General features: G+C 34.9%; 4 protein-coding genes across 8 annotated transcripts; 2 read left to right on the forward strand and 2 right to left on the reverse strand.

Moving 5' to 3' along the window:
* Positions 1–9010: 9010 nt before the first annotated feature.
* LOC113766632 (disease resistance RPP13-like protein 4) lies at positions 9011–10086 on the forward strand. The gene is made up of 2 exons (XM_027310804.1): positions 9011–9953; positions 10046–10086. Exons 1-2 carry the CDS (start codon positions 9011–9013, stop codon positions 10084–10086), a joined length of 984 nt encoding a protein of 327 aa, XP_027166605.1.
* A 22431-nt stretch (positions 10087–32517) lies between these two features.
* On the reverse strand, positions 32518–34329 carry LOC113766633 (putative disease resistance RPP13-like protein 1). Its single transcript, XM_027310805.1, has 2 exons — positions 33680–34329; positions 32518–33076 (listed from the first exon to the last, which is right to left on the reverse strand). Exons 1-2 carry the CDS (start codon positions 34327–34329, stop codon positions 32518–32520), a joined length of 1209 nt encoding a protein of 402 aa, XP_027166606.1.
* Positions 34330–39736: 5407 nt separating this feature from the next.
* On the reverse strand, positions 39737–42234 carry LOC113767052 (disease resistance protein RGA2-like). Of its 2 annotated transcripts, XM_027311222.1 has the most exons (3): positions 42150–42234; positions 40223–40548; positions 39737–40060 (listed from the first exon to the last, which is right to left on the reverse strand). In XM_027311222.1, the coding sequence occupies exons 2-3, from the start codon at positions 40265–40267 to the stop codon at positions 39764–39766; spliced, it is 342 nt and encodes a 113-aa protein (XP_027167023.1). In that variant the 5' UTR covers positions 40268–40548; positions 42150–42234; the 3' UTR covers positions 39737–39763. The 2 variants fall into 2 exon arrangements, with proteins under 2 accessions (XP_027167023.1, XP_027167022.1); XM_027311221.1 differs by having other exon boundaries at positions 39737–40548.
* An 18230-nt stretch (positions 42235–60464) lies between these two features.
* Positions 60465–66333, forward strand: LOC113764625 (disease resistance RPP13-like protein 4). 4 transcript variants are annotated; one of them, XM_027308586.1, is made up of 5 exons: positions 60465–60541; positions 60860–61001; positions 61295–63143; positions 63213–63346; positions 66029–66333. In XM_027308586.1, the coding sequence occupies exons 3-4, from the start codon at positions 61301–61303 to the stop codon at positions 63344–63346; spliced, it is 1977 nt and encodes a 658-aa protein (XP_027164387.1). In that variant the 5' UTR covers positions 60465–60541; positions 60860–61001; positions 61295–61300; the 3' UTR covers positions 66029–66333. The 4 variants fall into 4 exon arrangements, with proteins under 4 accessions (XP_027164387.1, XP_027164383.1, XP_027164385.1 ...); XM_027308582.1 differs by having other exon boundaries at positions 61295–63346; XM_027308584.1 differs by having other exon boundaries at positions 61295–63346; positions 66207–66333.
* Positions 66334–72089: the final 5756 nt, after the last annotated feature.

Consider the following 72089-nt stretch of genomic DNA (forward strand, 5'->3'; position numbering starts at 1 on the left):
AATCAGTAATTTGATTACCATCCTAAGCATGCTGATATGAAATTGTCACATACTGCACGTTCGTACTATTTCCTTATTCTATGTGCTACCTCTGATAAAGCTTTTGAAGTTGTTAAGGGTACTTCAACAGAATATGGGGATTGTCTGATCTGTGTCCTAATTTGCAGTGTTTTCGGGAGAAGTATGCAGCTGTGTGATAGTCTTTGTATGCCTCTTGGACAGTTGCTTGTGACGTATCGAGGACTTTCAATAACCTCTTCAGGCTGTCTTTTGCTGATTGGAAGGTTATGATAGACTGTCAAGACAATGATCATGTAGACAGACTTCAGCTCGTTAAATGTGTTCTAAATATTCGTTTGTATTGGACTATTGTGTTTGTACTTCTAAAGTAAGTATTTAAGAAATTAGATAGTTTATCAGCAACTTTTTTGGTCTGGTGAGGAAAGAAAGTACTATGGAGCTAAACTTGGTCTGACATCTGTTAACCAGTGAGCAATGTAGCCTGAGACTGAATAAACTTGACCTTTGGATTATAATTTCTCGCCCACGAGCAAGGGGGCTTGGGACTCACTAAACTTGACCTCTGGAAATGGAATATCTGTGCATAAAAGGATTGCTGATTTGATGGGGAATGTTGGTACACTAAATATACAAAATAAAAGCGACCTTTTATAGCTTCTTTTTAGCACCTGTTGATTCTTATCTAATGCTTTGGCTTTTTTGCTGTCAATGATTCCCCATTTTGTGTGTGAGTGAGTGAACGTTTGCCTATGTTGCAGGTCTCAAACTGCTCCAGTCTCTCGATGCGCCAAGTATTTGCATGGTGTAGGGATTGATCTTGTTGATGAGTTGCTCCTAGTGGTGACTCAGATCAAGGGGAAAAGCTTAATGTTTTATGGATCCATTTTCAGGGCTTTTCAACTTTCCTTCTGCATTAGAATTTCTTTACTGTTGCAGGCTCCTGGAAGTTAACCAAATCTAGAAGTGAATGCAATTGCAGCTGCCTAACCTGCCTTGTAGATTGGAATAGGCTATTTATAAAAAACTATGAGGCCTGATGTATGTGTGTATTTGCATTATTTACCTGAGACAATGTGGAATTTGATATTAATCAATCATCTTGGTCAGACTTGGATCACAAACTTTTCGTGACTTTGTCTGATACTCTGATATCTGGACAGCAAAGGCCCTTACGTGGTTAGCGTGACAGCGTCTGGTATAAATGAAGTTGTTGATTGAATTTCCTTTGTTTTCCTACTATTTGTATAGTATTTAATGCAAGAAAACTAAAGAATTAGTCTATATAGAGTACTTTTTGTTATTTAGAAGTTATTAACATAAGAGTTATGCTAATTATATATTAAGAGTAGAGATTCTGATATGAGGAAACAAACTAAGGGTTGATTTGTTAGACACTCTTTCAAAGAGAAATTAAAGGGATAATGAAATAACTTATGATATGCGCAATTGTATAATTTCGATCGAGATCTATAATCCATTCCCTTTGTCCATGAAACAAAGGATTTATGACTCCAATTGATGATGGAGATTGGATGTCATCTTCTAGTTTATGAAGTCATGTCACAGAATTCTTCCCCTTGAGAAGTTCCTTGCTTGTAGATGCGGATAATAGTCTGCTTTGTTTTGAGAATGCCTTTGCTCCCAGGGTGTTCATCTTTTCCGTACAAGGGAGGTTCCAACTCCGTCCTACTAGTTGGGTTGGGCCTATTAGGTACTGTCGTACTGAAACATAGTGCTCTTGATGGGGTTAGGTTAACTTGAACTCGGTTCGTTCAACTTGAAAAGATTTGTTAAATCTAATCTTTTATTGGGTCGAACAAAATTTAGATTCGAATATTACACTTAAATTAAATGTGACTTGAGTTTGGGTCTTGCAAGCCTCAGGCTGATTAAGGTTCTACTCGTTTGTGTCTACATATATGCATGCATGTATGTATGTGTATATAAAATTGTTAAATATGTACTATAGTAATTCATAATTATTGAATATATGTTCTATATAATTATGTGTTTAATTATTAGTTTGGGTTTAGTTCAATTTGAACTCTGAACTCATACAAAAGTGTGAGCTAAGTTTGAACATTTTGATTTGAATTCGACATCTGAAAGTACGAAATCTAATAACGCTATTTAATTTATGAGTCGAGTTTGAACTTATAAAAATTCAACTTATTAAAGCTCGGCTTAGAAAACCTGATTGACGGCAAACTTTGCACGATTTTAATATAATGGAATATAATGGATCTGTTAATTGATGAAACTCCTTTTGCACGATTTTAGACGGCAAACTTTGTGATCCTCATGCTCAAGACAAACCATTTGCTTGTTTTTCACTGTTCGCTTTAGCCTATTCTGATCATTTTGGTGCAAGCGGAAACTAGATGGCTGAATAAATGGGAAAGGGAATTCCTAGCCTATTTGCTAGCTTGCAGTACTGGGCGAATTTTTTCTGCTATTTCCTTTGATACTGGGTTAAATACATACAACCCCTCAGAGTATGACGAATGCACACAAAACCTCCTTATATTTTGAAAACTTACAACGGACTTTCTTGTGCTTTGGAAAAGGTGAAATTGTTACTTTTCTGGGGGTTAATTGTATTTACCTTCCCTGGAATTTGTTTATATTACTAAAAGAACCCTATAGTTTGGTCAAATAATGCTTACCCCCGGTTAATAACTATTGCCAAGCCCTGTTAATAAAAATGTGAAAATGACTGAAAAATCGTAGTGTAAGAGATTTAAAAAATAAATTTTGAGACACACTAAATGAACATTTCTTTTAACAAAAGGAGAAAAAACAGGACCCATTAGATAGAGGCCAATACAACAAAACAAATATTAAAAAAATAATAGTGGAGTAACAAGAATTCAGAAAAAAGAACATAAATAAAACCAACTGTTATGGAGGAAAAAGAAAGAGGGAAAAAAAATGAAGGGAATGGATTTTAAAAAAAAAAAAAAAAGATGGGAAAGAGCAGAGCTATTTGCCTTGATAATCCACAATCATCATTTCGCATCCTTCATCATCATCCCCATCACCCAACATCGCAACGTCACCCTGCGATCCTCTCCTGGACTTGGAGAACGCTTTCGTCAGCAGGGTTCATCCTGCCAAAGCATGGTTCAACGTCGCAGTCGCGGCTTGGACCATTCCACATCGGTCTCGACATATCGGTCGCAGTCTCGGCGAGACACGAATTTTTGAAATATTTAATATTCTAAAAATTATAAAAAATATGATAAATAAAAATAATTAAAAATTAGTAAAAATAATAAAAATTCAAGTTGACTCGGGATGACTCGGTGTGACTCGGCCGTTTCAACCCTTCACGGTGACGTCTCGATCTGTCACGTATCTCGAAAATGGTTCGTCGCGGTTTAGCCCGAGACGGAGACGACTCGGCCGAGACGTCTCGGTCCCGGCCGAGTCTTCAAACCATGTGCCAAAGACATGGCAGGATACTAAATAAATTCACCCAAAAAAAAAAGTTGTTTGCAAAATTGAAAACCATCTATTGCATGAAAGGAGAACAAAAAGAGAAAGAGAGGAAGATAGAGGCAAAAAGATTGAAAGCCCAACCCCTCCTATTTTTGTCAATGTTTATCGACTTAGACAATTATTAGCTCTCCATTTCCACCTGTGCCTTACCACTTCTTTCTCCATTGATTTTTTTTTTCTCTTTGATAAAACACAAATGACAGAAAAGAAAAGGTGAGCTTTAATAAAATTTTCTTTGGGGACTTGAATATGGTTTTTTGTCCATAACCAAGTCTTGCTTGTTTTTTTATTCTTATCTGTGCTTAATCCATGTTTGGTTGAATCTCAGGTGTGGCGTTGCCCTTGAATCTGAGTGCTCATTTATTAAACGTGGAGCTTGACAATTTCCTTGTTGTAGAGAATTTGGCTTGAATATAAACACATGTTTTGCTGGATTGGCGTGATTTTGAAGCTAAGTTTCAAAAAAAAAAAAAAAAAGATTTGAGAGAGAGAGACAAATAGATTGGAATTGGCAATTCCAATAGTTATTGGTTTGCTATCGGAAAAGGCTTAGAACTGGCGTTGGGATGGAAGAAGAACGTCCGGTTTTGGTGGGCATTTTAGGGATGTCATAATAGTTTTGTGTCAATAGTACTAACACAGTTGATTGGCCGACACCGGTCAACTAATGGCAAGGGTGTGTTTATTATTAAGTTGTGAGATTTAGGGATCTTTTCGTAGTTTGACTTAACCTGCGGGTTTGATATGTAGTTTGGTCAAACCTCAGGGAAGATAAATGTAATTATCCCACTTTTTTTTTGTTATTTGTAGTAGTCAACACCCAAAAGTCAACCTTAGCACCTAAAAGTCAACCTTTCTTAATGCATTAATCTAGAATTACCTATCTGCCCTGTAAACTCTTCTGTACATGACTTTGAATTGGCCAGCACTTTAGTCTTGGGGTGAAAGTAAAATACTACAAGAATTGGTGGGCAAGCCTTAAAATTTAATTGATTTGTTACAGTTACATGAGTGACGTTCATAAAATACCCCTATTTAGTTGAACAATTAGGAGTCAGATCGATTTTAGGTAGTGGCACCACCCTCAAGCCTTAATTGGAACTGCAAAATAAGTTCGCGTATCAAATTAGTTAGGAATAAAAGTTAGGGACCACATCAGTACTAGTGAAAAAGTTTAGGGGTGAAATTGATCATTTTTCCCACCATTCCCATTGCACTCCGTCAAACCTACAGATTTGTGATCCCCTGCACCTGAATGTCCGAATCAATCCTTATAGAGCCCGACTAATCCCCTGCACCTGGAGTACCCCCAAGGGGTAATTGCATCACGGAAAAGTAAGATTTGAATAAAAGGTTCCATCATAATGGCCCTTCCACCTATAAAAATCTTGAGAATTAGATTGAAGTTGTTCCGGAATTACTTGAATCTTTTGAACAATCGGGGAAGCAAGACAAAAGATAACCTCTCTAAATTCCAAGAACCCGTCTCGCCAAAAGGATGATTGACTACTAAATCTTCTTCTCTAGATCTAAGTGGCCCTTGGATTTTGTGTCTCAGGGGCCTGCTAGACTAGTCTAGTTATCTAGACAAATTCTCCTCCACACTACATTCCTTGTAATCCCGTCTGTATCTTTGTTAAGAGAATCCACCCCAATTTTAGACATTCTTTTATGGGTAAACAACAAAAAAGCCCCCTGTGGTTAAGCAATCATATATAAAAGCCCCATGTAGTTTCATATCATACCAGTCGATACCCCGTGGTTTGAATTAACCTGAAAAGTGGACGGAAATCGTCAAATTTTCGGCATGTGTCTTAAACGAACTGCAAAGGCGCGTGCATATGCGAAAAATAGATTTCCACCACAAACTTTCACCTGATAAACCTACTTTACCCTCCACTCTTTAATAATAAGAGACCAGCTTCCAAGTCTTTCGAGTCTTCATGTTCGGCCAAAATTGAAGATTGAAGGCAGCATTCAAAGCTTGTGCAAGTAATCAATCAAGCAGAGCTTGCAGGCTAGCAAAGGAATTGCAGGAAACAAAGCCTTAATGTAAAAATGTGAACTGTATCTGTATATATTCGGTCTACAAATTCTGAAGGAAAAGTGCAGAAAGTACCCCAAGATGTCTTCCTCAAGCTCTCGACCAACAAGCGGGGGAAATGGAGGCAGAAGTCTTCGATACCAGTCTTGGCTATATAAACTGACCAGTCTTGGCAGAGGTCTTCCCCAAGTGGTCATTGGAGGCAGTCATATATATATGGCCACAGTTGCATGTAAACTCTAGTTCAATTCAAAGCATTGCCTTTTATAATTGCAAAATAAAAAAGATGTCAAAATTGAAAGCAAATATTCCTGGCAATATAAATCGTTTAATGCAAAGCTGATAATTCAACAAATAGCTGACGTTTATTTAATAGATTCTAACATCTTATTCAATATACAAGTTCATTTGCCCTTCTGGCCGCCACGTAAACCCGAGAAATATCCTCGAGGATTTGCCTCAAATCCGGCTCTTGAAATGTATGAGCCACCACCACCAAGCGCTTTCATATATCCACCGCTAGCACCAACACTGCCGCTGCCTTTAGACGAACCACCGCCACCGGAGCTTCCTTTCCCTCCTCCGTTGCCTCCACTGCCTTTGGTTCCTCCTCCAGGACTCCCACCTTGACCCATTTTGAAGTTGCTCTTTAGCTAACAAGTTTGAAACAATTCATATGCCAGTATAGCACTAAGCTGCTCGTGGGTGGATCATTATGCCAAGACTGGTCAGTTTATATAGGCAAAGGCTCTCGACCAACACTCCCATTTTTTCTTTGATATTTTACTGCAAATCTTAACTTCCTTGTATTCTCCGTCGATCTTGATATTTGATTGAAATAACAATCAAAAATTTTGCTGAAAATTGGCTAGAAAAGGGGCTGCTCTATCTCTCTCTAGGGTTTTCTATTTCTTTCTCTCTCTCTTCGTTGGTTTCGGTAGAATGAAAGTGCAAAATTACTTCTACAATTTTCGCTTATATCAAAAGGGTATTTTCGTCTATTCACTCAGCTCCGTCTGTTTTGACGATTTCCGTCCACTTTTCAGGTTAATTCAAACCATGGGGTATCGACTGGTATGATATGAAACCACAGGGGACTTTTATGTATGATTGCTTAACCACAGGGGACTTTTTTGTTGTTTACCCTTCTTTTATTAATAGACCCAACCATCTCCCTTCTCTGGATAGGACCAGCTTTATTGAAGTTTTTGATTTCCAGACTTTTTACTCAAAGTTGAGATTGGCTCTTTTGACTCTCGAGGATGAACCCGCCATGGCTGCTTTATTCATACATTTCTTATACCGAACCTTCCTTGGTCTTTAGCTTTAGTCACAGTCTCCCACCCTACTAGATGGAATTTCCTCTTCTGATCAGTGGAACGATCACAAATTTCTTAGGAATATTTGTGTCATTATCTTTATCAGTTTATTAACCCGTACCAAAAAAGAGAAAAACCTTTTCACGCAGTTATTTTGTGGCAGTTGGGGTATCAGAGGATTATGTACATGTTCAATTGTCACTGGTAATTGCAGCGTACAGGCGTTAAAACAACAAGTATAGATACTAACATAATTTTCGGCACCAATTTCAACAAGTTAGTATTTTAATATTTATATTAGTTATACTAATGTTTCCAAATATAATTGCCATTGACAATTGTAGAGGTCCTTGATCCAGTGCAAGAGAACCTAAAAGAAATTAATTTTCTGTAAGATATGCTTTTCTTTGGTAGTATTTTGTGTAAGAGAATATGAATCAAATGTTGTATAAGATGTGGTTTTGAACCGTAGCAAACTTTTAAAAGAAAAAAAAGATTTAACTACTGTCATCAATTGAAGTTTGAGTTAAATCTTAAAATCCTTTTTATGTGTAAAATTTATATCAATTAGATATCTTGTCGACCTTACAGTCAATTTGTAAAGTTAATTAATTATAATTTTTTTATGTTTCATTAATAATGAATTAAAAAATTTCAAATCAGCAATTGTGGTGTGGTGTACTCTAAATTTGTGGTATTATTGATCTCAATGTTTGTGTACCTAAAGGTAAATACTAATAGATTTTTTGAACTTACAATCTATTTGTAAAATTAATTAATTGCAATTTTTGTTTATGTTTCAACAATAATGAATTGGAAAAAAGTTGAATGAGTTGTTTTGAGGTGTACTCTATCCCTGTGGTAGCAATAATCTCAACATATATAATTATGAGGGTAAATAATAATAAAGTTATGAAGTACTAATACCTAAAAGTCACTTGTAATTGCTCCCTGTAACATAGAGGGTCATATGTGGATCATGTTGTACTCGTACTCATGTTAAGATTTCAAATAACTTGTAATTACGCAAGGGACTAATTACGAAAAATTAGAAGATAATTAAGGAGCTTTTTCTGTTGATTATACATTTTGATCATTTTTTCTTCCTTTTAATGTTCTTTAGTTTTCTATTTAGATTATAAATTTTTTTTTTTAAAAAGCTAAAATTTATGATTTACAAAAAAAAAAAAGCATTTTTTACTGGTTTTGTTTAGTCTCTATAATCACCCTTCATAATCAGATTTTACGAAACACTGAAAGAAGTCCAAAACTACAGGAACTGGTTTTGTCCTTATAAAATAGAGAATATTCCATGCCTCCAGATCCAATCCAAACAAAGTAATAGCATAGTCTATACGGTAAATGTACATATTATTTACTCCCCATCTAGTCCGCCTATTGACATCACATTTGAAGATCCCCAACTGAGGAGGAGGAAGAAGAAGCCCTCTAAAAAGTTCACAAACTGCAGGCTCCCAGGTACTTTAATATTCTCCCAACCAGTCTAAATTTCTTCTTGATTCATTGATTGCTCAGACATTTATTAATTCTGACGATAAGTATATGGGGTAAAAAAGCTGACTTTTTTTGAAATGGTAAAGTTTTGTGCGCAACTGTTCTTTAACCTTGAAGTAAATCTTGATTTGCAATTTGGGATTCCATTAATCAGCAGTACAATGGATTGTCTTGGTTTGTTTCAAGTATATAAAAGTTTTATCTTTGAAGATTTGATTGCTAATGTTTTCTTAGCTAATAGGAAGTATTGTTTCTGTAGTTAAGAATGCCAGCTCAAAGAAAACCTGAGGAAATTGTCCCAACACTACTGGATCGTCTGGAAAAAGCTAGGGATGCATTAGGACCCATCAATAAGAACGATGAGAAAATAGTTTTGGGATTCGAAGAAATTAAGACTGAACTTGACAAGATGAAAGATTGGGAAGGGAAACTCATAAAACGGTTCAGAACTTTGGTGCAAGACATCGATAGTGATGTTTTGTTTGATAGATTGAAGCATGACAACGCTGATGATATCCTTAATGGATTGGAGCTCATCAGAAAGAGTGTTGCATCTGTAAAAAAGCTCTTTCTGGCAGAAGAAAGTCAGGTGACAGAAATAACACGTTCGATGAGTTTTACTGAGAAGGATCAGACAATGTCTGAAGATCAGGCTGTGGGGAAGGATCAGACAATGCCTAAAGAGTGGTTGATACTTGGTGTGGAGGAAAAAATTTATGATGGCAAAGCAATATCAGATTTTCGGAAAAGTTTTGACTGTCTGGAGAGCAATCAATTGAAAGTATGCTCCTTGTGCCTTTCAATTTTCCCAGAGAATAGCATCATAAAGAAGAGACCCCTTATTTACTGGTGGATAGGAGAGGGTATGGTCACTAAAACCTCAGAAAAGACTGCAGAGGAGGTTGGAGAAGATGTCTTTGGACAATTGATAAATGAAAGCTTCATAATCCCCAAAGTTGAGAATCATTCTCCCAATATAAACAGTTTTATCGTGCACCCTTGGATTCGAAGAATGCTGATCTCGGTTGCAAAAGGACTTCACTTTTTTAAATTTACTCCCTCGGGGATGCCTCGCAATGGTCATCGTCGTGCATTCTTATTTGCCCATCTTTGGGATTCATACGATACAATGAGAGACAATCCTCTTACGGTTTTCAATGTGAATTGTGAATATCTTACATTTATACCTGACTGGCTCTCGAGGTTGAATAGGGTTGAGGTTCTTCAGTTGGGCCGGTGGCAACACTCTGTCGAGCATCATATTGAAGTGGAAAATGAAGATTTGACAGTTGAGTCAAAGGAGAAAAAGAAAAAGCAATATGAACTCTCTGTGAATGGTTTGGGAAGTCAGACATCCCTAAGATATCTAAGCCTCAGAGGCGTTTCTAGATTGACTTACCTACCTTGTTCGGTGCTTAAACTAATAAGCCTTGAGATTCTTGATTTACGTGCATGTCAGAGTCTAGAGAAACTGCCTTCTGATATATCAGCACTGAGAAATCTTACTCACTTGGATGTGTCAGAGTGTTACCTGCTCGAAAGCATGCCAGACGGTATTCATATGCTCTCTGCTCTCCAAGTACTAAAGGGTTTTGTGATAGGAAGTGTTGGAAGAAATCCGTGCAAGCTAAGTCAACTTGCCCAGTTAAAAAGGTTAAGGAAATTGAGCATACGAATTGGGAATGAAGCTGTAGAAAACGAGGAGTTTTCAAACTTGGAGAACTTTGAAGCCCTTGAAATTCTGGTAATATCATGTGGAGCACGTACAGAAGCTGCTCTAAAGACCATCTCAGTCCCACCGAAACTTAAAAAATTGGACCTCCGGCGCATCCCTTTGCAAGATATGCCTGATTGGCTAGAGCCTGGTGTATTACAATATTTGGAAAAATTATACATCAGGGGAGGTGAACTCAAATGCTTAAAGAACCAAGGTGAACAAACCTGGAAAGTTAAAATTTTACGTTTGAAGTATCTGAAGAACTTGAAAATTGACGAGCAAGAATTACAAACAATGTTTCCTGAGGTGGAGTACTTGGAGAAAGTCAAATGCAACAAGACTGATCAAGGTACATATGATCCAGCTATCATATGGGACAAAACGCTGCATGAGAAAGCAATTGTAGCAAATACTTGAGTGAGTTTTGCTGCTACTGTTTTGTTTACTATTCATTATTAATTGCTCCTGATTTCTCCTATATTCCCTCATCTTCCCTTTTTAAAGCGAGTTATATTACTCAAATTCTAAGAATCAATTGCTTATGTTGTTTTGGACCATGATTGAGTGTTCTAGTGTCAGTTGGTAATACATGTATCTCTTTTTATTTTCCCTACAATCCTTGTAAGATTTTTTGTTGCTAATATTTTGAGAATATTATTGCCAGAAGAAGTAACTGAAATTCTCTTGTTAGTGCTGAAATCTCGTGTTTGTAGTCTCAATTAAAATTTCTCTTCCTAACTCCACCTGTCAGAGCAAGGTACTTGTTTCAATCTTTAAATAGACTACCCTCAAAACTGATGAATAGTGGAAAGACATAATCTGAGGAAAAACTATATGAATACTCTTATTTTGACAAGACAAAGCTAATCTAACCTGCATGGTCCCAGGAGTAGGAGAAAGAGAAGGTGCTGCTTGGATAACTCCTCCTGCTTTAAATTTGTAAGGTGAAAAGAGGAAATTTGTGAGGTTTCAGCATGTTGTGCAGGTTGAAAGTCAAAACTGGATGAAGTAGAGTGAAACAAAGAACTAATGAATCATTTGATGCTCATGTTTGCAATTGAAATATTTTTTCCTCTGTTGTGGGAAAACTGGATTATTGTCTTATGTATTTAAGGATTGTTTTTCTTGTCCATGAAATCAACATAATGCTGCCTGCTGTCCATGTCTTTACATTTTATAGATGCAATATCATGAGATAAGCTCTGCAATGGTGCCTTCCAGCTTATGATGGGCATTTCCATTCTTTTCTTACACTCGCCCCAAACTACACTAGTATCATTTACAACATATTCTACACCTTTTCCAGTTTCCATTCCTCTCGTGATAGCCAACCAATTGACATTCTCTCCTCTTGATTGGAATAATTAGGAAACTGGACTAAAAGTCTTAATTGAAGAAACAACAATTGGATCTTTGTTTGGTTGCATAAGGGGTCAATGGCCAAATTCCCAATGAAGCGAGTCAGTCATCTTCAACAATTATCTTGAATCAGCCCCCAGAAACCTGAGCTATATTCTTCAGAGTGCTGCCAAGCCTGTGAATTTCTTTGGCTACTTAGATCAAAGAGATTTTGGCAGTAATTATTTGCTCGAGTGTCTATAACAAATGCAGTTTTGTCTTCACTACATTACAATGCTGTTTATTTTATTTTTACCGAGTGCCACAACTTTGTGAAAATTAAAATGGAAATTACTAGAGGACCAATAATCTTATAGAACCATATGCAGGCATCTTTTTCAATTCTATGCATTAAATCAGTTGGAGTACTTGGTAAGTAAACTCTGGCATTAAATAATAATCTCTCTCTTGAAAAGCTATTATTATCACTGTGTACCTAATACAGAGGTGGGAAAAGAGCTGGCTTTATTACATTTGTAACAGTTCTACTACCTGAGCATGAAGAACAGGTAGAAAAAGAGAATTGTGAATTTGCAACTGGTTATAAAACTATTGACGATCTCCTGTCACAAGATGCAGGATTGGATTTGGTTTGTTGATAGACATGACATACATAATAGGCCAGCCATCTGACATGTCAAAATCCAGGTTCAGCCAGAAAGACAATTTCTTGTATTGTACAAGTCTACCTGCAATGACATCTGACAGGAAGGGAGGGAGAAAAACTAGAGACAAAAAACAGTGAGTGAGCAAACAGTTACACATTGCAAGCGTTTCACCTTCAACAGAAGTCATCATTCATCAAGTGTTTAACCTTTCTTATTAAATATCTTATGCACAACTTATTTGAGTAATTATAGTAGTGTAAGCTAGCAAACACTTAAACCTTGCAATGTAAATTAGCGATATCAGGGATTTACTTCCTCTCAAGATTGCATAGTGTCCAAGTGCTGCATTTGGGATGATGACAGACCTCTGTCCAGCATCACGTTGAAGTAGAAAATGAAGATTTGATAGTTGATTAAGAAGAAAAGGAAGGTGCAATATAAAGTGCATTAAATGATTTTGGGAACTCTGATGTGTCTAAATAAAGCCTCTGAGATGTTTTAGAATAACTACAAATCTTCAGTTCAATTGTTTGAATGGAATATTAATAATCAGTAATTTGATTACCATCCTAAGCATGCTGATATGAAATTGTCACATACTGCACGTTCGTACTATTTCCTTATTCTATGTGCTACCTCTGATAAAGCTTTTGAAGTTGTTAAGGGTACTTCAACAGAATATGGGGATTGTCTGATCTGTGTCCTAATTTGCAGTGTTTTCGGGAGAAGTATGCAGCTGTGTGATAGTCTTTGTATGCCTCTTGGACAGTTGCTTGTGACGTATCGAGGACTTTCAATAACCTCTTCAGGCTGTCTTTTGCTGATTGGAAGGTTATGATAGACTGTCAAGACAATGATCATGTAGACAGACTTCAGCTCGTTAAATGTGTTCTAAATATTCGTTTGTATTGGACTATTGTGTTTGTACTTCTAAAGTAAGTATTTAAGAAATTAGATAGTTTATCAGCAACTTTTTTGGTCTGGTGAGGAAAGAAAGTACTATGGAGCTAAACTTGGTCTGACATCTGTTAACCAGTGAGCAATGTAGCCTGAGACTGAATAAACTTGACCTTTGGATTATAATTTCTCGCCCACGAGCAAGGGGGCTTGGGACTCACTAAACTTGACCTCTGGAAATGGAATATCTGTGCATAAAAGGATTGCTGATTTGATGGGGAATGTTGGTACACTAAATATACAAAATAAAAGCGACCTTTTATAGCTTCTTTTTAGCACCTGTTGATTCTTATCTAATGCTTTGGCTTTTTTGCTGTCAATGATTCCCCATTTTGTGTGTGAGTGAGTGAACGTTTGCCTATGTTGCAGGTCTCAAACTGCTCCAGTCTCTCGATGCGCCAAGTATTTGCATGGTGTAGGGATTGATCTTGTTGATGAGTTGCTCCTAGTGGTGACTCAGATCAAGGGGAAAAGCTTAATGTTTTATGGATCCATTTTCAGGGCTTTTCAACTTTCCTTCTGCATTAGAATTTCTTTACTGTTGCAGGCTCCTGGAAGTTAACCAAATCTAGAAGTGAATGCAATTGCAGCTGCCTAACCTGCCTTGTAGATTGGAATAGGCTATTTATAAAAAAGTATGAGGCCTGATGTATCTGTGTATTTGCATTATATACCTGAGACAATGTGGAATTTGATATTAATCAATCATCTTGGTCAGACTTGGATCACAAACTTTTCGTGACTTTGTCTGATACTGTGATATCTGGACAGCAAAGGCCCTTCGTGGTTAGCGTGACAGCGTCTGGTATAAATGAAGTTGTTGATTGAATTTCCTTTGTTTTCCTACTATTTGTATAGTATTTAATGCAAGAAAACTAAAGAATTAGTCTATATAGAGTACTTTTTGTTATTTAGAAGTTATTAACATAAGAGTTATGCTAATTATATATTAAGAGTAGAAATTCTGATATGAGGAAACAAACTAAGGGTTGATTTCTTAGACACTCTTTCAAAGAGAAATTAAAGGGATAATGAAATAACTTATGATATGCGCAATTGTATAATTTCGATCGAGATCTATAATCCATCCCCTTTGTCCATGAAACAAAGGATTTATTACTCCAATTGATGATGGAGATTGGATGTCATCTTCTAGTTTATGATGCCATGTCACAGAATTCTTCCCCTTGAGAAGTTCCTTGCTTGTAGACGCGGATGATAGTCTGCTTTGTTTAGAGAATGCCTATGCCCCCAGGATGTTCATTTCCAACTCCGTCCTACTAGTTGGGTTGGGCCTATTAGGTACTGTCGTACTGAAACATAGTGCTCTTGACGGGGTTAGGTTAACTTGAACTCGGTTCGTTCAACTTGAAAAGATCCGTTAAATCTAATCTTTTATTGGGTCGAACAAAATTTAGATTCGAATATTACACCTAAATTAAATGTGACTTGAGTTTGGGTCTTGCAAGCCTCAGGCCCGATTAAGGTTCTAGTCGTTTGTGTCTACATATATGCATGCATGTATGTATGTGTATATAAAATTGTTAAATATGTACTATAGTAATTCATAATTATTGAATATATGTTCTATATAATTATGTGTTTAATTATTAGTTTGAACTCATACAAAAGTGTGCGCTAAGTTTGAACATTTTGATTTGAATCTGAAATCTGAAAGTACGAAGTCTAATAACCCTATTTAATTTATGAGTCGAGTTTGAACTTATAAAAATTCAACTTATTAAAGCTCGGCTTAGAAAACCTGATTGACGGCAAACTTTGCACGATTTTAATATAATGGAATATAATGGATCTGTTAATTGATGAAACTCCTTTTGCACGATTTTAGACGGCAAACTTTGTGATCCTCATGCTCAAGACAAGCCATTTGCTTGTTTTTCACTGTTCGCTTTAGCCTATTCTGATCATTTTGGTGCAAGCGGAAACTAGATGGCTGAATAAATGGGAAAGGGAATTCCTAGCCTATTTGCTAGCTTGCAGTACTGGGCGAATTTTTTCTGCTATTTCCTTTGATACTGGGTTAAATACATACAACCCCTCAGAGTATGACGAATGCACACAAAACCTCCTTATATTTTGAAAACTTACAACGGACTTTCTTGTGCTTTGGAAAAGGTGAAATTGTTACTTTTCTGGGGGTTAATTGTATTTACCTTCCCTGGAATTTGTTTATATTACTAAAAGAACCCTATAGTTTGGTCAAATAATGCTTACCCCCGGTTAATAACTATTGCCAAGCCCTGTTAATAAATATGTGAAAATGACTAAAAAATGGTAGCGTAAGAGAATTTAAAAATAAAATTTGAAACACACTAAATGAACATTTCTTTTAACAAAAGGAAAAAAAAAAAAAAGATAGATCCCAATACAATAAAACAAATATAAAAAAAATAGTGGAGTAGCAAGAATTAAGAAAAAGTACATAAATAAAACCAAATGTTTTTGGGGGAAAAAGAAAGAGGACAAAAAAAAATGAAGGGAATGGATTTAAAAAAAAAAAAAAAAGAAGAAGAAGAAAAAAAGATGGGGAAGAGCAGAGCTCTTTGCCATGCTAATCCACAATCATCATTTCGCATCCTTCATCATCATCTGCATCACCCAACATCACAGCGTCACCCTGCGATCCTCTCCTGGACTTGGAGAACGCTTTCGTCAGCAGGGTTCATCCTGCCAAAGACATGGCAGGATACTAAATAAATTCACCCAAAAAAAAAAAAATTGTTTGCAAAATTGAAAACCCAACCCCTCCTATTGCATGAAAGGAGAACAAAAAGAGAAGGAGAGGAAGATAGAGGCAAAAAGATTGAAAGCCCAACCCCTCCTATTTTTGTCAATGTTTATCGACTTAGACAATTATTAGTTTTTCATTTCCACCTGTGCCTTACCACTTCTTTCTCCATTCATTTTTTTTTTCTCTTTGATAAAAAACAAATGACAAAAAAGAAAAAGAAAAGAAAGGTGAACTTTAATAAAATTTTCTTTGGGGAATTGAATATGGTTTTTTGTCCATAACCAAATCTTGCTTGTTTTTTATTCTTATCTGTGCTTAATCCATGTTTGGTTGAATCTCAGGTGTGGCGTTGCCCTTGAATCTTTTTTTTTTTTTAAGTAGGAGGATTCGAATCCGAGACTTCTTGTTTACACTCCCTCCCCCGTACCATCCAACCCATCTCTCCCCCCCTCGGCGTTGCCCTTGAATCTGAGTGTTCATTTATTAAACGTGGAGCTTGACAATTTCCTTGTTGTAGAGAATTTGGCTTGAATATAAACACATGTTTTGCTGGATTGGGGTGATTTTGAAGCTAATTTTCAAAAAAAAAAAAGAAAGATTTGAGAGAGACAAATAGATTGGAATTGGCAATTCCAATAGTTATTGGTTTGCTATGGAAAAGGCTTAGAACTGGCGTTGGGATGGAAGAAGAACGTCCGGTTTTGGTGGGCATTTTAGGGATGTCATAATATTTTTGTGTCAATAGTACTAACACAGTTGATTGGCCGACACCGGTCAACTAATGGCAAGGGTGTGTTTATTATTAAGTTGTGAGATTTAGGGATCTTTTCGTAGTTTGACTTAACCTGAGGGTTTGATATGCAGTTTGGTCAAACCTCAGGGAAGATAAATGTAATTAACCCACTTTTTTTTGTTATTTGTAGTAGTCAACACCCAAAAGTCAACCTTCTGAATGCATAAATCTAGAATTACCTATTTGTCCTGTAAACTCTTGCATGACTTCGAATTGGCCAGCACTTTAGTTTTAGGGTGAAGGTAAGATACTACAAGAATTCGTGGGCAAACCTTAAAATTTTTCTTTTTTCCTTTCTTCTCCTATGACCTGTCTCATGGGTCGGCTACCATATGTCATCACGTCTGGATGTCATCACTTCTGGAAAAATAGTCAATTTGGTCTCTAAACTTTTTTACTGGTTTCGATTTAATCACTAATTTTTATTTCTATCCAATTTACTACTTGAACTTACGTTGCAGTTTCAATTGAGGACCTCCGTGGTGGTACCATTACCTATAACTAATTTGGCTTCTAATTAACCAACTAAATAGGGGTATTATGAGAATGTCACTCTTGCGATTATAATAAAACACGTAAATCATATAAAAAATTACCAGATAAAACTTTTAAATCATATAAAAATTCACCACATAAAACTTTTTAAAGTTTAATTTTGTGATTTTTTTTTACAAGATTTACTTGATTTATTACAGTCACATGAGTGACGTTCATAAAATATCCCTATTTAGTTGAACAATTAGGAGTCAGATCGATTTTAGATAGTGGCACCACCCTAAAAGCCCTTAATTGGAACTGCAAAATAAGTTCATGTATCACATTAGTTAGAAATAAAAGTTAGGGACTACATTAGCACTAGTGAAAAAATCTATGGATGAAATTGGCCATTTTCCCCCACCATTCCCATTGCATTCCATCAAACATGCAGATTTATTTAGTTTTAGTTTTATCAAAATGTACAATTACATTGGATCGAAGAACTAAAGAATGGGAAAAAAGAGAAAAAAAGATTGAGTAGTTTTCTTTTTCAGAATCCACAGTCAAAGGCCTTAAGATAGATATTTTGCTCAATGAGCTCAATTTATTATCTATTTTAGGAACCATTTGGAGTTGCGGTAGTTTATTAAAAAGAATTTCTCTTAATACAGCTTTTAATAAATGCACTTATTAAGTGCTCAAGTGTTTTTAGCTATATTATTTTGATACATAGTTCAATAAATACTTATTGTATTGGATAATGAATAATTTAAAATTTAAAATTTTATTTATCTCTTTATTTAGCTTATAATATAGGATAAAAAGATTAAATTTAGGGATAATATCAAAAACCTCTCTTGAGGTTTCTCCTAATATCACTTGGCACCCCTAACAGTTTGAAAATATCACTTACCACCCTTAATAATTGTAAAAAAACTATATTAAGCCTCACATGATACATAATTCGCATATCAAATGAATGGAGTCCAAACAAAAATAAAAAAAAAAACAAAAGTCACTTTGTTCTCTCTCCTTTTTTCAACATTTTCTCTTACTCATTTTTTTCAGATAACTATGCGATTTTTTATCTATAAATTATATTAAATTGAATTTTATTTATCTTCTGCTTTTTTTTATTGTAATATAATAGGATATGGTTTCTTTGTTTATTTTGAGTTGATTTTCATAATGGTCAGTACGATTTAAAGGTTTGGACATGGATTGAAAAGAAGTTGAAAAAAAAAAATTAGATTCAAAAGAAATCGATATTGAGCATATATAGTTAAATTGGTGCTAGTGTATATTTTTACAAATATCTTTTTTATTTTTTTAAATTTATATTTTTATGTATTGTAGTATGGTAATGTGGTACTACTACTAGAGATTGTTTTTTGGGTGATGATTTTCTTGTAATAAATAAAGTGGCTTAGGAGTATTTTTATGTAGCAAGCAAAAGGGTAGTTTAGAGTTTTTCAAAAGGGATAATTTCAGAAACTTGCGTCATGATTTTTGACAATTGCACTTAAATACCCTCTAATATTGGAAATTACATTCCCCCCCCCTCAAATGACATTTTTTATAACTACTTCAACCCTTGTTAATAAAAGCTTCCTTAAAAATTGAGAAAAAGTACTGATGCATAATTTTCTACCAAATTTACCCTCATTGTATGCAGGAGAAAACATGTACCACTTTTTTTTTTTATGAAATTAACAAGAAAAAGGAAAAATATTGGCCCTCCAATGATCCTCTGAAGATAGCAAAGAATGTATATAGAAAAGTTAACTTTTGACTGTTAAAGCCAAGAAGAACCGTTGCACTATCAACTGCAACGACTCTATCCTGACAGCATATAAACTAGAGAAAGTGTGAAAAAAATGCATTCCATTTTCCAGAGAAGGCGTTCTTTTATGAGGGGAGTTGTGATCTTCATCAAATATTAGAAGTACACATGGACTAGTACAATTATTAAAGAACAAGTGTGTCTTCATCAATTTATTGCATAAACTCAATTCATGGAGTAACATCATTAAGGAACAAAAACAAAATTTGTGGTCGCAGATGCAACGCAACAATTAGAATTTCAGAAAGTGAAAGATATCTAGATAGATTACATTTCTATTGTGCCAGATGTGACTATATCAAGCGGTATAATAGCAATGAAGAAGAAAAAGCAAGTAGCAGAAGACAATATTTAGTTTAATTTTTTGCACTAGATAAAGAATCACCAATTTGAGGATGCTCTAGTCTCGAGTCCTCTCTTATCAAAGCTAGTTTTGTTTTTCTGACAATAATGGTACTGTATAATATCTTGACTCCTCAAGTTGTTATACCACCAGCTAATTGGCACCAAGAAGTAGAAAAAAATTATACTTGATGCAATTTCATTTTCTCATGTTTTCAATAGCAGAAAATGCACAAGGTTTTCAGGGCAATTTGGTCATTTGGAAGCTATCAATGGTTACATTTGGTTACATCTGATTGAAAAGGAAGGGCAGTGTAATTTTCAATATTAGAGGATATTTAAGTGTAATTGTCAGAAATCTTGAGGGAGGTTTATGAAATTATAGCTTTTTAAAATTTTGTTACGCAAATAACAAAAATAAGGGAGGTAAATGATATTTTTAAAACCTTAGAGGTGCTAGGTGATATTAAGAGAAACCTCAGGGGAGGTTTCTGACATTATTCCTTAAATTTAATATTTTATTTTTTAAACACAAAAGGTATTATAAAAATACCAAATTTGAACTTCTGCTAAAAGTGCTTCTAACACCAAAAATTCTAACTCATAATTTTATTATCTTGGTTTTTGTGTATATGGATAATTAGAAGATAAAACATTTGCAGTCAAATATAGTCAAGATTTGCATGAAAATTATTTGGAATTGAAAACTTTCATGCTCTTCACAAATATTGTTTAGAACTTAATATTGAAGATCACTTAGAGAATATTAGCCAATACAAGGTGAACTTCGCAGAATTTAATTAAGCAACAAAGAAATTGTTAGATTGGATAAGTATCGATATGAGCCAATAATTTATTTAAAACCGTGAAAGTATGATACTTACTTTGCACAGTAACTCATTTTTAAAAAAATTTGATAAACACATAAAATGCCTTTATGGAAATAAAAAGGTTTTACTTCTACAGTTTTTTTTTTTTTTTTGGGAGGGGAGAACTTATGTTTAGCCACTTGAAAACGTGATTAGGAAATTGTTCAAATATGTCGCGCCCCATTTTTAATAAGAAAATAAATTGTTTAAAAAAAGTGAATTTTGATTTAAAAATGAAGAAAAATATGGGTCTAAATGGGACTTGAAAATGCGACGATTTGACCCAAAATTTAGTTTAAAAAGGGTTTGGTGAATGAAAAATGGAGTCGCCACTTGGTATAGAGTTAAGGTGTACCAAATCACCTAAAATGAAATTTTAAAGAAAGAATGGAAAAACCCTTTTTAAACGACTCCAAAGTCTACGAAAAATCAGAGAAAAAGATTCGGGAGTCACATTTGACGAAGGGGAAGGCAAGGATAAAAATCCAAGGCACCCCTTCGACCTAGCCAAGGCTAGTTGCGTGATTTAATCAAAGATTTTCCTATTTTAACCTAAAGATTTATCACATTTGGATGTACGATATGAATGCAAATCCTAGACCTAAGAGGGTATCGGGGGGCAAAATTTCTCTTCAAAGCTTGAGTGGTGTCAATCACATTAATTGTGATGCCCAATAATGACTCTTTGGAGAGGTCACGAATAATGCAAAAAATATGAGACTCTAAGAAGAGGAAAAGAATAAAATAATTATAGAAATATACATGTCTTAAAGGGATGCATCATGTCGGGTACGGGGAACTAATGTTCGTGACTCCATTTTCCCTTTAATAGAGGGAATACGAGCGTGCTAAGGCTAAGAAAAGCCAAACTCGTCCATATCCCATATCCAAGGGGTTATTCCCTAATCTAATCAAGCAAATGAACTAACCTAGTTCTAATGCCTATATGAAATGCAAGGCTAATGTCATGCTTCATGCAAAAGGAAGAAGTAATATACAATTAAGGGAAAATATAGGAAAAGGGGTGTACATATATAAGAAAAAAGCCACACAATATGGTGAAAGAGGCCCTAAAAAGTAAAGATATGCATGAGATGAAATGATTTATCACACAATCATGATCTAACGCGCGAAGTGCTCCTAAGGGCCTAGCATTGGACTAGCCCATGCCTACAGATTCTCACTAGCATTGGACTAGTGAAAAATCGAAACCAAAAAGGCCACAACTAGCATTGGACTAGTGTGGATTCGAGAAATGGACCACGACTAGAGTTGGACTAGTGTGGTGACGTCACGCATTCATTATAAATCAAATAAATCATGTAAATGCTAATAAAGCAAATAAACACATAAATCACATATAGCACATAACACATAAGCATGGTATCTAGATGCAAAACCCTAAGAAAACAAGTAACACGTAGCACGTAAGCATGCAAACCACACAAGGCAATTAAGGCCCTAACTATTACATTTTTAGGGGGGAAGGCCTACTACAATCTAAAAGGGGAAATAAGAAGGAATAAAACAATTAAATCCCTAACTATTACAATTTTGGCATTCGAGTGCCTCCCAAATGATAAAATTGAGCTAAAATTAAAGCGAAAAACTAAGCAATTAAAGAAATAAATAAGGTAAAAATGAAATAAACATTTAAAATCATGCAATTGCACACATAAGACACATATACGCACGTAGGGTCAAATAAAGTCACCAAATCAAGGATAGAGTGTACCTCCCTCGCAATGGTAAGCAAATGAAGGAAAAATGGCTTCAAAACAATAAAGGGGTCAAGGCACCAATTTAAATAGTAAAGTGTAAACAAAATCACCAAATTCCTCCAATTGTAACTTAAATGAAATCAAATAATGCATAATTTTCAAGGAAAAAGTGAATTACCGATCAAACTTCAAAAATAGAAAATAAAATTACCAAGGATCCAATTGCAAACATTAATCAATCATTCAAACCCAATTAAAACATTTTCGGAACTCTAAAGGTTCAAGAGCAAAGAAAGGGTCAAGTAATGGTTCAAGTCGCAATTACTCTAGGACCTAATTGCAAGAAATTAAAACATAATTGGGCCATGGTAAGACAAGGAGAAACTTTGAGGGATTGGAATGCAACTTTTGGAAATTTTCATGCATGCAAACGCCACGAAATATTTCTGCAACAAAAGAAAGTTGATGCATCTGATGAAGGCTTTCTACAACTCAAAAACATAGCCGCAACTTTCATTTTGGCACGCGGACTTCAACCTCAAACACAATTTTGAACAAAATCTTTTCAACCAAACATCAAAGTCTTAATCTAAAACCAAGCAAACAGCAACATTCATCGTCCAACCATGCAAACTTAAATTGAGACCATGCAAACTCTGGAAAAACTTTCATGCAAGTTTTCGTGCGAAGCTACGAAACAAACTTTGTTTCTTCACTGCTGTTTTTCCTTCTACGATTTCAACATTCAACTGTGATGCCCATACGAAACAAAGCCTACCAATTGACTTAACCAAACCCACAACACAGAACAACATCAGTTTCTAAACTAAAGACTTCCTCCCGGAAACAAGATAAATGCAGCGAACACGCACATGCTTTGTATCATGAAAAGGACAATAGCAATTGAAACCTCGCTTGATGCTACCCAAACCCAAATGTCAAACTTCAATTCATTGTTATTGACATCTCGAATACCATCATCTAACAGATGACTCAACAAAGCAATGTAAAAAGTTTAATGGAAACCTCAAACTCGTGGCTATCAAAACAATGCAAATCCAAACTCATGACTCATGATTTCCTATCAAAAAGAATGCAGCAACCCACATTGTTAAACTCCTCGAAGGTGCTACCATCCATTCCAAGCAGACCCCAAAAGGACATAGTAAGGACATAGTATCATAGCCAATCAGCGAGCAAAACAAACATATCGAACTAGACACTGATTTAGTAAATAAATAAAAGAAAAAGCTGCTGCAACAAGCTGAGACCTTCAAACTTATTGCAGCGCACCCTTCGAGTGGACTCCAAAGACCCTAACAAACCTAGATTGCGCAAATAAGGGCCAAAGATGCCGCCTTTAACTTACCAGATTGGAGAAAGTTAAGATCTTTCGATCAAACAGCAAACACAATATCACACCAAACACTATTTCAGCAACCGAAAGGAAAGAAAGCTAAAAAAAATTACTGAACGTGGTTGTAACAAGTGAAAGGTTCCGTCTTGTTTACAGGGATTTTAACAGAACCATTAATCACTATCGCAAGTGAAGAACGGAACATTGAAACAGAAAATTTATGTCATTTTCCTAATTTTGGCCTGTCAAACATCCGAGAATAACTATAAACATCCAACAAAGACCTAATGGGTTCATTATAGACTGTGCTGAGAACATCAAAATCATAGGCATGGCATGGCTACAACATCATCATCAAACAGATAGAGAAGAAGTAATATACCTGGACAGCAAAAATGGAAGCGGATTGGAAAGATCTTCAGCAGACAGCTTCACCTTCCCATGATGATGGAAACCGACGATGGAGGCGCTGGTTTTCTCCTTCACTTTCTACCTTTCCTTTTCCTTTTGCTTAGAATCTCTCGGTCTCCCTCTTTCTTTAGACCCCCTTTTCTTCTTTCTTGCCCGCAAGCTCCTCTCCAGCCTTTCCGTTCGGTCCTCAGCAGTCACTCCCTTTCTTCACTCTTTACCCAGCCGCCCCCTTTCTAGTTTCTCTCAGCCGTCCCCACTCTTTTTTTTTTTTTTTTAGCTGCCTTTCCAAGCTTTTAAAGGAGCCTCGAACCTAAACCTACGATGGAAGGCTGAGAACTCAGATCCCAAAAATCGGTTTATGTGGCCTGCCCTTGCCCCTTTGATCCCATTCATCAATGGAGTGAGCTGGACTTATCCTGAGAATCGCTCGGAGGAACGAATGAAATGGGAAGAAAAAGCCAGCTGCAATTTTTCTGTACTGTACACGTATTTGGTTTCTGATAGGGAATTTCGTCATTTTCGTCCCTAAACTTTTACACTAAAATCAATTTCATCCTTTATGATTTTTTTTAGCCAATTTAGTCATTCGACTGTTTTGAAGTCTCTAATGTAGGACTTTTGCGACGGGGATACCATATTTTACATATTCCGTACAACCGATGATGGGCATATCTGTCTTTTTAAATTAAATTCTTCAATTTAGACGGACTTTGACCATAGTTCTTCTTCTTCGATGAATTTCACTGAAAATTTCATCTGGATTTATTAGAAACTTGCCCAAACTCTCTCTCACACACTCAAATCAAAGAAACAAAATCCATGAGAAAAACATAGAAAACCAAGAACCAAAAGGAAAATTGAAACAAAATTTGAAGGAGAAATCTCTCTCATACACATTTTTAAATATACTCACCGGTAAACTCATTTTGTTTGGTTCTGATTCTTCGATCCTCCATTCATGGTTGCTAGCAAAAACACCACCAATTGTCACTACCGACCCACTTTCATCCGTCAACTCTCTCATGACTAGTCATCATTCATTTTTCACCTTGAGTTTCATATGGACTCATAAGAATCTCTCCAAAATCCTTGCAGAATCTTAGTTGTAGAGTTGTATACTCCATTTTCTTCCCAAGAAAAGAAGAAAAGAACCAAAAACAGAAAACCAACAAAAGCATTAAGGGAATCCGAGGAGCAAGGGGAGCTCGCTGCCGCCATCACCATTGCCGGAGTTGCTATCTTCTTGCTAGAACCACCACTACTTACAGATCATCATGAAGAAAGTACTGTGCAGTTTCCATAATCCTTTTTTTGTTTTAATCTCTAGGTTGAGATGATTTTTTTGGCTGTTGAAATTGCTATCTTCTTCCCGTATGCTTTGTTTTGTAGATGAATGAAATTGAACAATGATACTTGCTGCAATTTTGTTGTTTCTTTTTCACCTTTTCTGCCTGAACGAAGCTTGACAAGATATTTGTCGACTTAGCCATAGTCAAATTTCATACGAAATATTCAATTTTTGTGACGACCTTAATCTGTTTGACAAAATGCCCAAACGAAATGAGTTTGTAAGTAGACTTGAGAGTATGTTTGAGAGCCATTTCTCCTTTAAGACGTGCGGCGTGCCTCAACCCGATTCCCACCGCTATACCAAAATAATCAAGCACCCTTTGTTAAAAGATGAGACCGCCCCTGGTTTCCGGTTCCTCCGATTGTTTTTCATTTTGCCATAGTAACCCCTCTGGGCTCTGAGAACTGAGACCATCCAGCCAACCACGTATATATATATATATATATATATATACACACACACACACACACACACTTGTCCTCCCACATTCATTCACCGGTCACCACCCATTCCAAAAGAAAGGCCAAGACCTGCTCCTCAAGGCAAAAGAAATTCCCTTCCTTATCGAACCCACCAAAAAAAAAAAGAAAGAGCAAAGGTAAATATAATAATAGCTCCACGGATTGGAATTCCATCTTTTCTCCCCAACTTTCTGGAACTTTCTCATTTTTTCCTTCCGCTACTTTTTACTTGCAGCTACAACCGACATCTTAGATGTCGCCGTCCTCGTCTCACCGTCGAAAAAACATGAACTACTAAGATCGGAGCATTGGACACGTGTAAGCCACTCAGCAATGACGTCGGTTGTCTCCCCACCAATGGCGCTGTTACCATCCATCAATCTCCCATTCCTTTCAACTCTGCTGACTCCACTCTCGGACGCCACCTTGCTCGCCGTCTCGTCCAGGTCGGCGTAAATGATGTCTTCTGCTTGAGAGTATGTTTGCTTCACTTTCTTTATGGTTCTTGATTTTTTGTTTTTTTATTGTGAAATTTATTTCATGATTTGAGTGTGTTAGAGAGTTTGTGCGAATTTCTGGTGAATGGGATGAGATTTCTATCGGAGAAGAAGAACTATGGTCAAAGTCCGTCTAAATTGAAGAATTTAATTTAAAAAGACAGATATACCCATCACTGATTGTACAGAATATGTAAAATATGGTGTTGCCGCGCAAAAGTCCTACATTAGAGACTTCAAAATAGTCGAAGGACTAAATTGGCTAAAAAAAATCATAAAGGACGAAATTGGTTTTAGTGTAAAAGTTTAGGGACGAAAATGGCGAAATTCCCTTTCTGATATGAAGTTAAGGAAGGGCTTGGATCTAGTGCAGCATGGTGCATGAGATCTTTTTTTTTTTTTTTTTTTTTTTAAACAAAACAAACAACAAACCTTCCTAATTTGAATCTAAAAATTTAAAGAATATTTTTTTTGTGAGCAATTCTCTTTTTTTCGAAAAATCTCAAAATAAAATAAGCAAAAAAAATGAATAAAATTAACAAATAAAACTAAATTAAAAGATTTGATGTTCAAAAATGCTTAAAAAAATGTCTAAGATAAAATTTTGAGATAATTAAAAAAAATAGTAAATAAATAAAAGCGTAAAAATTTGGTGTCTACAAAATAGATTTGTAGAACCAAAAGTTGCTTATCTTCTTGGCCAAAAGAGTTATATTCTAACAAAAGGCTAAGCACCCATGGTTGGTTTAAATTGATACTTAGGATTGTATATTTATAACATCAATGACTGAAAAAAATTCCTCGTGCAAATAAAAAGGATGAAAAGTATACATTTTATTTTTGTTCACATATCTGGCTTTATGAGTGAATGTGCTCATTCCGTATGTTAATGTTCAATTGAATGCTTAACATATTTTTGATTTTTTGTGCGACAATTAGTATGCAATAATTGGTTAGGTAGTTTAATTGATGAAATTAATAAAAATGACACATAAACTTCTTTTTGGGATGGGACTGGTTTTCATTCTTTACAGGAGTTAAAAGAAGAGTTATTAGAAGAAAATAGGATATTACTTCCACATAGTAAACTTGGATGGCCGTTTATATAAGTATATTTTGCAACATTAGTGGGGAAAAAGGACTCAATATTGCTCTTTAAATTTTTTAAATTTCTTTTTTAAATATTTTCAAGCAGGAGAATAATGGAACTTAAGAAGCGGAGAAGGGGTAAGTAGATTATATTAATGCAGGAAAAGGAATAAATACGGCTCTTTGGTTTATTTGTATCTTAATTGCTTTGAATGTTATTATTTAGTTATTAAAAGCATTGGACAAAAGGAGCATGATTTTAATTTAGTACTCTAATTCGGGTTTAGAATGTTTTTAGACATGCCCAAGAATCAACACTGCCAAGAATGCAACATGTAGATTATCGTTTGGTAATCAAATTTAGTGACGAAGAACTAATTGATTTTCTAAAAGGGAGCTATTAGATTCTTTATTAAAGAATAAGAGACTCAATAGAAATATTAATTAATATGGTAACAGAGATTTTTTCCTTTTTTCTCTTATGTAAAATAATGTTTCTTTTATTTTTTACTTCTAATTTGCTTGTCTTTTGCTTTTGTAAGATTCCCACCAAAATATAAATCAATTGTATTTGTAAAAATCTTACAAAAATATTTTATATGTTATATTCAGTGAGAAGAATCATAGAAATACAACACTTAGAATAGTTAGAATTTCTTTTTATTAATCTCATGTGAATTATTATTTGATTAAGTACCACCAAAGGTGACACTTAAAACGTGTAACGCACGTACTCTCATACTAGTTAATTGAAAGTATGAAAGTATGCTGAAAGTAATCGAAAGTATCCTGTCTTCTCTTTATGGACTGGAAATGACAATGCCAGGACAGGCACTAAGATGAGTCGGAAAGAGGTTCGTAGGCCCACTGGAGAGGATGGTATGGGACTTGTTAGATTGCATGTTTGGAATAAATCCTTGGTGTTTAAACAGAATTGAAATATTTTTAACAAGAAACATGTTCTATTGATTGCATGCGTTCATACAGTGAAGCTGAAAAAATCAATCTTTTTGGCTGTCAAAATTCCCCAGGACTCCTCTTTGTTATGGAGAAAGTTATTGCAGGGCAGAAATGTTGCAAGAGATCACATCATCACTGTTATTGGGAATGGAAGTGGTCGTTTTTTGTGGCATGATCTTGGCACCCTTCATGGCCTTCTACTGGATGTTTGTGTTTATGGTTGGGACATTATTAATTTGTTAGACAGTTTGCAAGTAATTTGACAGCTAAAATTTCCTCTTATCTATCATTCAGATTGGGAAATGGGAATTGGCAATGGTCTCAAGGTAGGCGAAGGACCACTCAGGTGGAGAGTTTGATTCAAGTTATGCCTGCTAATATAATTCAACCTGATTCTCATAGATGGAAATGTGATGCTTCTGGAGACTTTACAACTCAGTCATCAATTCAATTGCTAAGGGATCATTGCAATTGAATTGCTGCCCAAATGTTGGGAGTCCTTGCAAGTTTCTTGAATAAGCAATTTCACCTCTGTTAACCATCTGTCTCAAAATCAATCACCTTGAATTAACAGTGAAAACTTCCATTATCATATACCATGAAGGTAACTAATATCACATAAAACTCTCAAGAATATTAAGCTTTTCAAATTTGCCATTCTTAACACCGTTCCTGTCCCAACTCCATTCAAATTCCATCTTGCACAAATTTGGTTTTCCGAACAACACTGTAGCCTAAGCTGCTTCTTTGCTCTCGACTCGCTCAATTTTGCAGATAATTAGCCTACGGGCGAAGTTATTGAAACATTCCAGTTCTTTAATTTGATGATTCTGTCTTGACCAACATTACAGAATTTTAATGTTTGAAGACAAGACAGTTACCCTATCTTCTAAATTTATACACAATTGCACAAAAAATAAAATTGCTCTCTGGCTTATCAAAATCCTGAATTGATCTCAAAGCTCTCTAGTGGAGATTAGCACAGAGACTAGAGAGTATTACTCCTTAATTCTCAAAGTCTCTTAATTGTAAAGATTGAAAATAGAGATTGTGAAAATTGTGATTCTAGTAGTCGTCCAAGAAAATGCATATCTATCACCCTGTAATACTCGTCCACTTTTACATCTAATAACAATGTACTCTTCAGCAGAATGTCACAGAAAAGGTATAGCATTATGAGAATAATATACAGAATTGAAGACAGCATTATCGAACATACAGAATTGAAGAAATCATAAATACAGGTGTAGACTAGAGTTTCCATAGACTATGATCAATCTCAAAGTGAGAAATCTGGAAATCTTGCACCAGTCAGAGTCAGGGTTGCTGCTCTTGTTGGAGCATCATCCGTTTAGATCAAAAGATACACATTCTATAGGGAGGCTTCTATTTGATTGGCGGGGAGGTTACTACTCAAGTTTTTCACATATTCCAACTTCAAATCCTGCAACAAGTGAAAGCTTCTCACTTTGACCTGGCTATATCTCTGTAAGGCGGCTGACAAGCCTCATTTGCAGCATTTGTCATCTGAATGGAGACAAATTTAGTTTCTAACAGGCTATAAGGCAATTTGATCACCACAGTTTAAGCGCGATAGTAAACAAACTCCAGAAAATGGATGTAGTAGATCCAGGAAGTATATCCATGATTATGACAGGGAGAACATACCATGACTTAAAATCCAACAAGCAGCTTTCCCATGTATTGGCTTATCCATAGCTCTGTTCTTTACCTGGTAAAGATTGAGTAAAGAACTCACAACTTTAGGCAAGTTTAGAATAAATGGCAACTAACCAAGACCTTGCTGATTCTATCAATTATGAAAGTTTGAAGAAAGGACAAAGAAATCAGCAGAAGTGATGAAAATTAGATATATCTTCTTGAATCAGAACATTTTCATCACAAAAATGTACCTCAAGCATGAGCATCCCTGTAGCAAGCCTGAATCATCTTTGATGTAGCTTCTTGGAGAGCTCTGATCCTCAAAAATCTATCACTGTCAGCCTCATATATTCCAAACCATAATATGTTGTAGTGGTTCATATCTTCATCTTATATATTTATTTATATTTGCTTTCCTAATTTCATTATATTTTACAAAAGGTATTTGACTTTGCCTATTCATCATACTTGAGATTCTTGCAGAGCACAAATAACTCACCAAGATTTTTCATGAAAGGTTCCCCTTATAAGGCATAAACATTCTCTTCCACCGGAAGACTGCCATCCACATGCATTCTACTACTAACAAGATTGACCCTCATATCAGAAATTCACTTCCTGCTTGAATTTTATCCATCAGATTTTGATGTATACTCTATGCATCAAACTTCTCCTCTCCTGTGCAAAAATTTGATATTCTCCACAGTTCCATTATCTAGTCATTTCAAGGACTCAAAATGACAAATATCTCATAATAAGCTGGAGAACTTTATGCAACATTGAGATGCGCAAAGGGAGAGTACTAACCATTGCATGTTTTCCATCAGCCATCCGATAGCCCTGAATGAGATGAGAGTGTCTGCCCCATCACCAGATTGAGAGAACAGCTTATGCTCATAGCTTTTCATACATCGGAATTTAAGAACATCTCTTCAGACCATTCATCCAATTTCTAGCTGTCAAACAGCTATAAGACAAAGCAGAATTGCATTATAGAATTAACGACATAAAAGAATGCAATCTCCCTAAAATATTGTTCAACAGGCACGTAATTTATTACGGGATAAGAGCTAAATCCACAACTAAGAGATGAACCACCTCAAATATTATGGTTTGCTAACTAAGAGATGAACCACCTCAAAAAAAACCAGATTGCCTATTATTACCCCATGCTGCTCTATTTGGAAGATATAGCAAAGGAATTGCTTCATGGCATGGCTTTACTATTCAACCATTGGACAAGCATCAGCATTTCTTGATATCTAAGGGACTAATAACCGAAAAAGTTGTCAAAGAGGAATACAAAAAGTGGTGCCTTTTTTGGTTTTGGCCGCGAGGGGGGGGTTCTATAGTGGGCTTTTCAAAAGAAGTATTCCTGATGTTTGTGAATTTGATTATCCAGAACCTCATAACTTTAGTTCTTAAATAAACTTCGAAGTCAGATAAATTTTTTGAAATTATAAAATTTTCATCAGAATGAAGAGTTTACCTCCTGCATGAGAATCCCAGTAGCCAGCTAGAATAATCTTTGTTGCAGCATCTTGCAGAGCTCCAAGACTCAAGAAAATCTACTACACCCTCAGCCTTTAATACTATACCATGGGTTTGTACCAATGGTTCATTCTACACTCTCAAACTAGACATAGTATTGCCTACAATACAAGAAAAGATGCCATCAGATCAGAACTGCACAACAATTGAATATAGCAAAGGGAAAAGCGTTAAAGTCATCCTGAATTGTATTTAAACCTTCTCCATATAATGCAGGAGAATGAGTTCCCTTTGAGAGAGCCCTGCAGGATCCATTTGAAGTAAATAAGCCCTCACCAAGCATATCGCCCCTCTTTTTTGCAAGTCAAAGAATGTGTAGGTATTTATCTGTGTCACCATATGAGAGAAAACTATGGTGGCTGAAGACTTTTGTCGCAATATTTCTGTAACCGTATAAAGAAAAGCTCATACATGGAAAAAGTGAAAGACAAGAACAGACACATAAAATAAGATGATTATCAAATACTTTGCCAGACAAAACAAAATAGTCATTAATTTTCCAATGCAATGAAAGATGGGCTTTTGTAGCATTTGTTGTTATAGAAGAAATTGCAAAAGAAATAAAGCTACACTACTTCCAGTGATTAATAAGTTAATTGCCCTGAGCTCCTGAAAGAAGTTTAGAGAGTTGATTTGCCAGAACCATATGGGATCATGTTGATAATCATGAAAAAAGAAATAAAGCAGAAATGGCAAAAGAAATAAACCTACACTACTTCCACCAATTAACAGGTTGATTGCCTTGAGATCCTGAATTAGCTTAGAGAGTTGATTTACCAGATCCATAAATATTGACCTTTTTGAAGTTCATTACTTTAGAGGCTAACAATCTCCTAGATATAAGATCATGTTGATAATCATGTCAAGTTTAGAATCTCCACGTAACCATAGGAAATTCAGTTTACTGCTCGAAGGATGTGCAAAACCATGAAGAATAATTTTGAAGTGTTAATGGCATGCTGATACAAATACTGCAGGAAGTTAAAAAGGGTAGTAGAGCACAAATGAAATATCGTGAAAATGGAAAGAAAATAAAAACGCACAAACACACAAGGGAGAGGTTACCTGGAAAGCAGAAATTCAGAGAGAACCAAGGAAAGGCAGGTTTGCAACAGTTATTCAGCAGAAGGTAGGCTGCACAATCAAAGATTCGATTAACAAACATCATCAATGCATTACCGTTGTCAATACCAAGAAAAGATATAAAAGGGAAAGAATTATAGATGGATTAAAAAAAGCAAAAATTAATTGAAAAAATTGTGTAGTAGTACAGAGGATTACCTAGCAGCTTTAGTTGGAGATTAGCCTCTGATTCGTTGCCCATTTATTATAATTCTGGGAATGTGGGAGATCTTGGACCACTCAGACACGGGGTTGGTGCTACTGCTGCTGCTACTCTCTGAATTGCATCTTTCCATTAGAAGGGGACACATTTCAATCTGCAGCTCCCTTAGTCTGGTAAGGCTTCTCATAGTTTGGTCAGAGGGTAAATTCTCTAACTTTTTACAATTGTAGAGGTAGAGTAGTTCAAGTGACGAAAGCTTCCCAAACCAATCAGGCAATGATTTTACTCCAAAACCATCTAGTTCAAGATATGTTAGAGCAGAGAGATACTGAAGTTGGTCGGGCAGAGATTCCCAATGAGGCCATCCAACCAGACTCAATTTCCAAATGAAGGGCAAGTAGGGGTGCATTGGTTGGGGGAGAGCATCAAAGAGGTCTAGAAAGGACCGCAGCTCTGTGGTTTCTGAGAATGGTCCAATCTCTAAGCTTCTGAAGCTTGTAAGAGAACAAAGCTTCCCCTTGGGCAAGTCAGTTAATTTCTTACAGTATGGTATGTCCAGGAAAGAAAGAGAAGGTCTGCGGGTTAAATCAATTGGAAAGGAGATAAGATTTCCAATATTTCCAATTCCTCAAGAGTAGGAGGAGGAGGAGGAGGAGAAGTACAGGAGGACGAAGAACTGGAATCCCACTCTGACTCGTATATTTGCGGGCTGGACAAATGGGTTAACTCACTGCACATAAAAATCCTTTTTCCGTCATTTTTCATGGAAAAATTACTGTAGCGATTTGATATATGTGAGGGAAAAAGGTGATAGGGAAATGTGATCACGAAAAACGACAATATTTTCTGACAGAAACAAACAATCCAAACACACTCTTAATTTTCGCAAGGCATTGAGGTACGGGTGTACCCTAGGGATTGAAATCGACTTTAGTGAGTGGCACCTGCAAACATGTAATTCCTCTAAGGACCCAAGGTCAACCAAATTTTGAGTTGAGCCAACAATATGAGTGTATGGTAGCTCAGTGAACCCGTTCATATTATCAATGGAAAGACTCGTGAGAGTCCTAAAACTATTGGAAATACATGTCACTATACTTGATCCATTGTTGATGTGCTCAATGTGCAAGTTCTCGAGACACGAAAAATGACTTGGAAAAGTGGCTATTTGGGGACACCTTTTAATCCTCATCGTGTTAAGGACTGGAAACACCTCCATTGCTCCATCATGATCTGACGCTTCCACCCATTCACGCAAATTTAGCATGTTTTCTAGAATGAGATGTTCAAGTGTTGGAAACAATTTACTGCTACTGCCACTATGCACGGTTGATTCACCATAAAAAGAAGGCCCTATGGTTGTTATGTTGTCGAGTCCTTCCAGGTGAAGATATTTGAGGAAGGGCATGTGTCCAAGAGTTGGTAACTCCTTGCAAGTTCTACAATTTCGCAATTCAAACTTCACCAATTTCTTGAGTTGTCCAATCCATGTTGAAAGCTGATCACCAAAAAATCTTTCAATTATCAAACCTTTCAAATTTTGGTGAGGATGCAAGCCTTCCAACAGTTGATTGTATTCTCTGTCGTTCTCTCTCAAATTATCTAATTCATTCCACAATAATCTCAACTCATTAATGTTTTGCTTCTTAAACAGATTTGCAGACTCGGCTTCTTCCTTGCTTCTCACCAATTCAAGATTCCGTATCTCAAGACTTCCACTGAGATTATTTAAACTCCTCAATTGTCCAATTTGTCGACCCGCCTCTTCACCAATATTGAAAAATGGCAATGTTTGGAGAGAACGCAATTGTCCGATCGCAAGAGGCATCATGTGAGAACCTGTATTGCCCTAAGAATTTTCCTAGGGTTTTTCCCCTTTAATTGCTTGTTTTCTGCATTTTCTGGCTTAGGAAAATTTTCTTGGTGGATTTTATGAGTAATTATAGTTTTTAGATGATTTTTCTAGCATTGGGTAGTTTTTGAAAAATTACGGATAGATTATGGACGTGGGCCCCACTAGTGCGAAAAGTTCGAGAAAATTCGGCCAATACGGTTAAGTTTCGGATACTGTGAAAAATTTATCGGGTGTTTAGAGATAAGTAGAGTGGGTGAAATGATTGATGTGAGAGGTAAAAGAAAAGATAGGATTGCATTTATGAGAGTGACAAGTGTCACATAGTTATTGGATTTGACTTAAGAAAGACTATTCACTATTTTGACTTTTGACCCAAGGAAGTAAATATCTCAAAAATTCACAAAAATTACCATTTTCTTACCTTGTGTTGGCCGGCTCTCTCTCTTGCAAGAAGGAAGGAAATTCTTCAACTTTCTAGCTTCCATTTCACTCAATCTTCCACAACTAATCACCTAGAATAGATTCTACTCCATAAAAACCTTTCTTCTAGTGCTAGTAAGTAGTTTAGTGAAGTTTGTTTGAAGATTTAAGGTGTCCAACATCTTCCTCTCTCTTAATTTCTTGGTAAGTGATGCTTGAACACCCTACTACACCTAATGATGTTTATGTTATGCTTAGAAGTAGCTTGAGTGATGGTATATGTGATTTATTTCTTGGTTTGAAGTGATTTGGTTGAGTTTTTTATTTTTTGAGGAATTTTCTGGTTTCATATGATCTTGATGGTGTGGTTGTTTTTGATGGTTGGTAATAAGGGGCTTTGACTCTAGTGGGTGTGAATTGTTGATAAATGCAATCAATTTTGGGTTTGGAATGAAATGTGAAAAGTTAGGGTTCATGAACCCCTAATCTGTCCGAAATTTTAGGTCATAGATAGAGGCCGAATTGGACTTTGCTCAAAACATGAAAGTTGTAGGTATTGATGAGTATGAAGTGCCTGCAAAATTTCAGGGCATTTGGAGTAGTATAGAGTGAGTTATGCCGTTTTTACTGTTGCTGTTCTGGGTGATCAGAATGTGCGAACTGTGATTGTAATTGTCTGTTTTGACTGGAATTGGTTTGGATTTTGTTGTTGGTGTCTTCTGATGAAGTGTATCTTGATGTCTTAGCTTTCATATGCCTTTGGAATCAATGCATTTGGACCTGTATAGACTGAAGTGGACTGATTACAGTTTTGTGTGATTTGGGAACCTGCAATTACGGTTCTGGCTTGGTATTCTGCATTTTTGACCTAGTTGTGCTAGGATTTGGACTGAGTGGCCTTCTACATTGTTGTAGCCCTGTCTTTTAGCTTCGAGATGGTGGATCTTACACCCTCATCCGATAAGCGTAGAGCATTTTGTGCCATTACCGCAAAAGGAGGACGAAAACTGTTTTTTGTTAAGGTCACGTGAGTGCATTGCTGGATTTTCTGGTTTGCTATTATGCCTATATATGCTTATGAAACCCTATTGGGGTTGTGATTGGCTTTGCTTTATGACTCGTTATCGAGTCTCATTGTACTTGTTTACGTGTTCTAGGGCGTGACGGTGGTTCACGACATTCTCTTGACGGAAGTGCTTGAAACAACACTTAATTGATAAGTGAGTATACTACTCACTTGGATGTTTATAATGTGGCTTTGCTATATGTGATTGTGATGCCTTGAAGGCTTGTTTGGCTATTGAAAATGATTAGGGTGAGGGTGTACTTGACCGCCCTCATTCCTTTTATTCCTGTGAATGACTGTTTACCGTTTCACTGAAATACTGCACTTGCTATATGAGATATTGAATTCCATTCATGGAAAACTGATTTGGTGTCGTTTGGACGAGTATCCAACGGCCCTACTGTACTACTGAGCTCGACCCCGTTGGTGGTCAATTGAATCGAGCCAGCGAAGGCTTGGTCGTGAAAATTGACTCGCCACGGGGACTGAAATGGGAATCTTGTGGTAATGAGACCCTTGGTTCCGGTGTACTCGAATATCACTCAAAGTTACTGCTTGGAGTGCGGGCCCGGTTGGGGTATGTTTGGTGGAAGGGATGGGAGTGAAGTGGGTTCTACGGTTGGTACTCATAAACATTGACGGAGAGTCAATGAGATTGGATCAAGAATGTAAGCGTGGAAATGGGCTCTTGAGAGCCGTCCGTATCCTTTTACCGACTTGTTTTAATTCTTACTTGTGTACTCGAAATGAAAGATTATGCTTATATGATCCTTGTGCTTATGTGATAGTTGCTCACTGGGCTTAAGCTCATTCCGTTCCATTTGTTTTCCTTACAGGAAAATGATCATTTTTGGAAGATCATACTTGTTGGTTGCCAAATTGAGCCATGTATATGTCTATTTTGAATAGCTCTTTGCATGAAACCCTAATGTGTATTGGGTTCATCTTTTGAGTGGCAAACCGAACATGTGTATCCATGATGAATAGCTTTTGGCATGCCAAATTGGTTGTAAATGTTGAATTGAAATGTATTAATGGTTGGTTGACATTTGGTTGGATTTCTGATTAACTTGTATTTCAAACGGCAAAAGAAAAATTTGGCTACTCTCGGCCTAGTATCTGGATTCTGACATGGCCGGTACTGTTCATCATCGGCTTCGATTTTCATTTTCTTGATTTTGGGATTTTGACTTGTTTGCGCGCGTGGGTATGTTCCGGAACGTATTAGATCGATGTGAACTGATCCGTAGTCCTGGCGAGAGCTGGGCAGGCAATCCGCTAACTCCTTTGGTTCCCCTTAGGGGAAGGTGGGGCTGTCACACATCATATCACTGGATTTATCTCCAGAGAAAAAGTCAAAGTGCCTCAAATTCACCAAATTCTTGAAATTGTTTGGGAACTTTGTCAATGATTTGCAATCTCTAACTCTTATCGTCTGCAAATTGTTAAGCTGACAAAGAGACTCCGGTATTGTTTTGATTCAAGTATCTGATGATTCGAGGTACCTTAAATGAGACAACTTGTTAATTGATTCAGGAAGCTCCTCGACATCTGATAAGGCTAAGTTTAGCACCCGCAAGCTAGTCAAAGATGAGATCCAACCATCAATATTAATTGATTTGTTCTCCAATAAAAATAATGTTGTTATGTACCTGAAGCTCTCCTTCTGTGGAAATGGTAGTATTTCTTCTCCATCACTTCTCTCCATTGCAAGATACCGAGAAGTCTTGTCATGAAAATCAGCTTCTGTTGACTCTTTCAACCTTAAAGTTTTACATTCAGAAATAGATTGCACCATATCGTACACAAGACCATTCATTCTACAATTCAAAACATTCCCATAATCATCCTTCTCTCCATCTTGAAACAAGTTACTATCCAACAAAATGGTAAAATACTTGTTACCAACTTCCTCCATATGCATTTCGTCTCTCGGAAGAAGAAATCCTTCTGCCGCCCAAAGTTGGATTAGTTGATTCCTTTCCATTTGAAAGCCCCCGGGAAAAATTGAACAATATGCAAGACACTTTTTGAGAGATGGATTCAAAAACCTCAATGTTTTCACCTCCACCTAAACGTTGAAGCTCACTCTCTAAAATTCGCCATTCATCCGCTCCCTTGTTGCGCAGTGTGCCACCAAGAATGCTTGCAGCTAATGGTAATCCTTGGCATCTTTGCGCAATCTTGAATCCTACATGCTGTAGTCCATTCGGCACCTCCCCAGCGCCAAATGCATTTTCTTTGAGAATGAGCCAACATTGATCATTTGATAATTTTCCCAAGTACAGAAAACCAAAAGAAGTTCTTCTGCTGAGTGCCACATCTGGGGAACGAGTGGTCACAAGAATCCAGCTCCCCATGGCTTGGCTAATAATACTTTTCAAACATACAAGAAATTCACGCCATAGTGCGGACTCCTCATTCCAAACATCATCCAAGACCAGTAGATACTTTCTACCATCCAATAATTTCTTAAGTTGCTTGACCCTGACTTCCCTACTCTCAACTTCGGGCACTGGTTCTTTCAATGATTCTGTCAACAGGTATCTTGGGAGGAAAACATCTAGTCACTGTATTATGAGTGACCAACTAGTATTTATAGGAGTACAAACCTAACCGACTATTTACAAGAATACCCTTACTAATATATTATCTACAAGAATACTAATATTCTCCTAACACTCCCCCTCAAGTTGGAGCATATATATCATAAGCACCCAACTTGTTACAAAGGTATTTCACCCTAGAGCCCCCTAAACTCTTGGTAAACAAATCAGCCAATTGATCTGCAGACGGTACATGAGATGTCTTGATGACTCCATCAAGTAATTTCTCTCGAATGAAATGACAATCAATTTCAATATGTTTTGTTCTTTCATGAAACACTGGATTAGACGCAATATGGACAGCCGCCTGATTATCACACACTAAATTCATAGGCTGTTTATACTCAAACCCAATTTCAAGTAACATGCTTTTCAACCAAACCAACTCACACACAGTGTGAGCCATAGTACGGTATTTAGATTCTGCACTTGATCTGGAGACAACTGTTTGCTTCTTACTCTTCCACGACACTAAATTACCACCAACAAACACACAATATCCTGTGGTCGATTTTCGATCTGAGGCAAAATCGGCCCAATCTGCATCACTATATCCTTCAATATCAGTGTGTCCATGATTTTGATACAGCAACCCTTTTCCAGGAGCACCCTTAAGATACCTGAGAATCCGTACAGAAAGACAGCGAAAGTGATTGATTAATTTCTACAGTGCCTAGTCCTTTAACTTTAGTGGTAGATCCATCAGCTAAAGTAACATGAGAAAATGGAGTAGACTCTTGAAAATTAGAAAAAAATTTTAGAGGTACCTGACATATGATCAGTAGCCCCGGAGTTAATAATCCATGAGTCATTACCTTTTTGTGCTAAAGAAGCAGAGGGAAGAGATGCGTGATTTGTAACTTAGTACTGTAGGAATTTAACATAATCTTCCTCAGATATAGTAACAGTTTTCTGGGACCCATGTGCTGAAAAACTCGATTCAATGTGGCCATTGGTAATCGTATTAACAAACCTTTCAACCATGGCAAATGGCACGTCAAACCAAAGAAAAGGTCAAAACTCGAGATGAACAGCGCGTGAACAGTGCCGTGAACAATGAACAGCGCCGCGTGAACAGTGCCGTGAACAGTGAACAGTGTCGCATGAACAGTATGCGATGAACAGTGAACAGTCGCGATGACCAAAACTTTTGCTAGATGTTTAACCCTAACCCTATGACTTTTGCTCTGATACCATGTCAACAGGTATCTTGGGAGGAAAACATCTAGTCACTGTATTATGAGTGACCAACTAGTATTTATAGAAGTACAAACCTAACCGACTATTTACAAGAATACCCTTACTAATATATTATCTACAAGAATACTAATATTCTCCTAACAGATTCTAGCATCAATCCAAACAGCTTATCGGCATTGAAATCCTCCGAAACACGCACCCACATTCGCTCGTCAAAATGTTGTCTAATCTTTGAATCATTGAAAACTTTTCGAGCCAATGCGGTCTTCCCGATCCCTCCCATCCCTACCATGGGAAGAACGGAGATAGTTTCATTGTTATCCGTGGCAGTCAACTGTGCTACTATCTCTGAAACATCATCATCTCTTCCAACAAAACTCGTACCAATAGTAACATAGCCAGTCTCTCTGTTCTGAGGAGAAAGAGAACGTTCAATGTCAGCCAGTGGCAGTAGGCCAAAGTTTCTTGCTTCTTCATTGATACTTTGCAGCTCCATATTAATTTTCCGAATCTGTTTGGCCATTTTGCAACGGAATGCAATGGAATTAAAGCGAGAGAAGAAGAAGAAGGATACCTTCCTCTTCATTTGGTTTTGGATCTCAATCCTGCGCCGATTCATTTCATAGTTGAAGTCATCCAGCAAATTTCCGGCAATGAAAGCCTCACGTTCAAGCTTCTCCAGCCAAAGCTTCACGCGCTCGTCAGTCACCTGCTTTTCCTCTGCATCACGAAGGACATCCAGGATCACAGTCAACGTATCCTTCAGCCTCGCAAAATAAAATCATTCATGAGGCCCGGAAACGAGATAGTTTGTTCTGAAACCGAGTCTATTGCCGTCTCCAGTGCAACTTGTATAGTGGGAACAAGCAGTGCATCCGCCATGAGGTCAGGTCACGATATCTGATGAGCGTAAGAAGAGAGAACTGGATTAGTTTTGAGAGCGTTGAATGGAGCCGAACCGGGGGCAATTTGCTAGTTTGAAGGGGACAAAGAGTAGAATGAATGTAACAATAGATGAAATGAAACCAAAAGGAAAATTAAATGAAAAAGGAACCCGACAAGCATCACCCACGTGAATGAATGTAGCAGTAGATAAACCAGTCCAAAAGGAAAATTAAATGAAAAAGGTTCCCGACAAGCATCGCGTTATAGGCAGGCAAATGAATTGTTTACTTATTCCGTATTTCTCTGTACGAAATGAATTGGGATTCTTCTTTTCTTTTATTCGGTTGATATATATTTAAAAAAATCCAAATTTATTTATTTGCTGAATTTTCTCTTTTTCAGGCACCTTGTAGTATTTCTTATTCTTCATTATGCTTCACTTCACTCACGTCTTTTTTCTTTTCTCATGAAAGCTTTGAAAGCTTTTTGGGGTTATAAAAGTATCAATACTGAGTCAAAAGGTTACTGAAGTGCGGGAACCACAAACCCATTACAATGAGGAAGAGTGTGCCCACATCATCCTCCATATTTTCAAAAATTTGGATACTGACTGGAATTTCCATTTGGGGTGGACCCACACATCTATGTAGTGTTACAAAGGTTAAAAACGGAAGTTAGACTCAATTTTTTTTGAGTTTTTTCAAAGTTTTATATAACTCCGAAACTTACTTGTTTCTTTTAATTTCACCATTTTTGTAAAGGAATATTAACTTGCTGTTTCTTATCACATATTTAACCATTTTTAGGTACCTACAACTATGCTGTCATGCTTTCGATCCTAATTTATCAAATACCAAATACCATAAAAATATATACTCTTCCATAATTGTTTCTTGATTTTTCATAATTTTATTGTGTCATTCATTGACAATACTTTTCATAATTCTCATAAACTTTTTGTATTTTATATCACTTTTTAACTATTACAAGTCAAATTTGATAAAAGCTTCGCCTGCATTTTCATGGAAATAAAACCTCTCTTACAACTCTTTAACTTTTCGAACCACTGCCTCAAATTATTGGGAGTTGAGAGAAGTAAAAGGAAATGATCTTGGCATTTTTTACAAGAGGGCCCTTACATTAAGAATGTCTTTTAAAGTAGGTAATTAATTGTAACAAAACTGAACACTTTTAGTTTGTTTGTTGTATGAGTCAATAGGAACGTAAAATAATAATTGACCCTTTTAGAAAGATATGCATCATAATCTCTCATCCTACTCGTCCAAGATTGGGAGATGTTATTGAAGAGGGATAAACTTGAAAGATTATTGAAATTCTATATGATTCAAATAATCAAGTAAGAGATCAAGAATAATTTATTGTGCCACACATTCTACCCACTCTTGTTGGATTAAGAATCAAGTGATGGATTTTATCTAATCTAAGTATACAGAAAGTACAATCAAGAATCTTGTAAACAACTAATACCTGTGAAATTTTAGATTTCATTCATTAGCAATTGTGGAAATTTATAAGACAAAAATGGAATTCCGTCATGCACCCCAAGTCAAATGTACCCGTAATATGAAGAAACTATCAATGAAATAGAAGATTACCGGGTCTTGGAGCAAAAAGATGGGAAAGAAGCTTCTCTGTTTTCTCTCCAGCACCAGCAGTGTCAGACGTTGTTGTGAAGAGAAGGAAGAGGGAGATGAATTTTTTATTGAGTGGGGTTTCATAGGGGAGCTAGAGCCTAGAAGTGACGGGGAATTTAAGCCATGCTTGAATTGTTTGTTTCCGTCGAAAAATATTGTCGTTTTTCGTGATCATATTTCCCTATCATCTTTTTTCCTCACATATATCAAATCGTTACAGTATTTTTTTCATGAAAAATGACGGAAAATGCAATCCAAACACAATCTTAATTTTTCCCCACGAGCTTTTTAAGGGTAAAGCTGTCATATTGTACAAGTAAAAGTTTTCTCTTTTTACCACCATTTCAGACGAATTTTGGGCGGAAAACATTTTGGCTTTTAAGTGGCAAAAGAAATTCATCCAATTCTTTCGTTAACTTTCCCACGGTTTCTTCCAAACGACAGAAATTAAAAAGTATCTGACCAAAACCCTTTTCTTTTTTGGCCGTTTCTTGCCTCCCAAATGCACCATTACTTTTTTCCCAAAGAAAGAAAAGAAAAATGTTTTGTTGTTGAAAACAAATTTATTTTGTCTCAGAATTAATTTCTCTCAATTTCACAATAGCCTTAAAGGAAATTTTAGAAGTCAATTATCATTTTTACAAAATAATAAATTTAATATCAAAGATGATTTAAGACAATAACTCTTACTCTGAAAGTTCATTCTAGATGCCAAACTTAATTTTTCATATGATAAAATATTGAAATATCACTCTATACATGTCACTAAATTGAGAATAAAAGTTAGAAAATATATTACAAAGACAGCAACCAAAAGAAATTACTGAAGGACAAGATCTGCTTTACTTTCCAAACTAATAGTTGTTTGGCAATTGTGCACAAAATATACAAAAATCAATAAGAAAATATCCCATATAGAGCTTCATTTTCAAGAATCTACATGATTTTTATTAAATTCTTGAGAATTGCATTGAAATATAAGTAGAAGAGTGCACTAATCTGATTACTTATTTATGATTGTTAACATTTGTTGTGTCTGTCCCCATCTTACAACGATGGGGATCTTATAGAGAGTTTGGAATCGATTTAGTGCTGTCTATATTTTAGCATAGACAATAGTGCCAGTATTTTTTTAATCCAAAAAAAAAATTAGATTTGGTGTGTTTGGATAAAAAAAAATTTTAAATATTATTTTACTTGTATTATAAATATATTTTTTATATTTTAAATTATTTTTTATCTCTCACACATTATATTATAAAAATTATCATAATAATTATTTTTAGTAATATTCTATACAAACACATCAAAAAAATGCTATTCTTTTTTTTATTGGTCCTCCATTTTTTTATTTATTGAGTTTTTTTGTAACAAAAGAACTTAACCGTAAATGAAAAAAGTTTAATTTTTATTTATCAAATTTGCATGATCGAAGTGTTCGAATCGAAGCAATTAGCTGTGATCCACTGAAAAGACGCGCGTCAAGTTTTCGATGGAATTCGTACATTTGCTTTTATGGGTTCATCTGGACCACAGTGTCTGTCTGGTTGGGATCCCACTGGAAATCTGCCCCCTATCTCTATAGGATAATGCGGCTGGCCCTTTTACAGGAAAGGCTCAAAAATGTTTAATGACCTTCTAAGGCTCATAAATGCACTCCATGTGACAGACAAGAAAAGCCCCCTATCTCTATAGAATCCTTCACTTTTCTTACATTTGTCTTGTTTATTTCTAGCCTATTCCACACTCGTCCGAAATTAATTAGAATCCTTTCATTTATTTGGATTGAGGTCGACACCTAGTGGAGATGAAAATCCAATTTGTTCTCTTTTTTTTTTCTGAAATTTTCTTTTTTAGTCACCTTATAATATCTTATTCCACATTATATGGACTTAATAGAGTTGATTGTTAAGAAAAACTGTTTGGATCCTTCTGTTTTTCAAAAATTAGTTTTTCAAATATTATAAAAATTTTTAAAAAATATTCTAAAAAATAATTTAAATTTTTTTAATAATTAAAAAATATTCCAAAATATATTTTAAAAACTCTACTACTCTTAAATATTTCAAAATATTTTCTAAAAATATCATAAAATATACTCAAAAAACTCTGCTACAGTAAAATTTTTTAAAAATACCCCCAAAAATAGTTAATCCAAACGGAGCATGTACTAATTAATTTCCAAATATTACTTTATCTTAGATTATAGAAGATTAAAATCATCTTACTACTGAGTTGAAAATCAGATGCCAAATATTCGGACGAACACTAGTAGGATGGTTTCTTAAACAAAAGTTAATACATGATGATTTTCAATGTTCCTGAATATCTACAACAGATCAAGGTATATGAATTTACCGTCTAAGTGTCTAAGTGTCTGTTTGATAACATAAAAAAGTGCTGAAACTGAATTCATTCAGACATTCAGATGTTTTGGGTGTTTGATAAATAAAAATTTTTCTGCTGAACTTATTAAGTGGTGCTGAATTTGTATGTATTTTTTCTAGCACAAGAATCATAACTGAATGTTTAATTTGATAAGAATCATGAGATTTACTTCAACTACTTTATCTTATCTACCAAATATATCCTTGTTTGTTAATTACATTCAAAATCCTTATATAATTAAACAATCTGACATTTTCTGTCTAATGGCTTTCTACTTCTATTTTCTCTCTATTTAATGACTTTTTTACAATTTCTCTATGCTCCTCACATCTGTCCACTCCTTATCTTTTTCCATCTTTCTACTCTTTCATAATTTTGTCATTTTTTTCCTCCCAAATTTTTTTTATTGCTACCGTACTCACCGACCTCAAATTCATTATTTCCAATTGATTATTTGTTGTTTTGTGTCAACATTTTTCCATTGAAGTAATTAAATTTCTATATAATTTGGTGTGAATTTAAAACTTGTTTATTGCAGCTTCCTTTTGCTTATATTTGGACTTTTCTTATCAAACTTTGATTTAAAAATATATTTGCACCGATATTTGGACTTTCCATAATATATTTCTTCTTTTATAGTACTTTGATTTAAATATAAATATTGTCATTTTCATATCTAACAATTTTAATCTAATTAAATCATAGGTTCTATTTCCTTTTTGGATTAAAAGATAGAATGGCAAAATTGTACAATTTAGCTTATTAAGCATTAAGTTATAAATGTTTATCAAATAGTATAAATATGTTCAGCATTAAGATTCATATATTCATATATCTCTTTTCAGTGCTTAATATTCAGCAAATTAATTGTTTCAGTATTCAGAATTCAGAGTTCAGAATTCAGATTCAGTTTTATCAAATATAGCCTAGATGGAATTCAATTCAATTGGGAAAAGGAAAAGCAAAAAAAAGGGAAGTTGAAATTCAATTTCTCTGCATCTAACCCTAGAAAATTACAGTTTGTATTTACTAATTAGATTGATATTGAAAAAGAATTACACATATTTGTTGTTTGCTATTTATCTGCTTTCTTTTTCAGGATTAGACAGACTTGTACGAAATAAAATGACTAAAGCAGAGTACGAAATATGCAAAAGACTTGGACTATGCAAAGGATGATTGAGTCTATCCACGTGTTTTTCTAGCTTGTGGTGACTAGTCCTTCGTTGGATTCTTATCATTTCAGTCTATGCTCAGAAGTCTTAACTTACTGGGCCATTTCAATAACTCATTCTAGCTGGATTGAAAAGGAACTTACAACCATTCCCCATAGTCATCCATGGTGGGCGCGTTTTGTTAGACGCATTTTATTTTATTTTTTGTTTTTTAGGCTATTTTTTATTTTTGTGTTTTTGGTCTAACCTTGAAAAATTACAGCTTGAACTTTACTTTTTGGGCTGGCATTGGAATAGATGTTACACCAATTTGTTCTTTGGTAACTTTTTCTGCTCTTTTTTTATGGCAAAAACTTGGATCGACTTGATTTATTAGATCTAATGTCCAAATTTTGTCACATCTTCATTGTGCATATAATGCTTGAGTTGGTAAGATAATATGATAAATTTTGAACCACTTAATTTTAGGATTGACCCAAGTCATTTCCTCTTTTCATGAGTAGACAGATTTGTATGAAAAATAAGAGATAATTTTAGAAACCTCCCTTGAGATTTTTCATAATATCACGTAGCACTTTTAAGGTTTCTAAAATTTTACTTACCTCTATTGAATTGACTTTTTTTTTTTGTAACATTTTAACTCCTTTTGGGAGAAAACCAAAAAAGATAAAATTTTACTTCTAATATTATTCTTATATTATCCTATTCATGAAACTTACATCAATAAAAAAAATGACAATAAGGCCAAAAAGCCCAGCTTAAAAAAATAGAAATTGCCTATGTTGTTATCATAGAAAAAAATAGCATAGGCAATTTTTTGATATTTTATCATAAGATCATTTTTCGATTAATCATTTCAATACTAGCTTATTAATATTTTTTTTATATAAGTAGGCACAAACCACACGAAAAAAAAAGATTCATTTAATTTTGAATACAACTTGAATTTCATTATGTATTAAAACATATTTCCTAAAAACATTGCCTGACTTCTTTAAACCCGTCCCACAAAATTTTCGTAGGTGTAAATTACTTACCAAAATCCTTTTAAATGGTTAACGTTACTAAATTTAACTTAATCACCTACTTTGCTACCCTACCACCATTTGGATATATAGAAATATGGACTAATATTGGATGGTCATTCTGTTTTTCTTTGGAATTTTTTGTTAAATAATTATTAAATACGGACTAATATTGGATGGTCATTTGGTTTTTTTTTTGGATAAAAATTCTGTTTTTGGTTGGAATTTTTTGTTAAATAATTATTAAAAATGTAAGGGTAATGTCATCAAGTTGTGATTGTTGAAAAGGATATCTAGCCTTGTCAAGCTAACAAAGGAAGTAAGTGAAATTGTAAAATTTTAGGGGTGTTAAATGATATTAAGAGAACTCTCAAGAGAGATTTCCAATTTCATCCCAAAAAACAACTAAGAAGAGTACAAAAATTGTAAAACACTTTGACTAAACAAAGGATGACTTAAGGCATGTTTGATAATCCAATTTAGTATTTAAATTTAATGAATTTAGATCTTAATATATTTAAATCGTTTGATAACTAAAAATTAAATATCTGAATTAATTAAGTGGTACTGAATTTTCTAAATATAACTTACTCTCAAAATTAAGTGATAAATTATTCACTTATTATTAAATGTGATATGCACTAAAATATATTAAATTTAATATTTAACAATTCAATAACTTAATGAATTTAAACTTTAAATTTCAGATTTTAGACTTTAATTTATCAAACGCATGCTGAGTCTATCCACATGTTTTTCTATTTTGTGGTGGCAAGTACTTCATTGGATTCTTATCATCTCATATTAATTGAGTCTATGCTCAGAAGTTTGAAGCAATGATGACCTTACCATGCCATTTCAATAATTCACTTTGGGCGGGATTGAAAAGGAACTTACAACTGTAGTCATCCATGGTAGATGGCTAGACACATTTTGTTAGATGCATTTTAGATTTTTTTAAAAATATTTTTGTGCTTTTAGGCTAATCTGCTTAACTTTTAACTTTGTCCCTAATTTTCATTGAGTTGAGAGTTAAAAACTAGAAAGATATAAAGGGTTAAGCACACATTCTAATAAAATTTTTATTTTTTATTATTTTAAATACGATAAATTTTAATCTACACTTACTCCTACTTTTTCTTTTTAATTTTTGCTAGCAAGAGAGGAGTGGAACTTAAACAACAAGGAAGAGGCTGCGGGATTTGAAGTCAGTATTTTTAATTTTTCGAGTTTCAACATTAAGGATCCGTTTGGTTGGAAGTAAAATGTTTTCCTTGGGAAAATATTTTCCGTGGAAGTAATTTTTCATGAAAATCATTTCTCTTTCATCATTTTCAGGTGTTTGGTTAGCTTATTGAAAATATTTTCTTACTTCATTTTTCTGGTGTTTGTTTAACTTTTGAAATATTTTCACTTTTTTCTCTATCTTTACTTTCTACACATTATAACTACATACTTCTTCCCATGCAAAATAAGAAAATTTATCTCATTGTTTAACTTTAAAAAATCTTGGAGAAATGTATATATGAATAAAAAATATCTCCTTAAATAATAAACAAATTGCTGGCCATTTAGTGTCAAATATCAATCACATGCAATGCTTATTGTGACATATATCTTGCACTCTCACTGCTAAAAGTTGGTCTAGAAAAGAATGTCTCTATTATACATAATTAATTACTAGCATAGAATGAGCAGGATGAGGTTTTTTTTTTTTATTTTGAATATACTAGGGGGAGGGTTGGGTTGGGTTAGGTGGTACGGGGGAGGGAGTGTAAAGAAGAGGTCTTGGGTTCGAGTCCTCCTGTTTACACTTAAAAAAAAAAAAAAAACATACTACAAGATGTTTTCAGTAAGTTTGGAACATACTACAAGCGGGATACATGCATTTCGGAAAATAACTTCAGTAAGTTTGGAAGGGAAGTTGTTTTCCATAAGATGAGTGAAAATATTTTACATAGAAAAATGTTTTCAGTAACTTTTGTGCAATCAAACACGGGAAATTAGAAAAATATTTTTCTGGAAAACATTTTCACCCGAAACAAACGGACCCTAACTGTTAGATCAAAACTTCATCAGCACTCCTACTATGCCATACTCACGGAGAGAGATGACGATAGTTTCCGATCTTTTCCTTCGTGCTTCCCTCACGTCTTTTTTCTCTTCACATGGAACTTTGAAGGCATTTTAGGTTTTATAAGTAGCAAAACTGAGTCAGAAGGTTACTAAAAATGGGTGAACCGCACGAGACCCATACAATGAGGAAGCGTGTGCCCACATGCTCCGTGTTTTAAAAAGTTTGGATGTTGACTGGAATTTCCATTTGGCCCCGCACCATGTGCCACAAAATGTGGCATGGCCACTTCAAGTGGCTCTGGACGAGCACATACTGCATTCATTTGGGCCGATCGGTAATTTTTTGGAATTTTTTAGGTCTCATTCTCATAATATAGAATAAATATAGGTCCATCCTTTCGAGAAAAAAAAAAATGAAGTCAGACTCAATCTTCCGAGTTGATTAAAACAGGATTTTAGGGTACGTACGACTGTCAGTGCAACTTTCTCTGCATAAATTGTAATTCTTCTTTAACTACTTGTACATTTTTATAACAAATATGTAATATTATACTATTGTTCATATGAATCTCATGTATAATAATTACGTGTCTATTAAAAATTTTTATAAATAGTTCACGTACAATTACAAACTGTTTAAATGAAGTTACATCATTCAACCGTTCCTGCTCCAAGTCCATGCAAACATTTCTTAATGCCTAGTTTGAGAGATGATATTTGAGCAGAAAAGAAAAGAAGGGAAAAGGAAGGTAGCATCTCTCACGTTTGAAAGTTTTAAGTGAAATAAAAAGGAAAAGAATCCGACGGATTTGGAAGGAAGAAGAAACTGCTACAGTTTTTAAAAAATTTTCCCGCCAAATCGGGCAGAAAGCAAAGGAAAGCCACGGAAAGGCTGCAAAAATTTTTTAAATTGCACATTTTATCCTTAAAAACTATTAAATAGAATATTTATTGATCTATGTATCCAAAATCATCTCATTTCTTTCATAAATTTTCAAATAATATTAAAATCTTAATATTATCCTTTCTTTTCTTATCTCAAATAAGATCTTCTTTTCTTATCCTTTCTTTTTTCTCATAACTTAACATTTCTCTTCTTTTCTTTTCTATCCTCACAAACTAGCTACAACATATAAGTGTTACAAATTTTAGGAGACGGAAGGAAGGAGCAATAGATTTTCCCAAAACGGTCGTGGCTAGGTGGGGCTCACAATGCTTTAGAAAATTGTGTAGTTCATTTAGCTTCTCAAAAGCTAGAAAATTCACATGAAAGAGATAATGAGTAATATGTACTCATTAATTTCCAAATAGGGTTAACCACATTTTATCCCTTTAAAGTATATCTCATTTTTCAGTTTACCCCCTAATTTTTAATTTTACTCACTTAATTCCCTTTAGGACAAAATTATCCTTGCATTATTTTGACTTTTCATTTACCTTATTTTCCTTTCTTTTATTTCTTTTTCTCTTTCTTCTTTATTTAAAATTTCCTTTTTTCTACAAAAATCTTCACCTTTATGATTGAAATTAAAAAAAAAAAGGAATTGCAGAGATCTATCTTCTCCTTAAATGATTAAAAAAATATTCAAATCACTTTCCTACAATACAATTTTTTTAGCCTTTCAATTCTTTTAATTTTGAATTTTCCTCTTTCCTTTCTAATTTCTCATTTTATTCTCAAGAAAATATCATAAGATAAAATTTTTTTTCTTTGTTTTATTTCTTTTTCTCTTTCTTCTCTCTTTCATCCTTCCTAATAGAAAATTCCATTTCAACGAAAGTTTTTGTTTTGAGTTTGTAATTGCATATTTCTCGGTGAAGGTTTAAAAGGCATCAAAAACTAATTTTGATTTTTTGTATGATGCCACGTGTCACAAATTTTAATTGATGATTATTAACCAAGTCACAATTTCATCTTAAGATATTTTCTTGAGAATAAAATGAGAAACTAGAAAGGAAAGAGGAAAACCCAAAATTAACAGAATTGAAAGGCTAAAAAAATTATATTTTAGGAAAGTGATTTGAATATTTTTTTAATCATTTAAAGAGAAGATAGATCTCTGCAATTCCTCTTTTTTAATTTCAATCATTAAGGTGAAGATTTTTGTGGGAAAGAGGAAGAATTAAATAAAGAAAAAAGAGAAAAAGAAATAAAAGAAAGGAAAACAAGGTAAATGAAAAGTCAAAATAATACAAGGGTAATTTTGTCCTATAGGGGGCTAAGTGAGCAAAATTAAAGATTAGGGGATAAACTGAGAAATAAGGTATATTTTAAGGGGATTAAATGTGATTAACCCTTCCAAATATTACTTTATCTTAGATTAGAAGATTAAAATCATCTTAATGTTGAACTGAAAATCAGATGTCAAATATTCGGGCAAACAGTCTAGTAGGATGGTTTCTTTAGCAAAAGCAAATACAGGATGATTTTTAATGTTCCAGAATGTCCACAAAAGATCAAGGAATCTATTCAATTCAATTCAATTGAAAAAAGGAAAAGACACGTTTGTTGGAAAAAAAAAAGGAAAAGACAAAATACAGCTTGCATTTACTAATTGGGCTGGCATTAAAAAAGAACTGCTATTTTGCTGCTTTCCTTTTTCACGGGCAAACAGACATACAAAATAAAACAATCAAGCAGAGTACGAAAACGCGTAAAAGACTTGATTAAACGAAGGATGGTTGAGGCTCTCCATGTGTTTTTCTATCTTGTGGTGGCCAGTATTTGCATTGGATTCTTACCTTCTCACAGATTGACTAAGACTGTGCTCAGAAATCTGAAGCAAAAATGAACTCACCGGGCCATGTCAGTAACTCACTCTGGCCTCTCTGGGTGGGAGTAAAAGCAAGTTCCACCCGGTCCCCGTGGTCATCCATGGTAGGCGCGTTTTGTTAGATGCATTTCAACCATTCCCGGTAGAGCGAAAGGAAAAAAAAAATTGAAAAAGAAAGGATTTCCTGCGGCCGTAATCATGAATAGAGCGAAAAGAAAGTACTCAACAAATTGCAGCATCTTTAACCCCAAAACTTAAGTACTGTTTCTTTTAATTTCACCATTTTTATAATGAAATATTAACATATCATATTTAACCATTTTTGAGAGTTAACTACAACTATGCTGTCATGCTTTCCATCCCATTATCAATACCAAATACCATAAAAATATACTACTCTTTCATAATTGTTTCTTGATTTTTCTTAATTTTATTGTGTCATTCATTGACAATACTTTTCATAATTCTCATAAACCTTTTAACTATTACAAGTCGAATTTTGATAAAAGCTTCACCCACGTTTTCATAGAAATAAAACCTTTCTTACAACTCTTTTAACTTTTCAAACGAATGTGTTTGGATACCCCAATTATCCCAAATAATATTTCGCTTGCATCATAGATACATTTTCCAACACACCTTTTTATATTCCCAATCACCTTTTTATCTCACATACATCACATCACAAAAAGTGCTACAGTAATTATTCCAAATAATATTTCAAATAATACACTATCCAAACACACCTGTTTCAAAATTTGAGGAGTTGAGAGAAGTGAAAGGAAATGATCTTATTACTTTTACAAGTGCGTCCTTAAATTAAAAAGGTCTTTTAAAGTAGATAACTGTAACAAAACTGATAGCTTTAGGCTTGAGCACTTTTTAGTTTGTTTGTTGTATGAGTCAAAATAATAATGGACTCTCTTCAGAAGATATGCATCATAATCTCTCATCCTACTTGTCCATGACTGGGAGATATTATTGAAAAGGGTTAATCCTGAAAGATTATTGAAATTTTATAATGATTCAAATAATCAAGTGAGAGACCAAGAATAACTTCTGTGCAACGCATTCTACTCACTATTATTTGATTAAGCATCAAGTGATGGATTTTATTTGATATAAATATGCAAAAGCACAACCAAATATCTTGTAATCAACTAATACAAGTGACATCGGGGTTGGGAGGGTTTGGGTTGGTAGTTATAAGTCTCCTGTGGGACCTCAAAGGATACCGACTTTTGGAGTTCCCTCGGGATTTAGGTTTGTAAAAATTAACGTAGGCCCTTTGGGTTTCGAAAGAAAAAAAAACTAATACAAGTGAAAATTAGGGACAAAGTTAAAAGTTAGGCAGATTAGCCTAAAAGCACAAAAAATATTTAAAAAAAAATCTAAAATGCATCTAACAAAATGTGTCTAGCCATCTACCACGGATAACTTCTGAGCCTAGTAAGGTCATCATTCCTTCAAACTTCTGAGCATAAACTCAATTAATATGAGATGATAAGAATCCAATGAAGCAAGAGCCACCACAAAGTAAAAAAACATGTGGTTAGACTAAGGATGCATTTGATAAACTAAAATCTGAGATCTAAAATTTAAATTCTAAATTCATTAAGTTATTGAATTGTTAAATATTAAATATAATATATTTGAGTGCATATCACATTCAGTGACAAGTGATTAAGTGAATAGTTTATCATTTAATTTTAGAAGTAAGTTATGTTTGAAAAATTCAGTGCCACTTAATTATTTTAAATGTTTAATTTTTAGTTATCAAATGATTTGAATATATTAAAATCTGAATCTATTAAGTTTAAATATTAAATTGGGTTATCAATGAGGCCTTAAGTCATCCTTTGTTTAGTTAAAGTGTTTGAGATTTCTCTTAATATTATTTAACACCCCTAAAATTTTTAAAATTTCACCTACTTCCTTTGTCAGTTTGACAAGTCTAGATATCCTTTTCAACGATCATAAGTTGGTGACATTACCCTTACTAATTTTGGTCCACATTTAATAATTATTTAGTCCACATGGTGGTCCACATTCAACGATCCAAAATAAACCAAATGACCATCCAATATTAGTCCACATTTAATAATTATTTAACAAAAAATTTTGAACAAAAACAGAATTTATTATCGAAAAAAACCAAATGAGCATCCAATATTAGTCCATATTTCTATATATCCAAATGGTGGTAGGGTAACAAAGGAGGTGATTAAGTTAAATTTAGTAATGTCAACCATTTAAAAGGATTTTGGTAAGTAATTTACTCCTATGAAAATTTTGTGGGATGGATTTAAAGAAGTCAAGCAATGTTTTTAGGAAATATGTTTTAATAATGTAATTCAAGTTGTATTCAAAATTAAAATAATCTTTTTTTTCCCGCGGATTGTGCCTACATATATGCAAAAATATTAATAAGCTAATATTAAAAAGATTAATAAAAAATGATCTTATGATAAAATATCAAAAAATTGCCTATGCTATTATTTTCTATGATAACAACATAGGCAATTTCTATTTTTTTAGCTTGGCTTTTTGGCTTATTGTAATGTTTATTATTGATGTAAGTTTCATGAATAGGATAATATAAGAATAAAATTAGAAATAAAATTTTATCTCTCTTGGTTTTCTCCCAAAGTGGTTAAAATGTTACAAAAAAAAAATCAATTAAAGAGAAGTAAGCGAGATTTTAAAAACCTTAAAAGTGCTACGTAATATTATGAAAAATTTCAAGAAAGGTTTCTGAAATTATCTCTTATTTTTTGTACAAGTCTGTCTACTCATGAAAAAGGGAAAAGACTTGGGTCCATCCGTAAATCGAGTGGTTTAAAATTTGCTATATTATCTTATCAACTCAAGCATTATATGCACAATGAAGATGTGACAAAATTTGGGCATTAGATATAGTAAATTAAGTTTATCCAAGTTTTTGCCATAAAAAGAGAGTAGAAAAAGTTACCAACCAACGAATGAGTGTAACATCTATTCCAATGCCAGCCCAAAAAGTAAATTCAAGCTGTCATCTTTCAAGGTTACACCAAAAAAACAAAAATAAAAAATTACCTAAAAATACAAAAAAAAAAAAAAGTAAAATGCGGATGACTATGGGGTAATGGATGTAAGTTCATTTTCAATCCAACCAGAGTGAATTATTGAAATGGCCCAGTCTGTTCATTATTGAATCAGACTTCTGAGCATAGACTCAGTCAATCCAAGATGATAAGAATCCAGTGAACACCACAAGGTAGAAAAACACATGGATAGATTCAATCATCCTTTGTATAGTCAAGTCTTCCGTACTCTGCATTAGTTGTTTTATTTGATACAATTCTGTCTACTCATGAAAAAGAAAGCAGAAGAAAAAAACAACAAATAAGTGTAATTATTTTTCAATGCCAGTCCAATTAATAAATGCAGGCTGTCATTTTCCAAGGTTAATGCTGAAAAATTGAATTCCAACTTCCCTTTTTTTGGCTTTTCCTTTTCTTGATTGAATTGAATTCCATCTTCGACGGTAAATTCATATGCCTTGATCTTTTGTAGACATTCAGGGACATTGAAAATCATCCTGTCATAGCTTTTGTTCAAGAAACCATCCTACTAGTGTTCGTCCGAATATCTGGCATCTGATTTTCAACTCAACAGTAAGATGATTTTAATCTTCTATAATCTAAGATAAAATAATATTTGGAAATTAATTAGTACATATTCCTTATTATCTATGTCATCTAGATTTTCTAGCTCTAACAATCAACTCTATTAAGTCCATATAATGAGGAAATGAGGAATAAGAATTATTATAAGCTGACTAAAAACGAAAATTTCAGAAAAAAAAAAGAGAATAAATATGGATTTTCATCTCCAGTAGGCGTCAACCTCAATCGAAATAAATGAAAAGATCCTAATTAATTTCGGACGAGTATGGAATAGGCTAGAAATAAACAAGACAAACGAAAGAAAAGTGAATGGTTCATTTGCAATTCTTATCTATCACGTGGAGTGCACTTACAAGGTAGCTATACGTTTTTTAGCCTTTCCTGTAAAAGCCAAAAGGGCCAGCCGCATTATCCTACAGATATAGGTGGCAGATTTCCAATGGAATCCGAACGAGCCATTGGTTGGGATCTGCAGGACAGACTTTGTAGTCCAGATGAACCCATAAATGCAAATGTACGAATTCCATCGCAAACTCGACGCGCGTCTTTTGGGTAGATCACAGCGAATTGCTTCGATTCGAGCACTTCGATCATGCAAATTTGATAAATAAAAATTAAACTTTTTTTAATTTATTGTTAAGTTCTTTCGTTACCAAAAATAAAAAACTCAATATATAAAAAATGGAGGACCAATAAAAAAAAAAGAATAGCACTTTTTGATATGTTTATATAGAATATTATTTAAAATAATTTTTATGATATAATGAGTGTCAAATAAAAAAATAATTTAAAATATAAAAATAATATAAAAATATATTTATAATACAAGTAAAATAATATTAAAAAATATTCTTGTATCCAAACACACTCGTGTATTTTTTTTTGTTAAAAAAAAAAAAGCACTACCATGCACAATCAACACTGTAGCGATTGACCCTTTTTAAAAAAAATTTGCAGCCACTGCTACCCTACAGTGATTAAAAAAATTTATTTCCTGCCGTACCTAATTAGCACAGCAGGTATAGTTTTGCATATATTTCTTGTCAGACATACATTTCAACGACATTTTTGTTTTGGTATATTCTAAGAAATTAGCCTGTAAATTAGTTTACCATTTTGCGTTCTGCAATCCTGCGTCACAAAATTTGTGCGAAAAATAATCCCATGACGATGACACCTACAATTACTTACAGTGACATCAAACAAACTTGCAAGCTTGGTACCTAGTTCTTTTTTTTTTTTTTTTTTTTTATAATGGCAGGGAGGGGAGCCTAAAGAAGTGGCGTATAAGAGGCTAGTAGAAATAAGAATCTAATTAGATCAAAAAGATGTTTCGACACTTTTCTTGAATTTTTTCGCTACAAAATGAGATTCGAACCCGATCTAGTCCCTCTTTGGTGAAAACTCAGTGGTTTGGTACCGAGTTCTTGACCAACAAAATTTTCAAGCAATGTTCTCAGTCAGTGCCAAGATAGAAATTCATACGCACTCCACGAAATCAGACCTGTAACTCTAATCAAGAGGCAGCTGATTGCCATTCCATTCATCTTCAAGTTGGTTATTCAAGTGCAATGCTTCATCATTTTTTCCATGTGTCGGGCATCTTCCTCCAATAACATTTGTGACTTCAAACGTGCTTCAAGCCTCTTTCCACTCTTTAATATTCTCTCATTTAGTTCCAAATTAAGGGCTAATTTCTCAGATTATAGCCAAAAAAATAAAAAGTCGGTAAATTGTTGCTATGACAAAACCCATGTATTAAACTATACCTGCACGGTAGGGTGTCAAATAATTTCTTTTAAAAAAAATGGCCAAGCACGGTACGGCAGCCAAATAATTAAGGACCTAACTAAGAAATAACCAAAAAATAAGGACGCAGCCAATAATTAGGACGCACGGCAGTCAAATAATTTTTTTAAAAAAAATGGCCATGTAAGCGGCTTGATCATTCAACCCTACAAATACGTAAAGAATTTGCAAATAAAATGGCACAATCACAAGTACTTCCTACTATCAACTCAATGCATAATTCAAGGCAAAATAAGCACTTTAGACCAGAGCATTTCACAAGTTGAATCAAAAGCAACATGAAACATCTCATAAATAATCACAAAATATACCCTTATCAACATAAATATGTTGTGTGACATAAATATACCCTTATCAACTATTGCCAGATACAGGTGAGGTGACAAAGGGGTAGAAACATAAAATATGTTGTCCCTGGGCAGACGTGACATGTGCCCCCTTGACTGATATTTCTCCTATGAAGAGTTTCTTTAGAAGCAAGTCTACTTTGAGAAGCAAGCCACAGATTATTCCTAACTCTCTCGTTTGCTTGCAGCTTCCACATCTAAGAGGGATTAACACATGGATGATTGTCAAACATAATATGGGATAATTGCATCATTTTTTTTTGTCGATATGATAATTCTTATTTTACACCTACTCCTACTCTATACTAAAGAGAAGAGGTGGAGGGAGGATTGAATTGGATGATACGAAGGGAGGGAGTATAAGTGAGAGGTCTCGAATTTGAGTCCTCCTGCTTACACTATAAAAAAAAATACTAAAGGGAAGAGGTGGATCGAAGGAGTCAATATGAAATGTAGAGAGGATTGAATCGCCACCTGACCAAAAAAGTGGCTATGCACTTGTTGGTAAAATTTGCAGGAAAGAAGGGAAATTTGATCCCTTGATCTGCACCATCCAATAAAAGTTTTGAGTTTCTCCCCGGTAGCTAACTCATTTGACCTACCCCCAAGGCGTAATTGCATCATGGAGAAGTACGATTTGAATAAAAGGTTCCATCATAATGGCCCTTCCACCTATAAAAATCTTGAGAATTAGATTGATTTTGTTCGGGAATTACTTGAATCTTTTGAACAATCGGGGAAGCAAGACAAAAGATAACCTCTCTAAATTCCAAGAACCCGTCTCGCCAAAAGGATGATTGACTAGTAAATCTTCTTCTCTAGGTCTGAGTGGCCCTAGGATTTAGTGTCTCAGGGATCTACTAGACTAGTCTAGTTATCTAGACAAATTCTCCTCCGCATTAACATTCCTTGTAATCCGGCCTGTATCTTTGTTAAGAGAATCCACCCCAATTTTAGGCATTTTTTTATTATAGACCTAATTATCTCCCTTCTCTGGATAGAACCAGCTTTATTGAAGTTTTTGATTTTCAGAATTTTTACTCAAAGTTGAGATCGGTTCTTTTGACTCTCAAGCATGAACCGGCCATGGCTGCTTTATTCGTGTCATCCGTATTTCTTATACCGAACCTTCCTTGGTCTTCAGCTTTAGTCTCAGTCTCCCACCTACTAGATGGAAATTCCTCTTCTGATAAGTGGAACCCCACAAAAAATTTCTTTGGAATTTATTTGTGTCATTACCTTTGTCAGTTTATTAACCCATAGCAAAAGGAGAAAAACCTTTTTCTCACGGTTATCTTGTGGTGGTTGGGGTATCAGAGGATTAAGGGCATGTACAATTGTCACTGGTAATTGCAGTGTACAGGCGTTAAAATAACAAGTATAAATACCAACATAATTTTTGGCACCAATTTCAACAAGTTAGTATTTTAATATTTATATGGATTAATCTTTCCTACGCTGAAAGTGTATACACTATCAGCGTTGGATGAATGACAACTATGCAAAATTTGAGTTTGAAATTCAACTTTTGCACACGTGTCATGAATCCAATGATAATAGTGTATACACCGTCGGTGTAGGAAATATTTACTCTATTTATAGGATTAGTTATACTAATGTTTGCAAATATAATTGACATTGACAATTGCAGAGGTCCTTGATCCAGTGCAAGAGAACCTAAAAGAAATTAATTTTTTGTAAGATATGCTTTTCTTTGATAGTATTTTGTGTAAGAGAATATGAATCAAATGTTGTATAAGTTGTGGTTTTGAACCATAGCAAACTTTAAAAAGAAAAAAAAGATTTAACTACTGTCATCAATTGAAGTTTGAGTTAAATCTTAAAATCTTTTTTATGTGTAAAATTTATATCAATTAGATATCTTGTCAAGCTTACAGTCAATTTGTAAATTTAATTAATTATAATTTTTTTATGTTTCATTAATAATGAATGCAAAAATTTCAAATCACCAATTGTGGTGTGGTGTACTCTAAATTTGTGGTATTATTGATCTCAATGTTTGTGTACCTAAAGGTAAATACTAATAAATTTTTTGAGCTTACAATCCATTTGTAAAATTAATTAATTGCAATTTTTGTTTATGTTTCAACAATAATGAATTGGAAAAAAGTCGAATGAGTTGTTTTGAGGTGTACTCTATCCCTGTGGGAGAGCAGATCCTCAGTCCAATATTTTGTGTCCAATTTCCTGTCCAATGTGAAACTACGTAGTTTCACTTATTATATCTGCTGATGTAGCAACTAAAAATAAGTGGCTGTTTGGCTGCCTTATACTTCTTTTTATTTTTTCTTGTTTGGATTTCTTTTGTTTACACAACTTTGTTACAATTCCCATCTTTTTTAAATATTCTTTTGTATTTGAAATCCTTGATACTTTGTTTTAAAAAAGATGAGAATTGTAACAAAGTTGTGTAAATAAAGGAAACCCAAAAAAGAAGAAAGAAAAAGAAGTATAAGGCAGTCAAACAGCCACCTATTTTTAGTTGCCATATCAGCAGATATAATAAGTGAAACTACGTAATTTCACATTGGACAGGAAATTGGATACAAAATATTGGACAGAGGATCTGCTCTCATCCCTGTGGTAGCAATAATCTCAACATATATAATTATGAGGGTAAATAATAATAAAGTTATGAAGTACTAATACCTAAAAGTTACTTGTAATAGCTCCCTGTAACATAGAGGGTCATATGTGGATCATGTTGTACTGGTACTCATGTTAAGATTTCAAATAACTTGTTATTAGTACGCAAGGGACTAATTACGAAAAATTAGAAGATAATAAAGGCGCATTTTCTGTTGATTATTTTGTTTGATTATACGTTCTTATCATTTTTTCTTCTTTTTTATGTTCGTTAGTTTTCTATTTACATTATTTTTTTTTTGAAAAAAAGCTAAAATTTATGATTTACGAAAAAAAAGCATTTTTTACTGGTTTTGTTTAGTCTCTATAATCACCCTTCATAATCAGATTTTACGAAACAGTGAAAGAAAAACTACAGGAACTGGTTTTGTCCCTATAAAATAGAGAATATTCCATGCCTTTGTGCAGATCCAATCCAACCAAAGTAATAGCATAGTCAACCAACTCCAAATAGAGGAGTTGACCACCACTGTATACAGTGGAACGGGAGGTCAAGGGTTCAAACCTTGTCTTCTATCAATGTGCTTCACTATGAGGAGTGTTCTAAATCCATGCGGGTGAGTGGTGCATCCGTTTGGTCAGATGGTGGTTAACTCTCCATTAGCTTCCTCCGACTCATTCAGTCATTTGGCCCATTCCCTAGAGTCGCTTCCTTACAGTAAGTCCCCCGTTAAGAATAGGTCTAGGATAGACTAGGCTAACATATGCCATGCCGCTAATGTGAAAAAAAAAGAAAAAAAAGGTAATAGCATAGTCTATACGGTAAATGTACATATTATTTACTCCCCATCTAGTCTGCCTATTGACATCACATTTGAAGATCCCCAACTGAGGAGGAGGAAGAAGAAGCCCTCTAAAAAGTTCACAAACTTGCAGGCTCCCAGGTACTTTAATATTCTCCCAACCAGTTTAAATTTCTTCTTGATTCATTGATTGCTCACACATTTATTAATTCTGACGATAATTATAGGGGGAAAAAAGCTGACTTTTTTGAAATGGTAAAGTTTTGTGCGCAACTGTTCTTTAACCTTGAAGTAAATCTTGATTTGCAATTTGGGATTCCAATAATTAGTAGTATAATGGATTGTCTTGGTTTGTTTCAAGTATATAAAAGTTTTATCTTTGAAGATTTGATTGCTAATGTTTTCTTAGCTAATAGGAAGTATTGTTTCTGTAGTTAAGAATGCCAGCTCAAAGAAAACCTGAGGAAATTGTCCCAACACTACTGGATCGTCTGAAAAATGCTAGGGATGCATTAGGACCCATCCATAAGAAAGATGAGAAAATAGTTTCGGTATTCAAAGAAATTGAGACTGAACTTGACAAGATGAAAGATTGGGAAGGGGAACTCATAAAACGGTTCAGAACTTTGGTGCAAGACATCGATAAAGACATTGAGACTGAACTTGAAAAGATGAAAGATTGGGAAGGGGAACTCATGAAACGGTTCAGAACTTTGGTTCATGACATCGATAATGATTTTTGGTTTGATAGATTGAAGCATGGCAACGCCGATGATATTCTTAATGGATTGGAGCTCATCAGAAAGAGTATTGCATCTGTAAAACAGCTCTTTCCGGCGGAAGAAAGTCAGGTGACAGAAATAAGACGTTCGATGCCTTTTACTGGGAAGGATCAGACAACGTCTGAAGATCAGGCTGTAGGGAAGGATCAGACAATGTCTGAAGAGTGGTCGAGACTTGATGTGGAGAAAAAAATTTATGGTAGCGAAGCAATATCAGATTTTCGGAAAAGTTTTGACTGTCTGGGGAGCAATCAACTGAAAGTATGCTCCTTGTGCCTTTCAATTTTCCCAGAGAATAGCAGCATAAAGAAGAGACCCCTTATTTACTGGTGGATAGGAATGGGTATGGTCACTAAAACCTCAGAAAAGACTGCAGAGAAGGTTGGAGAAGATGTCTTTGAACAATTGATAAATGAAAGCTTCATAATCCCCAAATTTGTGAATCCTTATTCCAGTATAAACAGTTTTATCGTGCACCCTTGGATTCGAAGAATGCTGATCTCGGTTGCCAAAGGACTTCACTTTTTAAATTTTAATCCCTCAGGGATGCCTAGCAATGGTCATCATCATGCATTCTTATTTGCGGATCTTCGTGATCCATACAGTGCAATGACTGACAATACTCTTACGGTTTTCAATGTGAATTGTCAATATCTTAGATTTAAACCTGACTGGCTCTCGAGGTTGAATAGGGTTGAGGTTCTTCAGTTGGGCCGGTGGCAAAACTCTGTCGAGCATCATATTGAAGTGGAAAATGAAGATTTCATAGTTGAGTCAAAGAAGAAAAAGAAAGTGCAATATGAAGTCTCTTTGAATGGTTTGGGAAGTCAGACATCCCTAAGATATCTAAGCCTCAGAGGCGTTTCTAGATTGACTAACCTACCTCGTTCTGTGCTTAAACTAATAAGCCTTGAGATTCTTGATTTATGTGCATGTCACAGTCTAGAGAAACTGCCTTCTGATATATCAGCACTGAGAAATCTTACTCACTTGGATGTGTCTGAGTGTTACCTGCTCGAAAGCATGCCAGATGGTATTCATAAGCTCTCTGCACTCCAAGTACTAAAGGGTTTTGTGATAGGAAGTGTTGGAAGAAATCCGTGCAAGCTAAGTCAACTTGCCCAGTTAGGAAGTTTAAGGAAATTAAGCATACGAATTGGGAATGAAGCTGTAGGAAAAAGGGAGTTTTCAAACTTGAAGGACTTTAAAGCCCTGGAAATTCTGGTAATATCATGTGGAGCACATACAGAAGATGCTCTAAAGACCATCTCAGTCCCACCGAAACTTAAGAAATTGGACCTCTGGTGCATCCCTTTGCAAGATATGCCTGATTGGCTAGAGCCTGGTGCATTACAATATTTGGAAAAATTATACATCAGGGGAGGTGAACTCAAAAGCTTAAAGAACCAAGGTGAACAAACGAACCAAGGTGAACAAACGAACCAAGGTGAACAAACGAACCAAGGTGAACAAACGAACCAAGGTGAACAAACGAACCAAGGTGCACAAACCTGGAAAGTTAAAATTTTATGTTTGAAGTATCTGAAGCATTTGGAAGTTGATCTGTCAGAATTACAACGTATTTTTCCTAAGGCGGTGTACTTGGAGAAAATCAAATGCAACAAGAACAAGAAATATGAAGGTTCATATGATCCAGATATCATATGGAACAATGCGCTGCATGAGAAAGCAGCAAATACTTGAGTGAGTTTTGCTGCTACTGTTTCATTTACTATTCATTGTTAATTGCTCCTGATTTCTCCTATATTCCTTCAGTTCCCCTTTTTAAAGCAAGTTATATCACTCAAATTCTGAGAATCAATTGCTTATGCTGTTTCGGACCATGATTGAGTGTTCTAGTGTCATTTGGTAATACGTGTATCTCTTTTTATTTTCCCTACAATCCTTGTAAGATTTTTTGTTGTTAATATTTTGAGATTATTATTGCCAGAAGAAATAACTGAAATTTTCTTGTTAGTGCTGAAATCTCATGTTTTTAGTCTCAATTAAAATTTCTCTTCCTAACTCCACCTGTCAGAGCAAGGTACTTGTTTCAAAATTTAAGTAGCCTACCCTCAAAACTGATGAATAGTGGAAAGACATTATCTGAGGAAAAACATATATGAAATTACTTTTACTCTTATTTTGGCAAGACAAAGTTAATCTAACCTGCATGGTCCCAGGAGTAGGAGAAAGAGAAAGTGCTGCTAGGAGTTAAGTGCTGCTTGGATAACTCCTTCTGCTTTAAATTTGAAATGTGAAAAAAGGATATTCATGAGGTTTCAGCATGCCTCTTTGATCCAAGCAATCTTAAGTGCAGGTTGAAAGTAAAAACAGGATGAAGTAGAGTGAAACAAAGAACCAATGAATCATTTAGTGCTCATATTTGCGATTGAAATACTTTTCTTGTTGTGGGAAAATTGGATTATTGTCTTTTGTATTTAAGGATAGTTTTTCTCGTCCATGAAATCAACATAGTGCTGCGTGCTGTCCATGTCTTTACATTTTATAGATGCAATATCATGAGATAAGCTCTCCAATGGTGCCTTCCAGCTTATGATGGGCATTTCCATCCTTTTCTTACACTCACTTGCCCCAAACTATACTATTGAGTATCATTTATAGCATATTCTAGACCCTTTTCAGTTTCCATTCCTCTCATGATAGCCAACTGATTGACCTTCTCTCCTCTTGATTAGATTAATTAGGAAACTGAACTAAAAGTCTTAATTGAAGAAACAGCAATTGCATCTTTGTTTGGTCGCATAAAGGGGTCAATGGCCAAATTCCCAATGAAGCTAGTCAGTCATCTTCAACAATTATCATGAATCAGGCCTCAGAAACCTGAGCTATATTCTTCAGAGTGCTGCCTAGCCTGTGAATTTCTTTGGCGACTTAGATCAAAGAGATTTTGGCTGTAATTATTTGCTCGAGTGTCTAAAACATATGCAGTTTTTTCTTCACTACATTACAATGCTGTTTATTTTATTTTTATTGAGTGCCACAACTTTGTGAGAATTAAAAAGGAAATTACTAGAGGACCAATAATCTTATAGAGCCATATGCAGGCATCTTTATCAATTCTATGCATTAAATCAGTTGGAGTACCTGGTAAGTAAACTCTGGCATTAAATAATAATGTCTCTCTTGAAAAGCTATTATTATCACTGTGTACTTAATACAGAGATGGGAAAAGAGCTGACTTTTTTACAGTTGTAACAGTTCCACAACCTAAGCGTGAAAAACAAGTAGAAAAAGAGAATTGTGAATTTGCAATTGTTTATAAGACTATTGAGCCTCTCCTGTCACAAGATGTAGGATTGGATTAGGTTTGTTGATAGACATGACATACATAATAGGCCAACCATCTGACATGTCAAAATCCAAGTTCAGCCAGAAAGAAAATTGATAGGGAGAAACATCTCGAGAAAGTCCACCAAAAAGTCCAATATGTAAGTCAGGAATTCAACTCTCACCCGAAAGCTTAAGTCATTAGGTCTCAGACCCTTATTTATACATTAATCATTCTTTCTCCATTTCTCGGACCAATGTAGGACATAACCCTTTTCTCATCAATCTAACAAATTTTCTTGTTAGGATCCAAAAGCTGAATAAATAACTATTGACATATCAAGTATACAACAATTTAATGAGGAACAAGTCACAAACATGAAAGATAAACGATACACAATATTTAACGTGGTTCGACTCCCCATTGAGCTTACGTCCACGGAGAGAAATTCGTTCTTTATTATGAAAGGAGAATACAATTTGAATCCAAGTTCAACTCTTGTATACCATCTCTCATCTCTCAAGGACCCTTTCTCACCATCCATGTATAAGGCTACAGGTTGCCTCTTGTGTGCCCTTGTGTGTGTCCCTTGTAGTATGCCAACCCACCTATTTATAGGGAATATTATTGAGTCAAAAACTCAAATAACAACAGGAAGCCAATACTAATTTTTAAACTTATACAGAATAGAAAATAACTTCCAAAGTAAGTATTTAAGAAATTAGATAGTTTATCAGCAACTTTTTTGGTCTGGTGAGGAAAGAAAGTACTATGGAGCTAAACTTGGTCTGACATCTGTTAACCAGTGAGCAATGTAGCCTAAGACTGAATAAACTTGACCTTTGGATTATAATTTCTCGCCCACGAGCAAGGGGGCTTGGGACTCATAAAACTGACCTCTGGAAATGGAATATCTGTGCATAAAAGGATAGCTGATTCGGTGGGGAATGTTGGTACGCTAAATATACAAAACAAAAGCTAGCTTTTATAGCTTCCTTTTAGCATCTGTTGATTCTTATCTAATGCTTTGGCTTTTTGCTGTCAATGATTCCCCATTTTGTGTGTGAGTGAGTGAACGTTTGCCTATGTTGTAGGCCTCAAACTGCTCCAGTCTCTCCATGCGCCAAGTATTTGCATGGTGTAGGGATTGATCTTGTTCATGGGTTGCTCCCATGGGTGACTCAGATCAGGAGAAAAAGCTTTATGTTTTATGGATCCATTTTCCGGGCTTTTCAATTTTCCTTTTGCATTAGAATTCCTTTACTGTTGCAGGCTCCTGGAAGTTAACCAATTCTGGAAGTGAATGCAATTGCAGCTGCCAAACCTGCCTTGTAGTTTGGAATAAGGTATTTACTAAAAAGTATGAGGCCTGATGTATCTGTGTATTTGCATTGGGTTTGTTTGGATAGGGTATTATTTGAAATAATTACTATAGCAATTTTTGTGATGTAATGTATGTGAGATAAAAAGATGGTTGAAAATATAAAAAGGTGAATTGAAAAATGTGTTTATGATGTAAGCGAAATATTATTTTGGATAAGTTCACTATTCAAACAAACCTATTATTTGCCTCAGACAATGTGAAATTTGACATTTATCAATCATCTTGGTCAGACTCGCATCACAAACTTTTGGTGACTTTGTCTAATATTCTGATATCTAGACGGCAGAGGCACTTAAGTGGTTAGCGTCTCGTATAAATAAAGTTGTTGATTGAATTTCCTTTGTTTTTCCTTTTGTTTCCTACTATTTGTATAGTATTTAATGCAAGAAAACTAAACAGTTAGTCTATATTGTTATGAAACTAATAAAATAAATTACCAAAAGTAGGGATTGGAACAGTAGAGTGAGAAGCGAAGAGAGAGAGGAATTATAGTATTATTATCTTCACTGATCAAAGTACTTTCAGGTTATAAAGGAAGTAGAATTCATTCCTATATATAGGTGATCAAAGATTAATGGTACATGAACCCTATTAAATACTAATACATGAATTTAGTACTTTAAGTACATTCATAAATGGGTTCATCCAATGTACCAATGAACTCAAGGAGAATACATGTATCTATCATCTTGAGAATACAAACGAACATCCACATCTTATCATTATTTCATAACACTCCCCCTTGGATATCTATTACACAAAGAATATGCCTCGTTAAAACCTTATTAGGGAAAAATCCAGTGGAATAAAAACGCTAGTAAAGGAAAAAAAGGTATACTATTCTTGTGTAATAAATTCTCCTCCTGATGCACACATTATGTGAGATCTTTTAGCCGACGCATCCCAATATTCTTCACCAGTTTTCCAAATGTAGCAGTCGGCAACGCCTTGGTAAACAAATCGGTCAAATTATTATTCGATTGGATTTGTAGCACATCAATCTCACCATTTTTCTGTAAATCATGAGTAAAGAAGAATTTCGATAAAATGTGTTTCGTCCTATCTCCTTTAATATATCCTCCTTTTAATTGAGCTATACAAGCTACATTATCTTCATATAAAATTATTGGAGGATTTTTCTTCTCGGAGGATAACCTACAACTCTTCCGGATGTAGTGGATTATTGATCTTAGCCAAACGCGTTCTCGATTGACCTCATGAAGTGCTATTATTTCAGCATGATTTGATGAAGTGACAATTAAGGATTGTTTTGTAGAACGCCAAGAAATGACTATTCCGCCACAAGTAAAGAGATAGCCAGTCTGAGATCGTGCTTTATATTGGTCAGATAAATACACAGCATCAGCATATCCAAGTAATTCAGGTTTAGATTTATTTGAATAAAACAAACCAAGATCAATTGTTCATTGGAGATAGCGAAAAATGTGTTTAATACTATTCCAATGTCGTTTTGTAGGTGAGAAACTAAATCTTGCTAATAAATTTACAACAAATGATATATCTTGTAAGACCCCGATTAGTCCTTAATTTTGATATTATTTGAATAAGGAATATTAGCGTTATTTTTTTTTGCTATAAAACCTGGTTTTAAGGTTGGTGGTAATTCTTTAAAATGTTATTTTGCCTAAATAATTTGAAAATCCTAATTTGGATTATTACTAAAACCTTTAGTATTACAATCCATTAGAAACCCTAAGTTGGATTTAAAGTTTTTTATTTTGCCCATGTTAAAAAGTGTGTTGTTGAGTTGCTTTTATGTGGAATAAGGGATGATTAAGAATGGGTGATTAAGATAGAAGGGTGGTTAGTGAAGTGATTAAGTGTGATTAAGGATTTTAAACTAGATTAAGTATATACTCTATGGAGTTAATTGAAAGCTTTTCATATATTTATGGGCAAGAGTGTAAGAAAGAGAAAGTGTGCAAGGGCTAAGGAGCAAAATTCAAACTTTTGTGTGATTGGTTGAAGTGGAAAATATCTTTTGGAGTCTTTGACTTATACGAAGGAAATACAAACTAAACAAAGTTATAAACCAAATAAACTTCAAGAGAGAGAGAGAGAGAGAGAGAGAGAGAGAGAGAGATGGAGGGGGGGAGGGAGGGAGGGAGAGAGAGAGAGAGAGGATTTCTTCCAAGTTCATCCAAGTTTTAGCCATCCATCTTGATTTTGGAGCTTAGGGCAACCACTTGGGCACTTGCTTGTTGTAGCTTCATTACTTGCAAAACTTACTTGAAGGTAAATCATCTCACTTGAAAATTGATTTTTGGTGAATGAATCTTGAAGCCATGAAAGTGATTCTCTTGTTGTGATTGTACACTTTTATGGTTTATATGGTGATTATAGTATAGTTTGATGGTTTATTTTGGTGATATATTGCTGCATAAAATTCGGTCAAGGCTAGGAAGAAATTAGGGTTTCTTGCTTCATGGTTCTTTAAGTTGCTTTGGTTGGTTATTTGACTTGTAAATGGAATCTTTGATGTATTAATTTTACTTGCATGGTTGAATCTTAGCAAAATCCAGTTTAGTCATGAAACCCTAGTTTAAAGGGAAGTTAGTTTGGTTGAACTAGACCTTAGATGGTTAGGATTTGGTTGGTTAAGGTTTTGAAGTTAGTTGGAGCCTTATGTACTGGCTGTCTATTGCTTTTGAAATTTCCTGATTTGCATTTGTGAGCAAGGAGTTATGGTCATTCAAACATACCCTGTCCGTCAGCCTAAATATGAAATTCTGGAACTGTTTGTCCCAATTTTGACCTATACCCATTGAAATCTGGGTTGAGGTGCCTTCATGAAAGTTGTAGCCCTTCTTTTTAGCTTTGCAACGGTACTTCATATAATTTAATCCGACATTTATAGTCGAACTTATGGTCAAAACAGTTCAGGGTAGCAAATCTGCCCGTTTCCGGTTTGCCGGCCGTTTCCGTTCCATTCGCCGTTTTCGCGCGCGCGAGTGTCCATTTTGCCGTTTCGCTTTATTTATGCTTTTTAGTAGTCGTTTGTGGAATAATGTGATGCAATCTTCTATTACAGATGGTGGTGAGTTAGATGGAGCCAGTGGGGCCTACTAGCTATTATACGTGGCGCAATTTTCGCACTTTTGTTATCCTTGTTCTTTGTGTAAATATTCGGGCCGTTTCTATATATAGCTTGCTTATGTACTTTGATGTGGATGAGAGGGTACTTAGGCGAGGATGTACTTGATCATATTCGATCTAAACCCTAATTTGCACTTGTGTTTATATATGAGATGTATATATGAATTATTTTGAAGTTGAATCCCTTGAACTTGTAGTTCGGGGTGACTTTTGTGGGGCCCGATCTCAAGACCTAGACGGACTATTCGAGCCGGTCGGGATTTGGTTGAAATCAGTCCAACTTAGTCTTGAGGTCACCAAATTTATGAACCAAGTTTATGAACTCAGTTCAATTTCGTTTCGTTTGCTCGAGCCATTTTGTGAGGTGACTGGCTAGTGAGGGCGATAATGTGTACGGTGGGAGTACAAGTGGAGTTCTACGGACCCCTATTTGTGGTCGACGGAGTGTCGACAGGAGGTCACACGTGACAAATGAATTGGCTTTGGAGCCAACCTATATTCTTAATTTGTATTGCTACTTTTTGCGTTTGACTCGGCATCTTTGTGAAATAGTTGTTTCTCTTGATGTGCAATATATGCTTTTACTCCGTTTACTTACTAAGCTTATAGCTTACCCCTTTCCCTTTGTTTTCCTTAACAGGGTCAATGCGGGAGACTTTTTGGCACTATCACTAGTATAGTTAGGTTTAATTTGTAATAGTCGGACAATTAAGATGTTTCTTCTTGTTTTGGTGATCCGTGTAAGGACCCTCCTTGGGGTCTACTACCTGCTTTTTGGTTATTATCATAGGATAATGTAGTGGTCTGGATATCTACTTTTGAGGATGTAAATAGCACTCTTTTGTCAATGTAGCCAATGTATATGTTGTGAATAGTGCTCCTTTGGTTCATATAGTTTTATTTGTTTTTTTTTTTCCGAGTCCTGACGCGAGTTAGGCATACAGTCCGCTAAATCCTTTGGTACGCCTCTGGGTGCGGTGGGATCGTCACATATTTGGCCTTGTACAGTTAGCAAGATACATAAGTGCACCAATTGCACTGAGATATGGTACTTCAGGACCAAGTATCTCTTCATGTTTCTCTCGTGGCCTAAAGGGATCCTTATTAGGATCCAATGATCTGACGACCATTGGGGTACTTAATATATGTGTTTTATCCATACAGAACTGCTTTAATACCTTCTCGGTATAAACAGTTTGGTGGATAAAAATTTCACTTTCTAAATGCTCAATTTGTAAATCAAGACAGAATTTTGTCTCTCCAAAATCTTTGATTTCAAATTCTTTCTTCAAATATTCGACAGCCTTTTGGATCTCTTCAGGAGTTTCAATCAAATTGAGATCATCAACATATATAGCAATAATCACAAAATTTGACCTATTTTTCTTGATAAAAACACATGGACATATTGGGTCATTGGTATAACCTTCTTTAGTTAAACATTCATTGAGGCGGTTATACCATATACGTCCAAATTGCTTGAGCCCATACAAAGACTTTTGTATTCTAATAGAATACACATCTCTAAAATTTGATTTACATGCTTCAGGCATATTGAATCCTTCAGGGATTCTCGTGTAAATATTATTTTCAAGATTTTCACACAAATAAGCAGTGACAACGTCCATAAGACGCATATCAAGTTTTTTATGCACTGCAATACTCATAAGATACCTACATGTGATTGTATCCACTAAAGGTGAATACGTTTCATCAAATCTAGATCTTTGAAAATTCTTGGGCTATCAATACTTATTTATATCTAACTGGCTCTACACCTATAGGTGTTTGGACTACAGGTCCAAAAACTTTTCTTTTAGCCAGTGAATCTAATTCAGATTGTATCGCTTATTTCCATTTTGGCCAATCATTTCTATGCCGATATTCATCAATCGATCTATGCTTGTGATTCTTATCAACTTCTATAAAGTGCTACATTTCATTAGGTTCCAATTAAATTTTCTATAATTTCATACTCTTCAGGAGTTGGCTCTTCGGGAGCTGACTCTTCAGGAGCGACCTCTTCGGCAGGTTGAATTTTGTCATGACATTTATTTAATCTCCGGAGATATTTGAAATCAATGTATTCCTAATATAGGTAGGTCGGCCTTTATTTGTAGTACTTGTACATGTCCTTTAGGGATATCAATTTTAACAAGAGTATTTCCTGTAAAAATAGTTGATTTAATGACTCTTCTGGAGTCGATAAATATAACTTTTTTCAAATGAAGAATTTCTTGAATTTCTAGTTCACATTATTTTATATGAGAATCGAGGAAATCCAATTTTTCATATGATTTCCTTTCGGTTGATTTTTCCTCCCCCTAATGTCGGGAATCGTAGCTCATCAGAATAAATAAATTATTCAATAGATCACTCTTCTGGGTGATGCATACCCGATATAAATTTCTTTTGGAGCCATATATAATATAAAGGGGGTATGTATAAATACTTGTCGACATTCAAATATTCTTACTTTTGTCAAATTATATATTCATTGGGATCAGTAAACTTCTGATTTACTGCAGGTGATAATTGTAAATCAAATGAGAATGAAGATAATTATATCGATAACCATTACACCCTTGAATGATTAATATGATATAATCAACCTTTATCTCACTTGATTTTTATTATTATCTCATTCAGTGTCT

This window comes from Coffea eugenioides, chromosome 3 (genome assembly GCF_003713205.1).
Source record: "Coffea eugenioides isolate CCC68of chromosome 3, Ceug_1.0, whole genome shotgun sequence".
Lineage (NCBI taxonomy): Eukaryota > Viridiplantae > Streptophyta > Magnoliopsida > Gentianales > Rubiaceae > Coffea > Coffea eugenioides.

What these genes read in the sequence shown, in the direction of transcription:
- LOC113766632 (XM_027310804.1), top strand. Translation starts at nt 9,011, where the DNA reads ATGAGTTTTACTGAGAAGGATCAGACAATGTCTGAAGATCAGGCTGTG. An exon ending in GCTCGAAAGCATGCCAGACG is followed by an intron (nt 9,954 to 10,045) that starts GTATTCATATGC and finishes CAACTTGCCCAG; the next exon opens with TTAAAAAGGTTAAGGAAATT.
- LOC113767052 (XM_027311221.1), bottom strand. Translation starts at nt 40,267, where the DNA reads ATGAATCGGCGCAGGATTGAGATCCAAAACCAAATGAAGAGGAAGGTA.
- LOC113764625 (XM_027308582.1), top strand. Translation starts at nt 61,301, where the DNA reads ATGCCAGCTCAAAGAAAACCTGAGGAAATTGTCCCAACACTACTGGAT.
- LOC113766633 (XM_027310805.1), bottom strand. Translation starts at nt 34,329, where the DNA reads ATGCCTCTTGCGATCGGACAATTGCGTTCTCTCCAAACATTGCCATTT. An exon ending in AACACGATGAGGATTAAAAG is followed by an intron (nt 33,077 to 33,679) that starts GTGTCCCCAAAT and finishes TTTAACCCGCAG; the next exon opens with ACCTTCTCTTTCTTTCCTGG.